We start from the raw sequence: 61,638 nt of genomic DNA, 5'->3' as shown, positions 1-61,638 counted from the left end.
CAACCTCCGATATGCAGATGATACCACTCTGATGGCAGAAAGTGAGGAGGAATTAAAGAACCTTGTAATGAGAGTGAAAGAGGAGAGTGCAAAAAACGGTCTGAAACTCAACATCAAAAAAACTAAGATCATGGCCACTGGTCCCATCACCTCCTGGGAAATAGAAGGGGAAGATATGGAGGCAGTGTCAAATTTTATCTTCCTGGGCTCCATGATCACTGCAGATGGAGACAGCAGCCCTGAAATTAAAAGGCGCCTTCTTCTTGGGAGGAAAGCGATGACAAATCTTGACAGCATCTTGAAAAGCAGAGACATCACCTTGCCAACAAAAGTCCGAATAGTCAAAGCTATGGTTTTTCCTGTCATGATGTATGGAAGTGAGAGCTGGACCATATAGAAAGCAGACCGCCGAAGAATTGATGCCTTTGAATTGTGGTGCTGGAGGAGGCTCTTGAGAATCCCCTGGACTGCAAGGAGAACAAACCTATCAGTTCTAAAGGAAATCAACCCTGAATGCTCACTTGAAGGACAGATCCTGAAGCTGAGGCTCCAGTACTTTGGCCACCTCATGAGAAGAAAAGAGTCCTTGGAAAAAACCTTGATGTTAGGAAGGTGTGATGGCAAGAGGAGAAGGGGACGACCGAGGATGAGATGGCTGGACAGTGTCTGCGAAGCAACCAACATGAACCTGACACAACTCCGGGAGGCAGTAGAAGACAGGAGGGCCTGGCGTGCTCTGGTCCATGGGGTCACGAAGAGTCGGACATGACTAAACGACTAAACACAACACATGCTAAAAACAATTCATATACAAAGGTGGCTTTCACAGTCAGAAACAGAATCCTCTTGCATGCATGATTCTCATAAGCCTGTTTGCTCAGAAAAAGTTAAAAATTTAATTAAGAGTCAGCTGATTGGGCCCTGCTAAAAGTTTCCTTTTTGAAAAACTATGTGGGGAGACTCTTCAGCCCCAGAAATTCCGAGATGATGTTTACTGAACGCACTAGAACAAAACACAGCTACTAAGTGCTTTTGTATATATGGGGAAATATATGCCTTACAAGATTGAACACTAATTTCCTGACGATTCAGGGCAAAACACCCTCATTTCTGGAGGACTGTCACTCCATTGCTTTCTTTAAAGCAAGCCTGTACTTTTTTACTCTTTAAAGAAAACCTGTCTTTTGACTTTGTTTCTGTAACTTTTAGTTGCAATGCTCTGAACAAGTATCTCTTCTGTCCAGGGATGTGGGCAATGTATCATTTCACAAAGCATCTGCTAGCAAGCTTGTACCATGTATACTCAGTGCTATAACAAAGTGGCTGTTTTATCACTTTGAAAAGCTTTTCTTGAGGAACAATACTTCAACCCCTGCAGCCTGAATTCTTTCCAAATTAAAAAAGTGGGTGGGGGCAACCATTCTCTTTTAAAATAAGCAAACCTGTCATTTCAATTGTGTGATCTGTTTTAAATCTGGTCATTTCTGTCTTACACATGTAAGACAGTTTTACTTTTTAAAATCATAGCTTAAAAACCATTGCCGAAGCTTCCCCAAATTTGAGACAGAGCAGGAGCAGACTGCTACACCTGTGTGAAAGATGGTGTTGATCCAAAGCCCAGTTTCAAAGTTATAATGGTTTTTTTGGGCTGTCCCCATTTTTAGAATTGCCTTGTAGACTGTTGCACAGTAACCTAGATGCACTCTCATGCAGCTATGATGTCTTAAACATACTGGAGGTGGAGAGATGTGCACCACACTTGCAAAAATGTGTTCCTCTAGAGGGCAGTAGAAATACAGGTAGGTAGTTGAGAGCCTTGGTGTGTGTTTTTGTTTTGATTTCACTTCCACTTACATGTGTAAATAAATGCAATAAATGAATGAATCAGCAGCAAGCACATTATGTCCTTATGAAATCCTACTTTGCTTGCGAGCTCACTAGGCAGTCTTAAGCTAGGTGCTCTTCTCTTGACATTTATTCATGTCTGCAACAGAAGGATGACTAAAGGAAAGTCCTGTTCCTCCATGCATCTGAATGGCCCCCATGGTAATAGAATTCTGGAGGAGTTGGGTTTTTAGAAAGATCTCCTTATGTTTTTATTATAGTTGTAGCAGTTATTTAGATGATTCAGATGATGCTGATGAAGTGCTTTGAACACTCAGGAGAAATGCTATGGAAACACTAACTGTGATTTAATTCACTCCACCAATCCATTCTTCTTGAGCTCTGCTTCCTATCACGTAAGGACAGATGTCATTTTGTTAAATCAGAATTCTACATCCGCTTTCTCCAATCTGGTACCATCAGCTATAGCAGTGGTTCTTAACGTGGGCGATAATGCCCCCCAGGGGGCGATTTCATTTTTCAGGGGGGCGGTAGAACGAAAAGGGGCGGTGTGGGGGTGGTAGAGCAGAAGGGGGGCGGTAGGGGGCGCTGGAGCAAGCCAAATCTGTGAAGATGGCTGCAGCCTTTTTACAATGTGCATGAATATATATTTTCCTCCAATCTTAATTTAGTTTCAGAGTTTTCATCTTGAAATTTTTAGTTCCTGCATTGCGGGGGGGTTTTATGCACTTCTTATATTTCTTTTTGCGTCTTAAAATTCGCTTGCAACTAAATCATTAAATTTTACTTTTTGGGAGCTTTTCATTTTCTTGGAATTGAATTTTGTTTTCAGGGGTCATTGGATTTAAGTGTCTTAAATAAATAAATAAGTAAGTAAGTAAGTAAGTAAGTAAGTAAGTAAGTAAGTAAGTAAGTAAGTAAGTAAGTAAGTAAGTAAGTAAGTAAGTAAGTAAGTAAATAAATAAATAAATAAATAAATAAATAAATAAATAGGATATCATCACCGCGGGGGGGGCGATGATAACTTCCTCAATGGCTCAAGGGGGCGTTTCTTTCAAAAAGGTTAAAAACCACTGAGCTATAGGGTGAGCAACAACTCCCATCATTCCCAGCCACTGGGACCAGTGACCAGGGCTAATGGATAATACAGTCCAACACATGTGGAGAACACCAAGGTGGGAGAGGCCCACTTTCCTACAGACACACTAAAGTCTCCTTCTTCATATATTACAAGTGCTGAATTAAGAATTATTGTTCTTAAAGCACTAAACATACAGCACTCTCTGTTTTCCACCTGGAAAAGGTGCAGCTCCACTACTGGAAGAAGGGCAGCATATAAATGCAATTCAATCAATCAATTAAACAGCTTGGCATTGCTTATCTAAAATGCCACTAAAAGTGTGAGCAGGCAACCTATAGTCTTCCATAGGTTCTGCACTTCTGCTATATAAAGTGAATTATCCAGCAACTCAAAGACACACACACACACACACACACACACACACACACACACACACACACACACACACACACACACACACACACACACACACACACACACACACACACACACACACACACACACACACACACACACACACACACACACACACCTGGGTAGGACATAACATATTTTGTTGATTATGTTGCTTCATGTATTGTCTATGGTGGAAAATGGGATAATTTTTATCAGAATACTGGATCTTCTCTTTTTCTTCTCTCACCCGCTCTCTTTTCATGCAGCATCCAGAATGCATGACTTCATCTCCTTTATTAATTTGGACCTTAGGAATGCTGGCTTTCTATCAAAACCTACTAAAATGTGCTGAGCAAACACCAGCAGAAGTTGGACTATGCTGGAGCTTCGATTTACAGTTACCTTACATTCAAATAAGCTTCCTAAGAGCAAGTTTGTCCTCCTTTTTTACATTCCTTTTTTTTTTAGGAGATCATCTTTAATGAGACAACTTTGTCTTCTTGTATTAATTGGATTAGACGCATAGGGCATTGCTAAGTCTCAAGTAGATATTTTCAAACAATAGACTTTTTTAATAACCTTCCAGTGAAATTATGCTGCAGAAGCTCTTTCTTTTTTTAAATTGCAGTTGCACAGCCGTTAACTCTAACAGTCATCATCGTTTCTGTCCTTGGACGTCATTCAGCTTGGATCCTCAGGAGATTTAGGAGCTTGTTCTATGGTAAGAGAAAAACAGATGCCTCTTTAGTCGATATGTACTCTTCCCTTCACTCCCCACTAAAATAACTGCTGGGATTTGGGGAGAAGGAGATTTTGCAGGACTTTCCATAGATCAACATTTGTTGTTGTGTATCTAACATATGTATGTCCCTGAACGGCCAAAAGGAGTTTTTTTCCCCCCAAAGGCAACTATTCTCCATCTGTAATTTTGAAGATTTTTAAGCTGTGCTATGTTGATGACATTAGGTTTGATTTATTTTATTTGCTTACAATGATGGTCCTAACTGATCAACAGAAGAGCTGTTTTCTAATCACAGCAGAATGCGACCATAGATGCGTTTGGTACAAGGCAAGGTGGTGTAAAAATGTTAAGAACTGAGCACTATCTTGGCAAGAATTGACTTTTTGTTAGAACATTCCCACCCTGTTCCATTTATTGCAGGTACTGAGGTAGACGAAACAAGCTACCTATCGGTAAGCTCTGCCATCTTGCAACAGCTTAGTTTTCCAGGCAGGCAATAGGTAGAGATGGGGAGGAGACTATTTTTGGAGCACAACTTCCAAAACCCCATAGCAGGCATGGCTACTGGCCATGATGACTGTGGGATTTGGGGAGTTGTCATCCAGAAAAGTAACATCACGTCTCTCAGAACAAGTCAGTAGTTCCCAACCTTCGGTCACACAGGTGTTTTTAGACTGTAATTCACAGAACCTCGAGCGACACAGCTGATGGTAGAGGCTTCTGAGAATTGCAGTCCAAGAAAAACCTCAGTTACTCAAGGATGGGAACCACCGGAATAGGTGATGACAGCCCCACTTCCCCCATTCCTCTTTAAAGAGTCACAGGTCCTGAGATTCTGAGGTAAATATTGCAGGAAAGTTACTTAGTTGAGAGCACCCAGAGCCAGAACGACTACTGTAAAAGCAACTTTTCTGCATGGTGAGTAAATTCTCACCTAAGGTATATTTGTTTCTTTCATGTCCATATTGCGTTTCTCCCCAAGGAAGGGGCCATCTCCTCCATCTGCTACTTTTGCACAAAGGGGCTCTGGATTTCTTAAGCAGTGTTGTTCAAATGGTGGCGGGAAGGATGTTGGGGAGATGAATTATTCTAAAGTAGTTTGTATAGATGAGAGCTATGGGGGGGGCAGGAATCCATACTGGACACCCTCATCTCCTTAGGGATACCTAAATACCACTCTTGGGACCCCAGTTTTTGTTTAAAGATAGCATGGGCGAGGCTATAAGCCAACCCCCCACACTTCGGGCACAGATTCTCCAGACATAGGCTGCACTCAAAAAAGCATATTGTCGTTTGGGGATTATGGTAGTTGGAGTCTGAAGAGTCTCAGTTTGGGGAATGTTCATTAATACTTTGTATAAAATTATTGGAAGAGGGTGGCTGTAGGAAAGGTTTTCTGTAATTTCAGTTAAACAGCTATGTGCTATGAGTTCTAAATTTGTTACACCAGTCTAATTCATAATGTAGACAGATGCAGACATGTAAGACAAGAGAACATCAGACAGCCAACACACACACTCACACACCCCTAACATAACCACTAGTTCTAAGCCAAGACACAATCTAGGTGAAGTGAAACACTTTTTAATATAGGAAATCCATGCAGACCCTTCTATGCAAGTACCTGTGTTGCTCTGTGGCAGCAAAGTAAATCCATATATCCTGGCATAAGCATTTGTAATAAAGTGGGCTTTTATGATATATTAAATCTATTAGCATCTAAGGTGCTACAGAACTTTATGGAAAGGAATGCTTTGGGAAAAGTGCTTACTTGCAACCAGATTGTGACAGTGATAGTAGTGACAACTATGAAGTATGACCTGGGCTAAAGCATTGCAAAGGGCTACAAATGAGTGTGAAAAAAGGACCATGCTAACATTAGCATATTGTCGATCATCTGTTGGTGGATTAGTTTTCATCTTTGGCTCATCTTTCATCCATGCTCAGTGCTTGGGATAAGGATGAATCTGCTTAGTAAATCTCTGCTAAATATTCTAAAATTTTGTAAGAAGGCTGATCATTAGGTGAGCTTAATTTGCACACAGAGTATTCAAGAATTATATTAATTTCTTGATAAATGTGACAAAAGTAATATTCTTCCTGCCATAAAGTAGGCAGTCTTTGTGTGTCAAGGAACTGTGTCATCTGTTCCTATAAGTATTTGTGCAAGAATGACAAAAACGTATTGGGACAGTTTAATTTTTGTCAGACACTGTTTGTCTGCCTGTCCGTCCGTCCGTCTGTCCATCTGTTTAAAAATATACCCCACCTTTCTCCTTAAAAAGGATCCAAGGCACATCAGTAAAATGCAATATTTGAAAGCTAAAAACAGTTACAAATATTTAAAAAGAAACAAACAGTACACTAAAATGTTAAACAAAATCAGCACCAAAAACACAGTCAAAGCAACAAGGCACAACAATCCATTTAAAAACTTCTCTCAGTCTATCTTTTAGTAAGAGAAAGTCAGCCTGAAGCGACTTTCCTGCTTGCAAAAGGACAGCTAAGATGGGGCTGGCCTGGCCTCCGGTGGGAGGGAGTTCCAAGGTCTGGGAGCAGCAACAGAGCACCTATGGGTGGGGCTGAGAGAAAGGCCTGCCTAGATCATCTAAACACCCAGGGAGGCTGTATTGACTGTAGTTTCTTCAGTCCATAATGTCATGTTACAAAAAAACTGAACATGATACTTCTGTCATAACTATCTCTAATAAGCCTTGCTATCTATGCAGACCTGCCATTGCCTGAATGTTCCTGAAATTTCCAAGCTTTTTGGCTAAATCAGAGGTGGGCAATTAATTTCTATAGGGGGGCCACATGAAATATCTGAACTGTGTTCGGGGGCCGAACCAACTTTACTTAAAAATAAAATGAAACAGTGATGTTATGATTGTTTTTATTTTAAACTTGTTAATCTTCACAAATACTAAAGAGGTTTTTTTTTTGCAATATGTTAAAGATAAACAACTGATCAGCTTTAGACAAAAAGCTATAAATGATTTTGATGTTCAAAACTGTCCGCAGGCCGGACAGCAGCAGCTCGTGGGCCGTATGTGGCCCTTGGGCCGCACTTTGCCCAGGTCTAGGCTAAATGGAACTGTACTGTTTAGGGTGGAAGACCCATTATTTCACACCACAATCAAAGCAATAAAGCCAGTGTGTGCTTTCGTGGTTAGAGTATCCCGAGTGAGAGGAAGGAGGACTTGTTTAAATCCCTCCTGGACTATGAAATTCAGTCCAGCCAACCTCATAGGATGCAAATGAAATAGGAAAAAGAATATCAGGAATGTAAGCAAGGAGGGAGGGAAGACCCAAGGTTGAAAACATTATTTTTGGACCTCAGCTTCCAAACAACAACTGGCTGTGCTGTCTGGCCATTCCTGGAAGTTGCAGTGGAAGAAAGAAATATTTTGCAATGTCTGGGAAAGATGAGATATAAATAGGAGAATTGAATAATTATTCCTTCCCCACATTTAAGGGCAGCTGAATTCCTTTGTTTCAATAAGTGTGAAATACAGCTTTAGGTTGACATGTATGGAGTCTAAAGTCATAACCTCTTGTGACTCCCATCTCACAATTTCCCCATCTTTTTAGATACCTTCCTATACATATTTCTCCAGGATGTAAAAAAGAGCAGCTAGTGGTGCTATCACCAATCGAATGTCCTGTCTTTAAAAATACCATGTTTTATTTATACCCCAAATGGAGCCATTTCTTCTTTTCCCCAAAGGTCTGCAGCCTTGCTGGCTGAAATGGAGCCCTTCCTGTTGAACCGTCACCAGTCATTCTTGGATTCAGTCCATGCCTTTGATCAGTGGGAATAAATCATTGCACAGCCACAGAGGTCAAGCCTGTACTCCCTCGCTGAGGGCTGTGTCCTGTAACTATCAATAACAGTCAGATTCAGAAAAACTGCAAATCAACCAGAGCAAAGTGTTTTCCTGAAAGAAAAAAGAAAAAGAAAAACCAAGGACCTACTGCCTGTAAGCATAAATAGATTTTGGGATGTTCCTGAAAATAATCCTCTCTTGTGAGGCATGTTTATGCATGCTATTCCGGTCCTTTTATTAAGATAATGTAGGAACCTTTTTGTTTTTCTGCCTCCTGAACACTTATTTCCACCACATAGAACAAAAGCAAGGATATGCTCTCCATGATCCTGCTAAAAGCCGGAAAATGACTATACAAAGGAAGACAGTTTGAGTATCTTTATTTAGCTACACTGCAGAACGTCACCAGTGGGAAGAATAGGAGGGGCAGAGGGATGGCTTGGATATGTTTACAAAAGTGGAAAGAAATTTTCTGGAAAGTAGGCCAACCCTGATAGGAGCTATCGAGATTGATTTTGGCTATATTCAGTTGACTATATTGAATGAAATACTGCTGTAAGAGAAGGCTGAAACTGAGATCAAGGAGAGATGGTACCATATTGGACCCTCCTCTCTGCAAAACTTAAGAGATCCTGAATTAGCAGCACACTTTGCTTTGCTTTGAATAGAAAGCAGTTATTTCCCAAAAATTTCTGGCATACTGTGATTCTGGACGCATGGGGCAGTAGTACATTCATGTCAATACAATATATGTCAACTATGCAAGAAAAATGTGGCTGCGTCACAAGTCATTGCCGTGAAGTCCTCTGATTGTTGCCATTCTTTCTAGACGTGACCATGAGGTGAGAAGGGCCTCTATAGCAGGCAGAGTATTCTCCAATGTACACTTTTAGGAGTGTTAACTACTCCTTCATTTTCCAGTTCTGGCACACACCTAGAATCGTGGCAACCTACATTTTTGTGGCTCTGAAGTTTGAATTGTTATGGCGCCTCTTTTGCAACCAGCAACAAGGTCTGGTAACCACTGTTATCTTCTTTAATTGGGTTGCTCCATGATAAGTCACCAGAGTTGTTGTTGTTGTTTTTTTAAAGTAGACTAAAGTCATTTCTAGGGATGTGGTGGCGCTGTGGGCTAAACCACAGAAGCCTGTGCTGCAGGGTCAGAAGACCAAGCAGTTGTAAGTTCGAATCCACGCGACGGAATGAGCACCCGTCGCCTGTCCCAGCTCCCGCCAACCTAGCGGTTCGAAAGCATGCAAATGCAAGTAGATAAATAGGGACCATCTCGGTGGGAAGGTAAACAGCGTTCCGTGTCTAAATCACACTGGCCACATGACCACGGAAAGATTGTCTTCGGACAAACGCTGGCTCTATGGCTTGAAGAGCGGGATGAGCGCCGCCCCCTAGAGTCAGACACGACTGGACAAAAATTGTCAAGGGGAACCTTTACCTTTACCTAAAGTCATTTCTGGGGCCTCTCTGGGATTATGAGCTCTGAAGCTTATTTAATGATGGCTTACATCATTAGTTACTGTCTATTGTTACAGTCATTAGAAAAATGGGAAAAATTGGAGAGAGCCCTCCTTGCTTCCCACAGGCTCGGAGGTCAGGACCAAAGAGAGAGACTACCAAGCAAAGGAAGCAAAACAAACAAACAGGAAGAAGGGAGGGGCAAGTCAAAGTCAGGGAAAAGAACTTTATCAATAGGTTAGTGGGAAAGGAGAATCCTTTTAGGTCCTAAAAGCTTCCCTCTCACTGATACCCAGAGTGTTAGAAAGCATGTAAGATTGCTATTATCTCAACAGTTAAAAGGGCAAGATATGAGCCATGCGATACACGATTTCCTTCTCCAATTGGAAGAGGAAAGAGAGGCAGTTCTGAACTTCTAAAGACTTGTCTGTAGAGGGTGAACCAACTTTGAACTTGGGAGTGGTCTGTTCAGGGCAAAATACTGGAGGATTTGTATAGTTAGAGCAGTCTGTAATTACTTCATTCATCTGTTCATTAAAGTTGAATTGCAAAGGAAACCTTAATGCCAACATTTGTGTCTGGATCGGGGGGGGTGTCATCTTTTGGAGCTCTCCAAAGACCTCATGGAGTATTTGGAGGCACACACAGGTAGCCACTTGTAGATAATGGAAAGAAAAATAATAAAAAGGAAACATATCCCCAAAAGAGACTGTGCCGTTTGCCCAGGTCATGAATAGAGTGGTGTTGGAGGGGCGGAGTCATGAGGTATAAGAGACTCAGCAGGAGGAGGAGGAGATAGATAGGGTTTTGGAGGTAGAAAGTTGAGAGTTTTGGAGTTTGGGAAGGAAAGTGGTGTTTGAGGGTGGATAAAGAAGAATGTTTGTTTAAGAGTTAACAACATCATTCTGTCAACACCTGTATCGATAAACAATTTCTATTTGGTTCTTTTAAAATGACATATGGCCTGGACCTCTATAATTAATAATAGGTATTGTTGATGAAATCAACGGGTGGCAGCTGAGGGGCACGTAGCATGAGCTCCTAGTTCGGTAAAACAATCAGGGGCCGTGACAGAGACAAAACAGGGCAGAGATATGTATGAAATTTGCACATTTACGTATATGCAGATATGCCTATTTGCAAATAATCTCTATAACTTAAATGGAAATACATTACATCTTACTGTATCAGAGAAGAGTGCATAGGTGGTGAATACACCTGCCCTGCCTGTTCTCTGTTGATTTGATTCTCAACTTCAAGCCACTGTTTCCCTCCTTAAAGTACTTTGTCCTTCATATCAATTGAACTGGACAGAAGACATCTTCAGTTCTGAGGACTCTTTATGTGGAGAATTGGTCCATTCAGGGGTAAAATAAAGCACATGGCCACCTTACATCGGATGCAGATGTTTCAGCGACTGCAACTTCTTCCCTAAGGAAATTTTGTATGTAGCTTTCTTTCCTCTTTATAGTTTGCAAGTAAAGAAAGTGTTATTCCTGTTTTGCCATGCTTTTAATTAGCATGCAGGTCTGCCTTGTGTTTCTATCCTCTTCCTTTGATTTCCTTAACTCTTATTCTCTCTTTGTGCCAATGACTTCAATTGATTTATACTTCTGTTTTTTGTTTGTTTGTAGATGTACTGATGGTGTTGCTGCTGCTTCCTTGCCTGTCAGAGGCAGTCAGGCTCTTCAAAGGAAGGAGGATGACTGATCCAGGATCAGTTTCCCTGAAGGCAACAATGCAGACAGCACAGAGCTCCTCGGAATTGTTTCTAGAACTGCTGAACTTCCAGCCATCTTCAAATTCAAGCTGCTAACAGCTATTCTTTTCTCCCTTTCCCTTTTTGTAAAGCACTGCAACTCTTGCTGATAAACTGCCAGTTTGGGCTTGTGATGATGATGGAATTCCTAACCATGTATTCCTACTGAGGAAATACCTTCAGACCACTTCTTAAAAACAAAAATCAATTAAACAAATAATGAGTCATCCACTTCCAGTAGCCTTGTTATTATATTGCCAACTTCAGTTTCAATTTCCACACCTCGCCAACCAATCTGTTTTCGCTTTCTGTTGATATTTGCAGCTTCCTCAGCTGGAATTTATTTCTTGAACCTTCAGTGACATCATAGCAGCATCATGGTTTAGCAGGCAAGTGTCTAGCAATCTAATTTTCAACTTTTATAAAAGGCAAGTTGAAAGTGCTTAAGTGCTTAATATTTTAAGTATTATACAGTGAATGCTTAGTGGCTGCCCCAAATTCCAGTCAACAAATCATGTGAGGTGGCCTTTTGTTAGGTTCCTCAGAGGTTTTTCTCCAGGAGATTGCCGTACAGTATTTCGTTAACATGTTGTCCACTATGTTTTATGTAAAATGCTTAATGCCTATACTGAAATTTTCTTACAAAATTCAGTTCAAAATGTTCTTATTTGATGGTGCAGGGCCTTGAAATCTAACTGAACCATTTGATTAATGCCCCAATATCTTAATCAGCTTCCACTTCATGGCTTTATTCACATTTTCCCCCTTTAAATGAATCTTGCTTTTCTTGTGCAAAAATTTCTAAATGGAAGCAGTTGAAATGTTAATGCTTGTGACATGTTCTGTGAATTTCTAATGAAGAAAAGCACTCTCAACTTGCCTACAAGCACCAGATGACCTTAGATCAAAGTTCTCCAGCCTTTTTCTGATAATGTGTACCAGGTGTGGTTGTATAGTTTCCACAACTGTTTTAACTTACATGTAGTAAGTATATAAATGTGTTGGTCTCTAAATGGATATTTGAGAAGACATACACCTTGCTTTTGGACTAGTTAACTGTTTCAACATTCTCCCTGTCCATTTTTCCATGGGAGCAGATGTGGAAAAAGAAAAAAGCTCCAGCTAGAAGGATTGTTTTGTTTTGGGGGAAGCTACAACAGTTAAGCTTATATTGGCATGATTTTGGAGAGTAAAAATACTTTTAGAATCAACCATATGAAATGAAATTAAGAGTATTTGATTCTAGATCCCTAGAAACAAATTAGACATTTTTTCCTGACGAATTAGATTTTTTTTATCAAGCTGGGTGTGCGTTAATTCAATCTTACCAAGTTTTTTACATATCACAAATCTGCCTCTATTTGGAACTCCTTGTGTTTTCTGAACTCCTTCATGGGTAATATAAGGATGCTCAGAAACACCAGAGGCATCTCAGCCACTCTTGAGACTCAAGCACCTGGCTGTTTTCTTACCAGTCTTTAACGGAGGCTTTGTCCCTCCGTTTCTCCTAGTTAACTGTTTGACTTAGTCAGTGGGACTGGGAGACAGTAGTATTGGGTACTTGCTTAGAAAATATAAGGTTTTCAAGTCCTTACGCCTGTGCCTACATCCATCATCCATCTCTGTCTATTGCACTTTAACTTCCATGACTATTGAGCAAAAAACAAGTAAATAGAAGATTTTTTTTTCATTTAGATTCTACACTTAACCTTCCGAAGTGCTGCAGGTGTCTTGTTCAGGAAAGCTCTAGGAAATACAACATTTTCATGGAAATTGCTCCCCCCCCCAAAAAAAAAGTCAAAAAAGCAGTGTAAGGGGAAGCATACTATTTCACACACAGACACGTACACACGCACACACCATGTTTGAAGACTTCTTTGTTGTTTGCAGAGAGAGAGAGAGAGAAAGCAGGCACAAGCCTATCCTTATTTCAGAGACTTCCACTCAACAGAAAGAGTTGCTCTTGCTTTTATTCTTTTGAAACTGGTCTGGCCTGATCTCCTTAGAAGAGACTCTGCAGAATTTTATCCAACAAAGCCATCAAAACTTTTTTAAAAAAGTTATTGCTATTTCTCTTTTTAAAAAAAAGCAATATTCAAGCCTTATGAAATGGAACTCAAAAGTATTTCAAGCTGAAAAGCTAGTAGACATAACGTAGTCACCAGAACCTACTAGTTCTGTTTCTAATTATGGGTACCTAATTATGACAAACAGGAAAAAAAAGTTACAGCTCTTTGTTGAGTTTCACTGATAGCTGCAAGGGAATAAAGAAGGATTAGATTTCAGAATCAAGATTTGAATTTAGACAACTGAACAGGACAGATTCCAAATTATTTCAAGCTGAATCAGGTTGTTTGCTGAGTTGGAGTCCAGACAAAAAGTAGTTCCATCTATTACTGTCATCAGACCAGATGTGTATGAAATGTACAGTAAGAGAGACTGGCAATATGTTGGCTTAACTATATACAATGGGCAAAGCCAATCTTGATGGCTCTCTAATACTTGCTCTGTTTAAAATTCCTACATGCTTCTATGTAATGTCTTTACTTTAATGTAGTTACCTGTAACAATGTACTTTGGTGCGAGCCAACAAGGATCTGTCACAGTTACATTTCAAAAGCAATATGACCAGTAGAACGAAAATTGGTGTATTGATGTTCTAAGCAACACTTTCTAGTTATTTCCAACTTTTATTGTAAGTACACTTTAAAGACATTCGGATATAAATGTTTGAAGTTTTCTGTCATTTTCTTATAAATCTTAATGTGCTTTTTTCCTGCAGTAACAAAAGGTGGTGTGCTCTGCAACAATAACATAACAGGTTACTTCCTTTACTGGCCAAAAACTAATGAATACTGTAAGAACAAATTTAAAAGATCACTTTTCAAATTGTTGTTTTAGCAGAGGCCGTAGTCAAATGAAGTTAAAAGCCAAGTTACAATGCAGAAACATGTCATAACTGGAGAATGTTATCATTTGGTGTTTTTAGGCTAAATTCCTAGAACACCACTATGAAAGGGTTGCAAAAGTTGCTTGAAAGGTTGCAAAGAAAAGTCCACAAATGCAGAATGTGCACCGTCACTCCATTTATTTTCTGCCATCAAACAGGCTTTCCCTTTAAAAGGCACTCATTAAGATTAAAATGCACACACTTGTACAAAACATGTATTTCAGCACTGGGTCACTCGTTTAGAGTCACATAAGAGCCATCGTCCCCAGACTTCTTGGACTAAAATTCCCAGAAACCTTCACCGATGGCTGTGTTGGCCAGGATTTCTGGGAAATGTAGTCCAATAACATATGGGGACCCAAGGTCAGTAACCAGTATGTTAGAGGATGCCTTTAATGCAGGATGAGGAGCATTTGGCCCTCCCGATGTTACTGCAGTGCCATCAATGAACCAAGGTGTCTCCTGTCAGCTGGCCATGCAGGACCAAGCTGAAGCCTTCACAAAGGTAGTTGTTAGCATACCTGAGGCGTAGTCCCAAAACATCCAGAGGGGCACCACCTGCTTTAAAGGCATGATGTGACTGTTGTTTAATGTGTGTTTTTACAACATCTGGAAGCCCTTGAGCCCAGATCAAGATCACAGCACAGTGGTGGGGAGCAGAGCAGGGTGGATAAGTTGTAAGACAGTAGATAAAGCTTCCTGCACTGTCAAAACAGTTTGGGAGATTGAGGCAGTTTTGTTCAGAGGGTACAGTCTATGGCCCAAAAAAAGGGGGGTTGCCTCCTCCCACTGTGCTTCCCTTGGGCCATCTGCAGGATACAGAAAAGCATTTTGTCTTCTTTGACCTTAAGTTCATAGCTAAAATGAAATCTGAACATCGAGATTCAAGCTATCATTGACAGTTCCACGGACACAGGTTTTTTTTAAAGGGGGGGGGGGCAGAGAGGTCTGCACAGCAAGGAAACTGCTTGTTGGAAAAAAACCCAAAAAGAAAGAAAGAAACAAAAAAAAACCCCTCAAGGCCAAGTGGAGGAAATAAAAGAACAGTGAAAGGAGCCATAAATATTTTTGCTGACAGAGACATGTCAGGAAGTGGCCGAGTGAGGCACCTGGGGGAATTCCGCCTAGCTGCTTCGAGCACTGGCACCATTTGGAGGAATTAGGCAAACAGACAACTCTTTCATGTACAGCAGCAAAAGAGAGAGAGAGAGAGAGAGGCCGTTAGAAGACGGCTAGGCATTGGAGAAAAACAATGTTGAGCCATGCACACATATTGCTTTTTGTTCTGTGCTCAACGGTGGGATTGCAAATTTCCTTGGAAGCTTGCTGAAAATAATGAGTGCACACAGTTGAGAAGGGGGAAAAAAGACATAAATGCCAGATTTTCTGAAAAGCAATCTATTATACAAAAGTACTTCAGCCTGGGCTTATTATGAGAAGGGAAATAGGCAAGAGGAAACGGTTGTACTTATATTTTGCAGCTTCAGCTGGCCAAAATTTGGTCTAAAGCAAGAGGCTGTTTTTCCTCAGCTCATGCTATGTGTTTGTGAATCTTTTAAGGCAACAGGGACCTATAAAAAGAGCAGAGTTCCTGTCTTATTTCCTCTCACATTGTTGCCATGTGAGAGAAATTCATCTTGCACAGATCTCTATAGGCTGCCTCTGTACTATCATCTGTTTTTTGGCCAGGATCCAAAGAATGCTTTTTGAACATCTTGCCCAGAACTTGGGTCATTCTCAGTTTTGAATTTTTAGCTTCGACAACATCAGACACTCTTACGCTGTGTCTGATGAAATCTATTGCAAACTGCTTTTTAAGTGCCCTTCAGTAAGGGAGGCTGGTGGGAGAAGGAGATAAGCTGTTTGGGAAACAGACACCAAAACTCCCTGAGGCATATGGGCCTGTATCCCTTCCAATCCAGGCCCATGCTCTCCCTCAGCTTACCTAATTACAAGCTGTATCCATCAGGGTTCTTTCATCCATAAAATGGATGCCACTGGAGAGTTCCATTCTTTCTCTATCATGTCCTCCCTCTGCATGTTCCTCAAATCTGTTCTCTGGAGTAAATTTGTGCAACTTGAAGAAGGAAGACAGGAAGGGAAACCGCTCGAGTGAATTTCAAACACCATCGTTTTCTAGCTTAATTTGGTGTGGAATGATAGTTTGGGGTAAACTCTTTATCTACTGTATAAATCAATATTATACGTGCTTCAGTTGGGATCCGTTACCTTAACAGCTTTACCTCATCCATATCTAAGAGGCTTTCTTAACCCAGTTTATAATTTGTGCACTGTGTAAATAGTAATCGATGAAGCTGGTTCCAATGCCATTGAATTTATGGTCTAAAAGCGATTCGAGGAGAACTGAAGATAAAGGCTAGGAAAATGAAAAGGTTACGCCATGCTTGAATTCACTGCAACGTCTTTTGTGGAGAGAGGGAGCAAAGAAGTACAATTTGGCAAGGGATCATATGAGAGAAGCCGATTTCAAGGGAGAGATTTGAAAATATGACACAGGTGATAAATGTGCATCTATTCACAGCTGGAATTGCAGGCACAAAGGGCAGCAGCATAGCACACAAGATGAAGTTGTTGGTCTGGCTTTTGAAATCACTGGAGCAGAATGGAGAGAGAGAGAAAAAAATGAGTCACCAAGAAAACATACAGCAGGGAAGAGGAAGTGAGAATTAAGGATAGGACTTAAGTGTTTTAATAGAAGGAAAAAGCCCAGAAAAGAGGTGCTTTTTGTCTGTGTGTTCATTCATTGATTCCCAAAAGAGAGCCTCTTAAACACAAATGTTTCATATCAATAAAAGATAGACACACAAAGGTTTCAGGGAGCGGTCCTCTCTTTCTGTTCAACCATTCTTTCATCTCTTGGATGTCAAATTGCCTGGAAAATTTTTCATCCAGTAGCATCATGAGGGCTGCTATCAGCAGCCAATCAGATTGCCCAGGAGGTATGGAGCAATCATTTTGAAGGCATAACAGTTCCTGGATTTATTGGAAACCAGTGGGAGTGCTCGTTTTCTTTTTCACTTGCTCCTTGTGTGCGCATGATCTCCTGGTGTCCCCACCCCATCTTGTACTGCCTGCCTGCCTAGACTTTTGCCTTGGATCCTTCCCTTCTTTGATTTTTGGGGATTCCCCCCCCTCAGTTTCTTTGGATTATTATTTTTGCTGCTGCTTTTCTTCTGCAAATGCCCATCTCTATTTCACCATGTTTTTTGGTGAAACAGATCATAAGTCTTTTCTATACCAGGACCCACCTTTAGCTTACACCTGGCATATGGAGCACATTTCACTTATTTTTTCATAAATGTTGGTTTCCCTCTCTGTCCCTCCCTAATTTTATAAATTGGAATAAATATTGTGCCATTTAGGTAAAACTTCCATAAGCCTCCTTGTTTGTCTTACACTCCAGCTGGAGATACAGGATATAAAAGATCTTTCAAGAATATGGTATCTCCAACAGCAAAACAAAACAAGTAGCTGTGTGATCCATCCATTGAAACAAAGTTCTGACCTAGGTCCTTTATTGCAGGGGTCCCCAACTCATGGTCCATGGCCCAGTGTTGGTCCATGGGCTTTCTTTGAACTGCCCCCCCATGGTGGCCATATTGTGCTTGTGGGTGGGCATGTCGCGCTCACGCGCATGAGTGCAAGCATGACACACCCACCCATGAGCTTGACACACCCACCCATGAGCATGACAGGCCCACCCGCGAGCGTAACATGACCACCAATAGGTGCGGGAGTGCCCCGTCCCCCTGCACACAGTGCCTGTACCCCCCAACCCGTCCATGGTCTGAAAAAAGTTGGGGACCGCTGCTTTATTAGGTAATCAAAAAGTTACAAACATGGAACCCTTGTTGTAACTTATTAGTGATCTAAGGGAGGTGGTAACCAACCCAGAACTTTGTTTCACAAGCTTGTTTACCATTAACTATTTTTCCCCACTATGGTTTTCTCTGAATATAAGATATTTTGGAGTATGTAGACATGTTGGCACATGCTGGGGGAAGCCAAGTTTATCCACAACTTCTCAATCCATAAACACTACATGTACAATGCTATCAGGCAGGATAACTGACTGGTTTCTATCTCTCCGTACCTTATCTTATTAATTATTGATGACATTTATATATTTTTGCTACTGAGTTCAAACTGTCATACAGGGTTCTGGTCTTTCTGACTTTTTATTCATAAGAACCCTATGAAGTAGGTCAGGCTAAGCTACCCAGTGAATTTTTTTAGTGTGGATTAGAATCCCTTTTTCTTATTCTGATACCCGAACCAATACACTACACTGGCTCTTCTGCATGGTAGTTCTTTCATATCCTGACTTTGTGATTTTTTAAAAAAAGCAGACAGTTCTGTGTTTCCCAAGGAAAGTCCATCTTCTCATCACCTTGGAATGTTGTGCACAGCAGCTGCAAGTATTTTTGTTGTGGGGCAGGGTCATGGGAACAACTGAGAAGCTCTCAAGCAGATGCATGCATGCATTGTCTTCCTCTTCCTGTGTCCTAGGAATTGTGTCTCCCATTCTGTGCTCTCTGCATATGCAATTAGACACTTTTCTCTAGTGTCTACAGCATCCTATTTGCCATTGACATTCAAGTGAGTTTGCAATGCTGTGGTTTTCCATTTTGTGGCGATTTCCAGCTGGCAGCTGGGAGGCTTGTTGTGACATGCAAATGCTCTTCAAAGGAATCATAGATCACTGTAGATAGCAGAGACATCTGATTCTTCTTCATGTGCTAGATAAGTCCATTCACACCAAAGAACATTAAGTCTCCATTCTGCAACTTTAAAACAGACTGTTGTACGTAGTCTGTATATCAGGGCATGGTTCCACTCTTGAAATAAATCAGGAGCTGGATTAGTGTTTTTGAAGTTGCTTTAAAGTCTCATAGCTATGCATTCCCAGAGTGAAACGTCTGCACCAGAAAAAACTAAAATAAAACCCTGCCTTGATGCAACTACAGGAGAATGCTCTGGTTGCTGCTACATCCTTCTGGAACCACGTTTTAGTTTTTTGTCCTGCCAACTCACTTCCCGAGTTCAGATGACTTGGGCGGAAGGGACAAAAGCCACGTGGTATGATTATTAATATATAATTAGGGATATATATAATGCTGTAATATATAGGGATATATATAATGCTGTAATATATAGGGATATATATAATGCTGTAAATTGCGTCTGGATTTGTCAATTATATAAAATCATATATATTATATATAGAGATTTTATTATAATACTGTATATATATGATTTTATATAATGACAAATCCAGACACAATTTACAGCAGCGCAGGCAACACGTAGGAAAAACACAATTCAAAATAAATCACATACATGATAAAATTAAAATAAACAAGTCCCTAGCGAGTGTTAAAAAAAAATAACTTGCTTTCCCAGAGTATTTTGATGCATCCTTAGCCTTAGCCTAGTTTTGCACAACCCTGTTGTGGGCAATGAGTCCTGACTGTACAGGAAAGCTCTGCATAAAATCCATTTCAGAAGCAACAAATCTTTTTGAAAGGTCTTTTACAAAATGGATATCATAAACTGGGATATAAAACATAAGAACATATAGTATATGTATGTATAATAGAGACAAAGATCTAAACTTTAAAAATTCCTACCAACTTTTTTTAAAGCCTTTTATCTGGCCACAAAAGAGGTTCCAGAAAGGGAGAGTATTGAACAATTAGGCTCCATTATGAAGATGGTTCTTTTGTCTTCACCTCCTATGTTGGGGACATCAGCAGGAAGACCTCTAAAGGAGAGCTTGTCAAAGACAAGCTGAAAGGAAGTTCAGAAAGTTAATGTTCTTCTGGATCCATATTTCTCTGTGAATGCCAAATTGGGCATAGCAGTTCACAATGCTTTTTTGTCAGCTGCAGCCTGTACTGAGCAGGGATCATTTGGCTAGCACGAAAACCTGTCTGAATTCTGTAGAACCCCATAACACAAACAGTGATAGATATCAGCTCACACACTCTCAGTCTGGCACTGAATATTCAGCTAGAAACTGAAGCACCAGAATGCTGTGCATCAGTAGACAAGAGTCTATCCAGGATGACAGCATGGTCAATAGCCTGGAAGGCTAAGAGAAATCCAAGTACAAAATTGCCCTTCCTATGTCCATTTCCTCACACAAAGCAGCCATCAGAATTGCCAAGGAAGGCAGTTTGCTTGTGAAATCCAGGCCAGACACGAGACTAAAAGTATCAGCATTATTCACACCCGAGAGACATGATGTATATGCACCTGTGTGCTCAAGCATCTTCAGTTGCTTGCCCTTTTCAAGTGATTGCTTGAAGTTGGGAGTGAAGAGCAATGTGCCATTGGGTGAAGTTTTTCCATCCAAATAGCATACAGACCACAAGCAACCCTGTTTATTCCAGTTCCTTCCACAGGCAATTTCTGGTATAATGAAGTGGCTTAATAAGGAAACAACTTCAAGATGTTGGCAAATAGAACACTTTCCCTGCTCTTTTGCAGAGGGATAAGGAAAATGTGTTTGTTTGTTTGTCTGTTTGTTTGTTTTTGCCTTTGCTAAACCATGAATGACTGATGTACTGAATCACTTAGATTAATTTTTTTTAAAAAATATTTTCTTTGGCCTGTGTGTAGTGCAGATCAAGAGACTGCCCATCACTATGGTTTCGTTCAGCACTTTGCACAAAGGGAAGAAAATGTTTTCAAAAAAGGAATGTATACCTGGTGGGTTGTAGCAAATAGTCACATGGACACTCTGAGAATAAGATCTTGTTTTCAGGCTGTGAATAAGGTACTTTTGTCCTTATTCTCTTTTTATTCCACTTTCTTTTGCAGGGCTTTTCAGTCTACACTCTTTGTATACTGCTTAGAAGTGTTTAACCTCAGCAGTTAGTAAGTGTGAAGAAAGACAGAAAGACAAAGAGAGCAGCCTTATTCTAGATCATTCTGGTATTCTACAGTAGCACATCAGGTCTGAGGGCATGTTGGCAGGACAGCTAAGATCACTGTAGCTCGGAAATGGCAGCATCCGGAAGTTACAAAGAACACAGCAAAGAATTGTGCTAGTTTTGAATATAATTTCATTGCATTTTCATGACCCAAAAGGAATAATGAGTGGGACGTAATTTAAAGAATAGTTTCTACTTACTTTTCAAAGTTACTTTTAAAGGGCATTTTATAGGCAGTTTTATGACATTCTTTTATCAAGCTTGAGATTTGTTTAAATTAATGGAGGGGGAAAGAAATGAAATGAGCAACACAATGGGTCTGCTTTCAGACAGTGCAACAGGTAATGACAGCAAATTATGTTATAAACATTCTAACAAGTAAGAGAGATAAATCAGTTCGAAGAGTAATTTCAGTGCTCTGGGAAGGGAATCAAGAAAGGGAACAGGTAATAAAGGGTTTGTTTGTGTCCTCTCACTACCTACATCCATATCATACCTTGCTTTTCACCTAATATTGGCTCCCAAAGCACCTTTCCCAGGAAAAGCTACACAGTGGCAGAAATTCTGTTCTGGTTGAAACTAGAGTAGACCCATGGAATAAATGGAAATTATGGAGGAGTTGACTCACTCAATCTCCACTGTTTCAGTGGGCCTTCTCCAGTTGCAACTTACAACATTAAGTAACAGGATTTCAGCCTATATGTTACATGTGGGAACTGCTTCTGGCAATCTTTCCTGATACCTAGTAGTTGCTATAATAATTTATTTATTTATTTTCTTTTCTTTATATCCCGCCTGTCTGGTCTTGCAACCACTCTAGGCGGCTAGATAATTAACTGGGTTTCAGAAGGTTATAACAATACTGATTAGCTACATTTTCATACTCACAAATTTCTGAGTGATATACCAAGCATATGTGATAAAAATGAATGTTTCTTAGGTTGTTTACAAAACAGAGGTTCATGCCTTTTGTTAAGAAAGACGAAAATGGATGTAAAACTTTAGAAGTCATAAAATATAACCAGCAAATGGGCTACAGCTATGCAAAAATCTAAAAAGCCTTGACATATCTTTAAGGATTAAAAAGTCCTAACATCTTCTCCTCAGAGGGGAGAGGGCAGAAGACACTGCAGTTGGACTTAGTCACCGGCTGATGATAAATGACAGCTTACTATGCCTTCCTTTGAAGCCTTCCAGAAGCCTTCTGTTGATCTATTTTTCTTACACATATACATCCAGGTGCTGCCCAAGAATACATTGGATGGGCAATTCATCGTTTGCACAAACAGCCTTCTAGATCAGAAGTATTGCTTTTGTTCCAAAAATGAAGCTATAAATTTACCACATTCTTTTCTTTCTTCTTCATCATCATGATTGCCTTCTTTTCCTCCTCCTCCTCCTCCTCCTTTGAAGCCTGTTTGCAGCTGTACATTCAGTAGAAGTCCCTCATGAATATGCAGCTATAGTTAATGAGTTTTTGTGTGTGCTCCTTTTGGGTTTGCACTTCTGAAAGCTGCTCTTTTATGATACTTGCAAAGTCTGGAAATCACTGCTGTTTGCTCATAACTTGAAGCTCAGTGTTGGGCTCTGCTAAGGGATAAGCGGAGGCATGCTGCCCCCTGCACATTGCCGTTTTGTCCACACATAATCTCCTTGGGCATGTGGCTGGTTGTGCTGCTTTCCCTGTGTGGTGCGGATCCATCTCAGTGAGAAATCAGCTCATAAATACAACGGTGAATTGGTCGGGGTGCTGCATCTAAAACACAGGTCCCTTCTGATTCCTGTTTCTACGAATACACTTTTGAGCGTCTCTCAGTTAGAATCAGGACTGCAACATGAAAAAAAGGAGAAAACCACCCCTTCTCCCTGCTAGGTTCTCTATCTTGTCTATCATACTTGCTTTTGAGTAAGGAAAAAACAAGATTCAGCTGCTAATTATGTCTTCAAAGTCAGTTTTCAGATAATCTTCAAGTAAGTCTTTGAATTGTACAATAATTAGTAATATTAGTTTCTTTTTTGTGTAAGAAGTGATGTTTATTCTTTCTCTTAAATTAGGGGTTGGGGTACTCTGGGTGGATTTTCAGCCACATTTTGGGTTTGGGGGGGTTTGTGAATTTTATAACAAAGCAATATGTTGCTATAGAGCATTGCTGTTGTTTTAAATGCCATGTTTTACTCTTGCCTCAGCTCCCAGGGTTTCTCCTTGAGTAATCCTGAACTTGACCTTCTGGATTGCAAGGGGTGCTAACCTAACAGAAGGTATTGGCTCCTTGATATTACCTATTAGAAACGGTTACATCCCAGAGGCAATATCATGGGTTTCTCTACTGGTAAGGGGGATGATAACCCTACAGGTGAGGAACAGGTAGATTGTCACTTGCTGAGTTTTAATCATGTAGGGTAGTGGTCCCCAACCTTGGACCTCCAGATGTTTTTGGACTTCACCTCCGAGAAATCACAGCCAGCAGAGGTGGTGGTGAAGGCTTCTGTGAGTTGTAGTCCAAGAACATCTGGAGGCCCAAGGTTGGGGACCACTGATAGGAGATTGATCTGTTTGGTCCATCACCAAAATCTAATAGTTTAGATGGCCTTTTGGGAGTTTATCTGTTGCTTACTGCAAGAGTGAGGGAGTGTGGCTTCCAATGTTGTTGGCTGTAATTCCACTTAGTCCCAACAAATATTCAGAGATAATGGGTATTTCCATTCACCATTGTGAGAGCCACACGTTCTTCACTCTTGGCAGAGTGGGTGGTTTCACTGATTGATTTCTAGAATAAGAAAATGGCACAATTAAAGCAGAATCAACTTAACTGGTGTCCTGGAGAGCTTGTGCTAATAACATAGCAAAAGAGTAAAGGCTGGAAATCAATACAGGGCTTATTTTTATGCTTTGGTATAATGGCATTGAAGAAAATATAGTTTTCTGCTAATGTTATTTCTGCTTTGAGCCATTTCCAATGCAGATGAATCTCCTTCAGAAATAATCCAGTGGCATGTAGCTTAGCATCCAGCTGTGATTCATTTCTGAAATACTTCACAGAATTCAGTCTGATCTGAACTGGTTTGAGCACTGCTGTTGGGACAGTACAATATCCAGATATTTCTGTAGATTCTGCTTTCTGTTATTGCAAGGTGGAGCTTCAACAACCTGAATTAATTGTACAGTAACACAGGCAAAGTGCTTGAAGAAGGGCCATTCACTGTGTCATTCATGGTTGATTTACAATTATCTAGATGAATCCAGGAGGTTACAAGTTTTTCCGGTCAGAGTTTGGGAAATTCACATTTTTGACTGAAAACTTCCAGAACTCTTAGCTGGCATGGCCAGAAGCCATGAAGGCTAGAGAATTCTTGCAGTTTTCAGCCAAAAAAGTAACTTTGTCAAGTTCTGCTACTCCTTGAGATCAAAAACCAGTCTCAATTGTTTTGAAACTACCAGCTGTTAGAGTGTTCTTTAAAAAAAACTCTTGGAAACCAATGAATGAGTCTAATAACTGGCCAGTCACAAAACTTTTCTTCATAGGCTGGTGAAAATTTAACTCTTGGCTCTTAAAGATGATAGAACTTCCAGTGTGAGTTTGGAAGGAACACTTTGCTAGTGTAACTATAGAGCTATGCCACAAAAGGGAAAATGGAAACCTTTTATTATTACTTTCATTTCATTTTTAACCTGTCTTTCCCTCAATGTGCGGACCCAAAACAACTTACAAAATTATTATAAAATAAAGTTACTTAGAAACCAATGTTATCGCATTAAAATAAATTAAACAATTTTAAAGCACATCAAACACAGAGATAATGAGGGAATCGTCTCATTAAAATATCCTTTCTTTGTAACTCAGAAGTTAATCAGCTGGGCATTTATCCCACTATTTGGTCTACTATGGAAACAGGCTGGTTTGCTCCTTTTTTCAGCACTCACACAACATAATCACTGGAGCAAACTAAACTGTCCCCAGACCATCCCTTCCTGTACCTTGCTGAACCCTGTCAGGGCTTCTACTTTTTTTGGTGTTGGGAATATCTGTTTCTAGTTCATATGATTGCTGGTAACAGATCAAAAATTGGCCTCCTGGCTACCAAGGCTCCTTCCATTTCAAATTTCTGATCTCATTAAGTGGCTTAATAAGCGAGCACTTTAGGTTATTAGCAAACTGAACACTTCTTCAGAGGAGCAGAGTAAGTTTGCTGATATCCTGAAGTCGCTCACTTATTAAGCCACTTCACAATGCCAGAAATTTAAAATGGAAGGAGCCAGGCCAAAGAGGGTTGTTTGAGTTTTGATGTGCCATTTGAATGAACATAACACCAAATGGCATATTGCGCCTCCACGCAACTCCAAGCGACCCTATTAAGCCCACATCAGCCCACTCCAAAATGAGAAGTGTAGACAAGCCTTCATTCAGTTACCAAAGCCTTGCCTGAAGATAAAGGTCTTTTGGTAGCTGGCAGAAGGCCATCATGCTCCTTCGGGGAAGGGATTTTCACAGCCTCAGGGCATCCACAGAGGAAACCCCACTGCATATCCTTATCAGATATGCCTGTCAAGGGAAAGGGAAAAAGAGAAGGATCTCCCCTATAAATCTTAAAGCCTGGGGAAGTGTAGTCCTTCAGATAGCCTGGACCCAGGCTATACAAAGCTTTACAAGCCATAACCAGCACTTTGAATTGGCACCGGAAAGGGATTAGTAGCCAGTGAAGCTGTTTCAAAAAGGGAGCTCCATACTTTCCCTAATCATCCTGGGTTAACAATATGGCTGTGGCATTTTGGACTAATAGAAACTTCCCCTTGTGTTCAGATGCTGCCTGATGCCCACTATGTTACAGCAATCCCAATGGAGATGTTACTAAGGCATGTGTCAACACAACCAGCTCAAAAACCTCCAGGACCAAGTGCAGCTGGCACACTAGCTTCCGTTGTTCAGATGCACTCCTGGCCATCCCAAAAACCTGGGCCTTTTGGCTCACAGCTGAGTCACCAAAGTTGCAGACCTGAATTTTCAGGGGAAGCATTAAGCATGGGCTGAATCCCTAATTCCCTGATCTGTATTTTGACTAAGCAGGAGCACCTGGCCTCCATCTTGTGCAGATTAAGCTTCATCCCCTTGACTACTAATGTCAGACCCTGGTTTAAAACTGAAACAGATGGAGAAAGTGCAGTGTCTCCAGCACACTAATGACACCAAACCCCAAAAGTTCAGACAATGTCTCCCAACAAGAAATCAGGAAACAAAAGAACAGGCCTGTTAATTCTCCTTATTCTTTCAGCGGCCTTCACAAGTATTCATCTGGAGCATCTGTCCAGAACTGGACTGCTACATTCAGAGGATTCTGCTCCCACCTGGGTAGAAGGTTCCAGAAGATGGTGCTGTAGGACTGCATATTTATGCTGCACTGTCCCGTAGCACAGTGTGCCCTGTGGAATATTTCATACTATAAACAAAGGTAGTCGTACCATTAGGCAGAGTGAGACAATTGCCTTGGTTCAGCAGATGTGGGTATAATGAAAGACAGCAGAAATTCGTTATTTAATTTGTTGTTATATTTTTATTGCTAGAGATGAGGAGAGGTACAGTGGTGCCTTGCAAGGCAAGTGCTCAGTTTTACGAAGAAATTGCATTACGACGAAGTTTTTGCAATCGCAAAAGTGATCGCAAAACAATGTTTCCTATGGGGGAATTTCGCTTTGTGATGATCGGTTCCCTGCTTTGGGAACTGATTCTTGCAAAACGACGATTTTCCTACAGCTGATCGGCGGTTTCAAAATGGCCACCGGGTTTAAAAAATGGCTCCCCGCTCTTTTCTGGGACAGATTCCTCGCTGCATGGGCAGCGAAAATGGCGGCGCTATGGAGGATCTTCGCTGGATGGTGAGTTTCAAGCCCATAGGAATGCATTAATCGGGTTTTTATGCGTTTCTACGTGCTTTTTAATTTCGCTTTACGATGTTTTCGTTCTACAGCGATTTCGCTGGAACGAATTAACATCGTAATGCGAGGCACCACTGTACTGAGAAATTTTTTGGCTCCTGCACCAAAATAATGTGGTCAGCTTTAGGTGGTACAGACCTTCACATGGGCAGGGGAAAGCCTTTGCTACTCAGCCTCAGACAGCAACCAACCCTGATAATAAATAAACATGAGTCCAAGTACTGTATACAAGCCTCAAAATCTAATGATCTTCTAATGACTGAATAGCTACTTTGCTAGTTGTTCTTATTAAACCTACAGAAGATAGTAGTCTGTTTTGGTTGTCGCCTCTGAAAAGAGAATTCACAACAGCAGACCCAACTTTTGACAGATGTTTAAAGTTTTTTAAGATTTAGGTCACTAGCATTAAATGCCTAGATTTAAAAACAAGATTGACATATCACTCGTCCTGATCTCTTTGTTATGAATGTGAAATGATCACTTGAGGGAGTGAAACCAAGACAAAGAGCTACACATAAAAACACATGCCCTCTTTGCTTTGATATGACTCTCACCACCTTGGGGGTAAATACAGGGAACATATATTTGCCCTCTCAGTGTCTGATTTGATTTGAAATTTTGCTCCAGATGAACCAAAAAATTGCTGCTCAGTCCCACACCTTAGGGATGAGGGACATGTGGCCCTCTTCCTGAATTGCAGTCCCCATGTTTTCTAGGTGGAATAGTGAGTGGTGAGGGACAACGGCCATTTCAGTCCAACAGCATATATAGAGACTCACATCCCCCATCCCTGACCTATATGCTCTACTGCTGCCTGGTGTGGTCACAACCAATTAACTTTTGGAACAAGGGTTTGATGTATGTGCCACAACTGTCACCACTTTTCACATCCTTTTGAGAATGGCTGGGACACACATTACCCAAGATTTTATTCAACCATTTCTTTCCGTGCTGTCATCTACGTAAATAATGATTCATGAGGAACAGCTTTGATGAAGACAGAGGAAAGGGAGCAGGATGAATCAAGGAGCCAACAAAGCATATGAAAGCAGCAAGAGTGTCACTGTAGATTCTTCCATCCGCCTGCCATAAGATTGTTCTGACACTGTTTGGCATCATGCTATGCTTGCAGCTCCTTGGAAGTCAAGATCACCATTTCATTTTGTACTGTTCTTGCACTGTTAATTTAATAATCAAAAGTAGAACAAAAAGAAGGCAGTTAATTTTGGCTGGAGCTGGTTCCAAAGCGCACTTACCGTACGTGGGGGTGTTTCTTTTTGAATTTTATTAGTTACTGCACCCAAACCACCTCAGCATTTTCCACAAGGAATTGCATTTTCCACTAATAAGTTGAACAGAGGTTCTTCACCAAAGCACAGTGTTGAACAGGTTGTGCAGTGTCCATTTAGATCTATGGTAAGGAAAAGACAATAGTTATGGGAAAGATAACCAGATTATGCCTGATAAAAAGCATTTGAAAATTCATTTCCTTCCTTTTAAAATTTCTACTTTTATAAGCAAATGCATATATGTATTTTTCTCCCTGGAGTCTTAGGGAGGTAGAATAAGACCAAAATACTGTACTTTTCTTTTGTACAGTTTACCTTCTGCTGGTTAATCTTCTCCTGAAATGTTAATACATTGAATACCATATATATTGTCTGCAAAAGCAATAATTATCCCTTCAGGCATGGCAGAAAGCAGTCCCCATGAAAAAAGAGCAACACATCTTGTGAACTGAGATTTTTCACTGAATATATAAATATGTGGGGAAAAAGAACAAATGGTGATGATCATGATAATTGTAGAAATATGATTATTTCTTACTAATACAAGCACACAGCCTGGCTGAATTGCATTGTGTGGGTTGAAAGTCAAACATGCAGAGGTGGTTGAAGGTCTTCTGTTCCATTTCACCAGAGAAAATCTGTAGAAGCAACTTTCATGAAAGAAATTAAGTTCCAGAAAAATATCCTTAAAAGAAAGGAAGAAAAGAAAACAGAAACATTGGTGAACCAAAGACTGAAGGACAAAATCCAGGCCTGGAAAAGCCACATGGAGATTTCAAAAAGAAAAGAAAAAAGTAAAAATAAAGATCAATACCCATCATCCAACAGTGTAATGGTGCAGTTGTGGTTCTGTGCTGTCAAGTTGGGACTGACTTATAGCAACCCTAACAGGGCTTTCAAAGAGAGTGAGATATTTGAAGAGTGGTTTTACCAGTTCCACACCTCCAGTGGGTTTTTATGACTGAGCAGGGATTTGAACCCTGTTCTCCAGAGTCCTGGTTCATCACTCTGTCCACTACACCACACTGGCTATCGAAGGGGGTAGTAGTCCCCAGGAAAGATTCTAGAATGTCACTTTCATGTTCCTACAAGAAGGAGACATAAGCTGTGGCTGAGGTTGTGTTCTGGTTAAGACCTACCCAGAAAAACAACAACACTGAATCCTAAGTGTTACATACAGCACTGATGTTACCTGTCTGTCATGGGTTTGGAGGGAAAGTTCCATCCTATGGGGAGTGGAAGGCGGGACATCAGGAGGAGGGGCTGTACTGTATATATATGTGAAGCCTGTGTGGAGAGAAGAGAAGCTAGAGAAGAGCTGAGAGAAGAAGCTTGAGTGGGAGTCTGTGTGTCAGACAGGGTACTACTGTGTGTCAGTCAGTACCAACCTGATAGGTTCAGGTGTCTGTATGGTTAGCCAGAACTGATAGGTTCAGGGTCTGTGCTTCAAGTTAAGTGTTCTGTGTGAACCAAACTGTGTGTATGTATGATTGAGACTAAGCCATGTTACTGTATCTTATTCACTTGATCATTTTATTTTCCCTGTGTGTTGTTTAAATAAACCTTATTCCTTTATTTGTTAAAAATCCATCCCTGGTCTGTGTGACTTCTTATAGGGAATGGTTGGTGGCAGCTTAGTGAAAGTGGGGCATATCCCAGTAGGTCTGGGGTTGTCACATTGATTGGTGTCCAGCGTGTGGGATACGACTGGTCCAGTTGTCCAGTGGTCCAGCAAAGCCTTGGCAAGTGTGCCCAGAGCAAGGGGGGTCTAGTCAGGGACAATCTGAGGGCGCGTAGGTAATCTTCTAGGCGTACCTCACGGGGAGGTGCGCTAGTGGAAGAACGTGCCAACTCTGGGGACTAGATTAGGGAGCTCTGAGGCAACCTGTTTTGGCGGGAAAAAACTGAGGCAAAACTGTGTAAAGTAGCAGTGATCTAGCCTGCCTGCTGAGAGGCCTAGCAGAGGGGGTTGGACTCTGGCTGGCAACAGTTGCAAGTTAGTGCTGAAGAACAGCAGCAATCTATAAGAAGGCTGGTTCTGAGGCAAAAGAAAAAAAAAGTGGTCGCTTTATTTTGAGGCTTGACTTTTGAAAGCAGCTTGTTCTGGGGGGGGGGGATTATGCCCTTGACTCGAAGCCAAATGGCAGAAATGGGTGAAGTGAAAGACCCCCAGGTTGACCAAGGTTCTGAGGATGAATTTGGCTCAGTGCAGGGTGACAGCACGGGGGAACAGAACCCAGAACTCAGGAAAATGCTCCTGGCCCAACAGCATGAACTGAGGGTGAGAGAAATGGAGGAAAGATTAGAGAGGGAAAAAATGGAGGAAAGGGAGAGGCAAAGACAATTTGAATTGGAATTGCAGAGAGAGAAAATGGCGTTTGAGTTAAGAAAATTGGAACTGATGAACCAGAATAATAATAACAATAGGGATTCTGAGGGAGGCCAATTGTCTAAAGCTGACCTGAAGAAATTCCCTGTGTACCACAAGGGAGATTGCCCTGAGGTGTTCTTTTCCTTAGTGGAAAGAGCGTTTGTGGACTTCTCAGTAAGGGAAACTGAGAAGATGACCATCATGCGATCTTTAATCAGTGGCAGCCTGGCAGAAGTTTATGCAGAGATGCCAGAGGAACTGATGAAAGATTTTGCAGAGTTTAAAAAACTGGTGTTTGCCAGACATGGGATAAATGCGGAACAGCTGAGGCAAAGATTCAGGTCACTCACCAAGAAACCAGAGCAGACTTTTACCCAAGTGGGGGCCCAATTGGTGAGGCTGCTAGAGAAATGGCTATCTCAGGAGGGGACAGAGACCTTTCAGCAGCTCAAAGACTTGATAGCGCTGGAACAGTTCTATTCAGTCCTGCATGGGGAACTGAAGTTCCAGGTGAGGGAAAGGAAACCGAAATCTGTGGCAGAAGCAGCCGAGATCGCAGATTTTATTTATCAAATCAGAAAGCCCTTAGGTGATGAGGGGAAATCGATAGGTAAACCCAAAGAAACCTACAGCAAGTACTCTCAGGGACCAGGGAAAAACCAGCAAGGGGGAGGGGCCCATGGTGAAGGGAAGCCCTCAGACACGAAACCAAGACCTCAGATTTTGGAGGGAAAACCAAAACAAGATGAGAAAGACTCAAAATACACCAGAAAATGTTATTTCTGTCAGGGAAAGGGCCATCTAATCTCAGAGTGTGAGAAATTAAAGCAGCTAAAAGGAATTGTGCCTCAGGATTTGAGTGGAACCAAGCCAAAAGCTGTGTTCTGTGTCCAGAAAGAGCAAAGCTCCTTGTCACTGAGGGAGCCTGTTGCCTTGGCTGCTCAGTCTGGAACAGTTACATCTGCTGATCAGGCTGGGGAAAATGGTCCTCTTGTGGAGGTCAAGCGCTGCTTACTAGTGAGAACAGATTCGCAGTTGTTTGAAACCGCAGGGGTGGACGTAGGAATACTTGACCATCAGTATAGGGGGTTAAGGGATACTTGTTCCCAGGTGACCCTGTGCCATCCAGATATTATTCCTAGGGAGTATGTAATCCCAAATGAGAGCATAAAGGTGGCAGGGATTGAGGGGCAGGTGATCTCACTGCCAGTAACTGAGGTACCTGTGAACTTTCAAGGCTGGAGGGGAGTTTGGCGGCTAGCGATTTCATCGACTCTGCCAGCAGCCGTGCTCGTGGGAAATGACCTGGCTGAACATGTGAAACGGGTGCTAGTGATTACACGCTCACAAGCCACCACGGGGACAGTTCAGGGGGGTACTGATGAGCCCGAGACGGAAGCAGAGGGGAGTTCAGAGGCTGTGGTGGAAACCTTGACCACAGACAGCCGATTTGGCCAAGAGCAAAAGGCAGACGCCACTCTCCAAAAGTGTTTTGAACAGGTGACAGACGCCCAGCTAACACCTGAAACCCCAGTGAGATTTCGAGAGAAAAAGGGAATTTTATATAGAGAGACCCTGAGGAATATCTCAAAAGGGGGAGATGGGATCAGAAGTCAGCTAGTGGTACCTGAAAAGTATCGCCCCATGATCTTACAAAGGGGGCACTCTGACATGTTTGCTGCGCACTTAGGGGTGAACAAGACACAGCAGAGAATCACACAGAATTTTTACTGGCCTGACATAGGGAAGCAGATCAGGGAGTTCTGTAAAAAAATGTGATGTGTGTCAGCGGCAGGGGAATAATCGTGACAGGACCAAAGCAAAGTTGTGCCCTTTGCCTGTGGTTGACACTCCGTTCAAATGCATAGGGGTGGATATTGTGGGACCTTTGCCCAAGGCCACAAAGAGGGGGAACAGGTTCATTCTCACCATTGTGGACCATGCCACGAGGTACCCTGAAGCCATTCCCTTCTCTAACATTGAAACTAACACAGTGGCCGATGCCTTGGTGGGGTATATGTCCAGGATGGGATTTGCCTCAGAAATAATCACAGATTTGGGCGCATCGTTTACATCGAAGCTCATGAAACGGTTATGGCAAATCTGTGGAATTAAGCACAAGGAAACCATTGCCTATCACCCTGAAAGTAATGGGTTAACTGAGAAGTTCAATGGGACTCTAATGCGCATGATTAGGGCTTACTTGGCAGAGAATCCAAACAATTGGGACCAGAAGCTGCAATCCCTTTTGTTTGCTTATCGATCAGTGCCACAAGCCAGCACCGGGTTCAGTCCGTTTGAACTTTTGTTTGGGAGAAGGGTGAAAGGGCCACTCGATTTAATCAAACAAAATTGGGAGCAGATCACCCAGGATGACCCACAAGATGTGGTGACATATATAGACTCTTTAAGGAATGACCTAAAGAGAAACCTAGAGCTAGCAGCAGAGACCCTGCAAGCTCAAAAGGTCAGAAAGAAAGCTTGGGATGTCCAGGAAGCCAGGGAGAGGCACTTTAACCCAGGGGAGGAAGTGCTTTGGCCTAGGCCCTGCAAAGAGAACAAACTGCAGCTGGGTAGCCCAGAAATAAAATACTTGGGTCACATAGTAGGGGGAGGAGTGATCAAACCCCTAGAGGCCAAGATAGAAGCAGTTCGTGATTGGCCCAGACCCAACACCAAGAAAAAAGTCAAATCATTTCTTGGGTTGGTGGGCTACTACAGAAAGTTCATCCCGAGGTTTAGCGAGATTGCGGCTCCGCTGACCGATCTGACGCGGAAGAAGACTGATGACCGCATCCCGTGGACCAGCGACTGTGAGGAGGTGTTCCAGAGGTTGAAGGAGGCCCTCATCAACTATCCAGTCCTGCGTGCTCCAGACTTCGATCGGGAGTTTATCATCTACACCGATGCGTCTAACAGCGGGGTAGGAGCAGTTCTTTGCCAGGAGGATGAAAATGGTGACCAGCATCCAGTGTCCTACCTGAGTAGGAAACTCCAGAAAGGTGAGAGACATTTGGCAACCGTGGAAAAGGAGTGCCTGGCCATAGTCTACGCGATCCAGAAGGCCAAGCCTTACATCTGGGGAAGACATTTTATTCTGTGCACTGACCATTCACCACTGCAATGGTTAAAGACAATGAAAACCCACAATAGTAAACTTATGAGGTGGGCTTTAAATCTGCAAGACTATGACTTTGAAGTGAAGGTGGTCAGAGGGTCAGTGAACTGTGTTGCTGACGCCTTGTCAAGAAGACCTGAAGAATGAAGACGGCGAAAGAAACATGGACTATGTATATATTTTGGTGACCAAAGGTTAAATGTACTTGTGTATTAAAAACATGATTGGTTTGTATGAATAAAGGTAACTTGATGTATTGTAAATGGTAAATGTTTAACTTAGAGTGTAAGTATAAGTATGATATTGTATGTATAACTGTTTTTGTGTGTTTTATCCAGGTTGTTTTTTGGTGAAAAGCACCTTAGCTTTCCCCCTACAAAACAACTTATAAAGAGGGGAGGTGTTACATACAGCACTGATGTTACCTGTCTGTCATGGGTTTGGAGGGAAAGTTCCATCCTATGGGGAGTGGAAGGCGGGACATCAGGAGGAGGGGCTGTACTGTATATATATGTGAAGCCTGTGTGGAGAGAAGAGAAGCTAGAGAAGAGCTGAGAGAAGAAGCTTGAGTGGGAGTCTGTGTGTCAGACAGGGTACTACTGTGTGTCAGTCAGTACCAACCTGATAGGTTCAGGTGTCTGTATGGTTAGCCAGAACTGATAGGTTCAGGGTCTGTGCTTCAAGTTAAGTGTTCTGTGTGAACCAAACTGTGTGTATGTATGATTGAGACTAAGCCATGTTACTGTATCTTATTCACTTGATCATTTTATTTTCCCTGTGTGTTGTTTAAATAAACCTTATTCCTTTATTTGTTAAAAATCCATCCCTGGTCTGTGTGACTTCTTATAGGGAATGGTTGGTGGCAGCTTAGTGAAAGTGGGGCATATCCCAGTAGGTCTGGGGTTGTCACACTAAGTTTTACCTACATCTTTTATTTTAATCTTAGAGGATCTAATTAAGCTTGACACAGCTTAGGACCTCAGAAGGTCTTAACTTGTCCCTGGATGAATGGAGACTTGGTTGAGAACTCTTATCCTGGATACAGAAATTATGGTATATCTTCAAAGAATACTATTTCAAGAAGTATGGTTTAGTCACTGCACAGCAGAAGTCTGAAGCTGTGGCTTTTGCCTGAAATAACTTGTGATACAGAGGATAGAGAACCGACAAAATGACATGATTGGCAAATGTTTACAGCGCTCGAAAATGGTTGCTGGCATGATGACAAGAACTCTAAAATATGGAACAGATGAAGATGAATGTGAGAGCCATGCAGTAACACATTCTCGTGCAGATGTGTGCAGAAATTAATGGTGTGGTGGCAATAACAGATTCAGATGTGTCACAGTTAATTCATCTTTAAACCAGGCTGTAATGCAGCAAGCATTTAAACAGCATGAAAGGAAAGGCTGTGCCAGACCAACCTGTTCAGCATCTCGGAGGACATCAGGAATTTTTGACTCGCATGTTGAAAAATGTAATCTCATTGTGGCCATAAAGGATGTTCTTATAAAAAATAGCTGGGACCCCCAAATTTCAACAAACTTAAAGGTAAATAAACTTGGAGATTTCCCAAAAGAACAAAGGCAGAAATAAAAATTACACTGCTATTTATTTGCAATCATGCCATAATAAGTGAGTAATGCCTCTGATGTCATATCCACAAAAGCTTTAGCAAGATTAAATAGTAAATACTGTGGTGCCTCGCAAGACAAATGCCTCGCAGGACAAAAAACTCACAAGACAAATAGTTTTGGCAATGGGGGTTGATGACTCGCAAGACAAATGTTCCTATGGCTGTGCTTTGCAAGACAAATGTTTTCCGTTTTTTGTTCCTGTCTCATGTTTGCAGATTTTTAAATGTTTTTCTATGATGTTTAAAAAGTTAAAGTTTTTTGACTGAAATTTTTTAAATCATCTGCACAATATGTATGGCTTTAAGGAGCATTTAATAAACCCTTTGTAAACCAAATTTGACTTCATTCTGACTTTTTTTGCCCATAGGAACACGTTAATTAGATTTCAATGCATTCCTATGGGAAAACACGTTTCGCAAGATGAATTTTTTGCAAGACATTAACCATGGAACAAATTAAATTTGTCTTGCGAGGCACCACTGTAGTAAAATACCTGAATATGCTCTGGCACTGCTTTGATCAAGAAGTTTAAGATTCACAGGCAAATCACCAATACTTCCAAAGCCGTGACAGATACCTGCAGCTCTTCTGCAGTCTTTGCAGAGCTCGCCCGCATCGTCCCTTGTGCTGGAACACTTGTGAACAGCTAGGAAGACTTTGGATCCTGTGCACCCAGATCCACACTGTATGCCAGTCCTCCCACCTTTTGCGTGGGGCTGGGAAGGTGAGAGTTGGGGGGGGAGGGATCCAAGATCAGATCTCTGACATAGACAGATAGATAAATTTACTTAGGGACATATACCTTGTGAGATGTTTCTTTTTTGTTGTTGTTGTTTAGTTGTTAAGTAGTGTCCGACTCTTCATGACCCCATGGACCAGAGCATGCCAGGCCCTCCTGTCTTCCACTGCCTCCCGGAGTTGGGTCAAATTCATGTTGGGAGCTTCAATGACACTGCCCAACCATCTCGTCGTCTGTTGTCCCCTTCTCCTCCCACCTTCACACTTTCCCAACATCAAGGTCTTTTCCAGGGAGTCTTCTCTTCTCATGAGATAGCCAAAGTATTGGAGTCTCAGCTTCAGGATCTGTCCTTCCAGTAAGCACTGAGGGTTGATTTTTTTCAAAATGGATAGGTTTGTTCTCTTTGCAGTCCAGGGGACTCTCAAGGGCATCCTCTAGCACCACAATTCAAGAACATCAATACTTTGGCGGTCAGCTTTCTTTGTGGCCCAGCTCTCATTTCCATACATCGCTACTGGAAAAACCATAGCTTTGACTATATGGAGCTTTGTCGGCAAGGTGATGTCTCTGCTTTTGAAGATGCTGTCTAGGTTTGTCGTTGCTTTCCTCCCAAGAAGCAGGTGTCTTTTAATTTCGGGGCTGCTGTCTCCATCTGCAGTGATCATGGAGCCCAAGAAAGTAAAATCTGTCACTGCCTCCATATCTTCCCCTTCTATTTGCCAGGAGGCGATGGGACCAGTGGCCATCATCTTAGTTTTTTTGATGTTGAGCTTCAGACCATTTTTTGCGCTCTCCTCTTTCACCCCCATTAAGAGGTTTTTTAATTCCTCCTCACTTTCTGCCATCAGAGTGGTATCATCTGCATATCTGAGGTTGTTGATATTTCTTCTGGCAATTTAAATTCCAGCTTGGGATCCCTCCAGTCCGGCCTTTTGCATGATGTATTCTGCATATAAGTTAAATAATCCAGGGGACAATATACAGCCTTGTCGTACTCCTTTCCCAATTTTGAACCAATCAGTTGTTCCATATCCAGTTCTAACTGTTGCTTCCCGTCCCGCATATATATTTCTCAGGGGGTAGATAAGGTGGTCAGGCACTCCCATTTCTTTAAGGACTTGCCATAGTTTGTTGTGGTCCACATAGTCAAAGGCTTTTGCATAGTCAATGAAGCAGAAGTAGATGTTTTTCTTGAACTCTCTGGCTTTCTCCATAATTCAGCGCATGTTAGCAATTTGGTCTCGAGTTCCTCTGCCACTTCGAAATCCAGCTTGTACTTCTGGGAGTTCTTGATCCACATACAGCTGAAGTCTGCCTTGTATGATTTTGAGCATAACCTTGCTAGCGTGTGAAATGAGTGCAATTGTACGGTAGTTGGAGCATTCTTTGGCACTTCCCTTCTTTGGGATTGGGATGTAGACTGATCTTTACCAATCCTCTGGCCACTGCTGAGTTTTCCAAACTTGCTGGCATATTGAGTGTAACACCTTAACAACATCTTATTTTAAGATTTTAAATAATTCCACTGGAATGTCATCACCTCCACTGGCCTTGTTGTTAGCCATGCTTTCTAAGGCCCACTTGACTTCACTCTCCAGGATGCCTGGCTCAAGGTCAGCAACCACACTATCTGTATTGTCCAGGACATCCAGATCTTTCAGGTATAATTCTTCTGTGTATTCTTGCCACTTCTTCTTGAAGTATTCTGCTTCTGTTAGGTCCCTTCCATTTTTGTCCTTTATCATGTCCATCTTTGCGCAAAATGTTCCTTTAATATCTCAAATTTTCTTGAACTGATCTCTGTTTTTCCCTTTCTATTGAAATCATTCTGTCATTTTTGAGATTGTATCCTAGTACAGATGTTCCCACTCTTTTGTTGACTATGAGGGCTACTCCATTTCTTCTACGGGATTCTTGCCCACCATAGTAGATATGATAATCATCTGAATTGAATTCACCCACTCCTGTCCATTTTAGTTCACTGATGCAGAGGATGTCAGTGTTTTTTCTTGCCATCTCCTATTTGACCATCCAGCTTACCAAGGTTCTTAGATCTTACATTCCAGGTTCCTATGCTGTATTTTTCATTGCAGCATTGGACTTTCCTTTCACTTCCATGCACGTCCGCAGCTGAGCATCCTTTCGGCTTTGGCCCAACCACTTCATTAGCTCTGGAGCTACTTGTCCGTGTCCTCCACTCTTCCTCAGTAGCAGGTTGGATGCCTTCTGACCTGAGGGGCCCATCTTCCAGCGTCATATCTTTTAGCCTTTTGTTTCTGTTCATGGGGTTTTCTTGGCAAAGATACTGGAGTGGCTTGCCAGTTCCTGCTTCAGGTGGATTGTGTTTAGTCAGAACTCTCCACTATGATCTCTCTATCTTGGGTGTCCCTGCACGGCATAGCCCATAGCTTCTCTGAATTACTCAAGCCCCTTTGCCACGACAAGATAGCAATCCGTGAAGGGGACATTTGTGTGCACACATTGCTTAATTATGTGTGTATACATATGTCTGTGGCACACACCGCAGCTGGTCATTTTGAGCATCTTGAACTGAGTCTTCCCTATCATTTGATATGAAACAGTTTACCAAAAACGCTTTCTAGTTCTTTACAAACACTCGCTCTCTTTTTTCTTTCTTTCTTTGTTTTAGACTTTGGGTCTTTTGTAGGTGAGTAGACAGTATCTGAGCCACTCATTAGAAAGCTTCAGTATCCATTCACCACAGATTCCAGTTACAAGTATGCACACGACGAGCCATAATATTCTGTCTACTGCATTGCTCTGTAGCTCTCTGAAAAATTAAAACTGGTTCCAGCCTGACCTCTACTGATGTTGTCCTCATCTGCAAACCACACAAAGCAGATATTCATGTTTCCAGTGTGCTTATACAAGTAAAGGAGCCATGCAAATATCTGCTAGTTTTAAGTTATTGGTACAGGAGCCGTGAAAGTGCTCTTATGTAAACTGGAATGCAAGGTGAACAGCCAACAGAGGCAAGAAGTGTCCAGGCAAACAGCAAGAATATTCCCTTCTCCATTAGTGATATCACTCACTACATACAGATCATATAATAAATAGCAGAATTTGCTTCTGGTAGCTTGCAAAGCAGGGTGTAAGAAGCAAACACAACATGAAAAATAAAATTTGCTTCTCATGCTAGCTGAAAATTTGATTAATAGGGCAGGAACGGCCTGTTTGCAATAACCCCTAGCCAAGGTATTTGCTGTGGGTTATCTGCAAATGGACATGAACTCTGTTTGCATCAAAACATCAAAACACATCCTGTTTCAATGCATTAAAGGAGGATGTGGAGTTCCAGCTGCCCAACCAATGTCAGAATACTTCCCAGCTACTGAACAGCTGTAGGGTCAGGGCAGCAGCTCCTCTCCAGCTCAACATGTGGTGAAAACAAAGTTTCTGGAGCTGCCCCAGCCACCCCCAAAAAGAATGTCATTGCCAGCCAGGAAGTCTCCCAGCGCTGGTCAGGTGGCAACTCTGTGCACAGGGAGCAGACAGGGCCTCTGCTGCCTGACCCCAGTGCTGCCATCAGTGATTAAGCCTTCACATCAGTAGCTGGCCACCAATGGAAGCCCTAATGCGGTTTTACAAAGCACAGACTGGTGCCATTTTTAAACCACAACAGGGCATACATCGTATGCATTGGCAGCAGTTGCTATGAATTCCATCCAGTTTTTTTTCTAGGGTGTAGTTTTGGCTTAGATATGTACAATATTGACGAAATCCATTCAGTTTTTGGGCGAATACAGTTCTGCTTCTTGGGAGGAAAGCAATGACAAACCTAGACAGCATCTTAAAAAGCAGAGACATCACCTTGCCAACAAAAGTCCGAATAGTCAAAGCTATGTTTTTTCCTGTAGTGATGCATGGAATTGAGAGCTGGACCATAAAGAAGGCTGACTGCCGAAGAACTGATGCCTTTGAATTGTGATGCTGGAGGAGACTCTTGAGAGTCCCCTGGACTGCAAGGAGAACAAACCTATCCATTCTGAAGGAAATCAACCTTGAGTGCTCACTGGAAGGACAGATCCTGAAGCTGAGGCTCCAATACTTTGGCTATCTCATGAGAAGACTCCCTGGAAAAGACCTTGATGTTGGGAAAGTGTGAAGGCAAGAGGAGAAGGGGACCACAGAGGACGAGATGGTTGGACAGTGTCATTGAAGCTCCCAACATGAATTTGACCCAACTCCGGGAGGCAGTGGAAGACAGGAGGGCCTGGCGTGCTCTGGTCCATGGGGTCACGAAGAGTCGGACACGACTGAACGACTAAACAGCAACAACAACAACAGTCACATTATCATATTAGCAGGGGCCAGAACCCTGTTGGATTCATGGTTCAGAAGCAGGCAATTATGCAAATGGTGTGTGCTACCTTTCTGTCTGTCTTGTGCACTGTCCTGCCCTGTTTGTGCAATTGACTCTGCAAGGGACTGCTAGCAAAACATGAAGGCTGTTTTTGTATTTGCCCTTGTGCACACACATTTTCACCACATGACTTTCTTCATTTGGTTATGAAATTAACCCGTACTTTACCAAGCATAACTGAACAGAAAGAAAGGACAAACCTTATAAACATTGCATCCCTCTACCTTGAAATAACTTTCACTAATTCACAATCACCCCTTCTTGTACATATCCCTGTTTCTGCCCCCCCCACAAAGAACTGGCTTTTAGTGCTGAGGTTTTTTTTACATCCTAACACTCTTTTCCTTGTTCTCTCCTACCAGAGTTTAAGTGTCATTATGCCTATACTGGATGTTGCAGTTCTAAACCTTGATAGCATTCTGTGCTCCAAGGTTCTTCAGCCAATACATTATATTCTTTCCTACACTACTTTCCACCTTTGTTTTGCCCTCAATTATCAGCTGTAATAATGTGTACTACATTTCTCATTATATGACTAAAGTATTCCGGGATTCTGCATTTTACAAGTTTAATGATTTCTTGGTCTTTGTTCATTCATTGATCACTTTTCTTGATAGAACTTCTTAGTATTCTACAATAAATCCACACTTCAGATACACCTGTATTTTTATGGTAGCCTGTCTTAAAGTCTCCAGGCTGTACAGTAGAACCAAGAATACCTAACACCATAAAATCTGCATTCTTAAAGCCATTTCTAATAATTTTAATGTTGTTGTTGTTGATTATTACATTGTTTCTCTTAAGGAAGCCAGTCCAGGATATTTCTATTTGACTTTGTGTTGCCTGGTTAAGCTCTTTGTTTATTCAGTCAAACTACAAGGTACACGTCTTACGTTTATTTTGAATTTTAACTGCATTTCTTAGGTTTCATGGTTTTTATTTATTACCATTAACCTATGTGAACTTGTCTTATAAAACCAGCACTGATATTTGTGGTCTTCTTCATTCCATCCTCGACCCCATACCGAATCCTAGTTTTCATTGCGAGGAAAAAATTATGCTGTCATGCAGGAATCTACAACCAATAGATTTTCGGCAATCCTCTTAACAATTTCTGTCTCGGCCTGTTTAGTGAATCAGTGCAAAACTAACAGGCTTCAATTGCAACCTGTCCCAGCTGCACACTTCCAGAAAGAGCAGGGGTTGAGCATAGTATTGATTGCTTTAGATGCCATCATCACCTCGTCCAATGGGGGAGCATTTTTAATCTGCTGGGGAAAATTCAGATGACAAATAAATACTTCATACAGGACTGGCTTCTCCTCTGCCCCTAACAGAGCGAACAAATACTGACCCAGATGGCCCTCGTATAGGGGAATTTCCTGTGTTTTCTTTCTCTCCGTTGGTGCTCTTCGATAGTATCCAGGAGGAGAAAAACGCTTGTTTCTAGCAAGGCCAGACAAGTCAGACATAGCAAAAATACTGCGTGTATAGTGATATAGCGTTGGACTGCCAAAATATGCTTCTTTCTATCATCTGCAAGAGATTATGGAAGATTAGCATTCACCCTGAAATCTGTTACTCATCATTCTGCCTACACCCACCCACCCATATACACAGAGCAGTCAGGGAGGGGATTCTTTCAAGATGAGCACACAATGTACATCTGCTTGCAATCATCTCTCCTTCCCATTTGAAACACTGCTGTACTGATTGGGAAGAAATGTGATTCTTCCAAGTTCAGCTGTAAAATGCTTAGTAGAACTTTTTTTTCCTAGAGAGGTCTGGATTCCTGCAAAACAAAATAAATGTAGTATTCATACATTAGTACTAGTGGTTTTCAAAATTTGCAATCCTTTTTTTCTTTTCTTTTTTCTTTTTTGGCTTCTGCATTACTCCTTGCTTTTACTTTCGGGAGTTCATGTATACTTGAATAAAGAGTGACTTGTTTCTGCGGTAGAGAGGAGATTTATTTTCTCTCCTTTCTGGCCAAGTAGATAGAAAGCTGCCTACTTGAATGGTAATTTTATTAAACAAATGTATACTTTAGCAGCAAGAGACTCAAAATGGAAGGAGAGAGTGACAGTGACAGAGAAAGGGAGATAAGAGAACAACTGAGACATTCACAATTTGATAGAAAATAAAGAAGCCATAGGTTCTGTCTAGAGATGGGCACAAACGGAACTATAAACTGAGAAAAAAAACCCCACACTAACCAGGTTGGTTTGTGGTTTGGTTCATGGAAACCATTTTGCTGAAATGAAAAAAAGCACTGATTTTTTTTCCAGCTCTGCACTTCATTTTGCTTTAACAGATGCCCCCCCTCACCTCCCTACCTGGTCCTGCCACCTCCTCCTCTTCCTCCTCCACTGCCTATGAGGATGGTGATGGAGGATGAGGAAGAAGAAGAGGAGGAGGTGGAGGCAACCGCACAACCAGTTCAGGAGGCCGTAGACATAGTGGGAAGGGGGCAGGTGAGCGGCAGAGGGGGTGGAGGCATTAGCTACCCGTCCCCAAGGTACAAGCAGGAAAAACGAACCACCAACCAGTTTTTTCTGGTTCCTGGCCACCTCGCATTCCGTACTGTAATAGCAGACATGTTAGTTTACATTAAAGGTGTGTCTACATTTTAAAAGCTATATGATTTGTGTCGAAGTTGAAACGGTTAAAATCAATTCAATTTCCTATGGCTACACGACATATAGGTAATAGTGTGGAAGCCCATATTTTTGTATTTTTATCTTTCTCTTCAGTCAGCGGGGAGTTATTTTTTACCGATTCAACTGCCATCTTGCCCCCTCCTTTTCTGGTGTGTGTAATCACCCATCTCAGTCTAGGAGTCGGAGGCATGTTTCACAACAACATTGATGGTTCTGTTCTGTTCTTCCCCCTTGCTATTTAGCATATGCATAAAATTACTTGCGAGGAGTTCTCCAGAGGTTTAGAGTTTGATTGTGTATGCTGGTGACACCTTGTTTTATTTCTCCTTTCAGTCAGAATAACTGTTTCAGTCCTAAACCAGTGTCTGGGTCCAGTAATGCAGGGGTCCCCAACCCCCTGTCCGTGGCTTTCGCAGGACCAGGCCGCAAAGACAGATCTCCTGCTCCCCCGTATGCATGCCCACATGCATGGCCTGTCCACACACACACACAGGTGCCCCACCCACCAGTATGTGCGTGCGTGCCCGCCTACTCGCCCATGAGCGCCCCACACACATATGTGCATGTGCACAAGTGCACCCCACTCACCCGTAAGCATGCCCCGTTCACCTGCACATGTGCGTGAGCATGCCTCGCTCCCCAAGTGTCCCCTGCCCCCCATGCACGGGCCCCACCCCCCAACTGGTCCATGGTTCGGAAAAGTTTGGGGACCACTGCATTAATGGACTAGATAAGGGCAAACAAGCTGAAGCTTAATCCAGAAAAGATAGAGGCATATCTTTTGAACCAAAAGGTAGCATAGGGATTAGACATGGAGATGAATTTAAAAAAAAATAAAGCAAACAAAAAACAAAAAAAGTGATATTCATTTAAAATCACTGATTTGTTTAATATTTGTCCCTTTGTATTTGTCAGTTCCAGAGACCTCAGTGAATACAAAGGGATGGATATTTCACCATTTTTATTTGTCCCTCATAGGAAGAGAAGGAAGGCTAGCCTCTCCGCTCTGCCTGTGGCCTTCCCACTCTGCCTATGGGCCCCCCGAACAGCTGATTGATGGGCCCATAGGCAGCCAGTCAGCTCCACAGCCGACCTTATCTCTCCATGCTAGCCTCCCTCAACTTTCTTATCCTAGGGGAGGCGTTTCTGTCAGTCACCCTGCCCTCACAGGCATGCTAGATGCAGACACACGACATGGCCTTTTCAGTGGCTGCTCACAGCCTATGGAACTGTCTTCCTCAGGAGATCAGGCTGACCTCCTCCCTTTTATCCTTCCAATGGCAGGGAAAGACCTTTCTTTTCAGATAGGCTTTGAATATGTAAACTGCTTCCAAAGAAGGGGGTTCAAGGGGAGAATTATATTTTTAAAATCTTTTTGATATGTGTTCATAGTTTGATTTTAGCAGAGTTTTATTCTGCCTTGAGACTTACAAGGAGAAATGTAGGGCAGAAAATAGGTAGGTAGGTAGGTAGGTAGGTAGGTAGGTAGGTAGGTAGGTAGGTAGGTAGGTAGGTAGGTAGGTAGGTAGGTAGGTAGGTAGGTAGGTAGACTGATTGATTGATTGATTGATTGATTGATTGATTGATTGATTGATTGATTGATTGATTGATTGATTGATTGATTGATTGATTGATTGATTTGCTTAGGGACATATATCTTGTGAGATGTTTCTTTTAGCTTCTTTTAAATATAGCTAATATTAATGTATTATTATAGTGATAAGATCTAGCTGTAATCCTTCCATTAGCTGCACAAAATTAAGTCATAGAATCATAGAATAATTCAAAGGGGGCCTGTAAGGCCATCAAGTCCAACCCCCTGCTCAATGTAAGAATCCAAATCAAAATAGACCTGACAGATGGTTGTCCAATTTTCTCTGGAATGTCTCTAGCGCTGGAGCATTTACCACCTCCCAAAGTAACAGGTTCCGTTGTCTCATTGCCCCATCCAAGCTGCATATAATAAACACTTACCTAGGAACATGCTCATTGAACCTAATGGGATTCACTGGTCAGTAGGCACCGGATCACTAGAATACCCAGTGATGAACTAAGACTCAGGAGACCTGGGCTTGAATCCTTGCTCAGCCATGGAAACTCACTGGTTGAACTGGTAAAACCACCCCGTAAATATATCTCTTGCTTTGAAAGCCCTGTTAGGGTTGCTACAAATCAGTTCTGACTTGACAGGACATAACTAGAGATGGAGATATTCATACTCATAAACAAATATGTATATTCCCATCCCAGCTGGATGCTTGGCTGGCCACTTCCTGCTCGGCTGGCCACTCCAGCCAGGGGGCGGGAGGATGAGTCTCCCTGTGCAGATGCTGAGTGACTAGTCGAGCAGGAAAACAGCAGAGCTCTGGGTGCCATTGGCAGAAAGAGCGGGACCTTCACGCCTCTGGGATGTGTGAGTGGACAGTCTGGTCCCGGGGGGCCAGACCCTCATTAGGTCCAGCTTGGATGGGAATACGTACAATATTTACAAATAGGAATATCTCCATCTGTACACATAACAAGCAAAAAACCCATTACAAATCACCACAAGGCAGATGCAACGCGATAGCATGACACAACAATGGCCACAGGGTTATTATACCAGTAAATCCCAGCTATTTTATTTGATGTATAGAAATCAGGCTCTGGAATCAGAAATGTTAATTATGCTTAACAGAGGAAAGGCTGAACTACTGCAAAACACTGTTACTATGAAACAACCTAGACTGCGGTATGAGTTAAATAATATTATTTTATACTGAGATTGGAAGTCTCAGTTCAACCTCTTCCTGAACACCTGCTGAATGAAGAGTCTCATGCAGGACCACGTGCCTTCAAAAGCCTTCATGCTGGATCAGCAGTGGCCCAAGAAAAACAGGGGTCCTCTGTTCTGCCCTCCACTCACCCACGGGTTGATCATGCTTGCATAAAAGACATAACCCCACATGACGAGACTGGCATGATTTTCTGCTCAGTGGAGACTCAGTGAGATACCATCCTTAGGGCCACTGTTTCTGGACTCAGTCCACCAGGAGACCTTTCCCTCTACATGCCCAACAGAGACTACAATGCCTATTAGTGGAACATTTGCAAGGGAAAGAGCAAAGGCCCCCCCTGAATACAGTAGGACTCACTTCAAGTCCACCTATGTAGGGTTTGTGACAACCCCAGACCTACTGGGATATGCCACAGTTACACTAAGCTGCCACCAACCATTCCCTGTAAGAAGTCACACAGACCAGGGATGGATTTTTAACAAACAAAGGAATAAGGTTTATTTAAATAACACACAGGGAAAATAAAATGATCAAGTGAATAAGATACAGTAACGTGGCTTAGTCTCAATCATACATACACTAGTCTGGTTCACACAGAACACTCATACAGTAAAGCCCAGACCCTGAACCTATCAGTTCTGGCTACCTAGCTGGAAACCTGAACCTATCAGGTAGGTACTGACTGACACACAGTTGTACCCTGTCTGACACACAGACTCCCACTCCAGCTTCTTCTCTCAGCTCTCCTCAGCTCTCCTAACTTCTCCACACAAGCTCCACATATATATACAGTACAGCCCCTCCTCCTGATGTCCCGCCTTCCACTCCCCATAGGATGGAACTTTCCCTCCAACCCATGACAGACAGGTACCATCAGTGCTGTATGTAACACCTCCCCTCTTTATAAGTTGTTTTGTAGGGGGAAAGCTAAAGTGCTTTTCTCCAAAAAAACAACCTGAATCCAAAACATACAAAAACAGTTATACATTAACATACAATACCATACTTACTTATACTTACACTAGGATAAACATATCAATTAGGCATTTAAACATTTACCATTTCCAATACATCAAGTTACCTTTATTCATACAAACCAAGCATGTTTAATAAACAGGTACATTTAACTTTTTGGTCACCAAAATATATACATAGTCCATGTTCCTTCGCCGTCTTCATTCTTCGGGTCTTCTTGACAAGGCGTCAGCAACACAGTTCACTGACCCTCTGACCACCTTCACTTCAAAGTCATAGTCTTGCAGGTTTAAAGCCCACCTCATAAGTTTACTATTGTGGGTTTTCATTGTCTTTAACCATTGCAGTGGTGAATGGTCAGTGCACAGAATAAAATGTCTTCCTCAGATGTAAGGCTTGGCCTTCTGGATCGCGTAGACTATGGCCAGGCACTCCTTTTCCACGGTTGCCAGATGTCTCTCACCTTTCTGAAGTTTCCTACTCAGGTAGGACACTGGATGCTGGTCACCATTTTCATCCTCCTGGCAAAGAACTGCTCCTACCCCGCTGTTAGACGCATCGGTGTAGATGATGAACTCCCGGTCGAAGTCTGGAGCACGCAGCACTGGATAATTGATGAGCACCTCCTTCAACCTCCGGAATGCCTCCTCACAGTCGCTGGTCCACGGGATGCGGTCATCAGTCTTCTTCCGCGTCAGATCGGTCAGCGGAGCCGCCATCTCGCTAAACCTCGGGATGAACTTTCTGTAGTAGCCCACCAACCCAAGAAATGATTTGACTTTTTTCTTGGTGTTGGGTCTGGGCCAATCACGAACTGCTTCTATCTTGGCCTCTAGGGGTTTGATCACTCCTCCCCCTACTATGTGACCCAAGTATTTATTTCTGGGCTACCCAGCTGCAGTTTGTTCTCTTTGCAGGGCCTAGGCCACAGCACTTCCTCCCCTGGGTTAAAGTGCCTCTCCCTGGCTTTGTGGTCATACCAAGTTTTCTGTCTAACCTTCTGAGCTTGCAGGTTCTCTGCTGCTAGCTCCAGGTTTCTCTTTAGGTCATTTATTAAGGTGTCTATATATGTCACAACGTCTTGTGGGTCATCCTGGGTGATCTGCTCCCAATTTTGTTTGATCAAATCAAGTGGCCCTTTCACCCTTCTCCCAAACAAAAGTTCAAACGGACTGAACCCGGTACTGGCTTGTGGCACTGATCGATAAGCAAACAAAAGGGATTGCAGCTTCTGGTCCCAATTGTTTGGATTCTCCGCCAAGTAAGCCCTAATCATGCGCATCAGAGTCCCATTGAACTTCTCCATTAACCCATTACTTTCAGGGTGATAGGTAGTGGTTTCCTTGTGTTTAATTCCACAGATTTGCCATAACCGTTTCATGAGCTTCGATGTAAACGACGCGCCCAAATCTGTGATTATTTCTGAGGCAAATCCCATCCTGGACATATACCCCACCAAGGCATCTGCCACTGTGTTAGTTTCAATGTTAGTCAAGGGTATGGCTTCAGGGTACCTCGTGGCATGGTCCACAATGGTGAGAATGAACCGGTTCCCCCTCTTTGTGGCCTTGGGCAAGGGTCCCACAATATCCACCCCTATACATTTGAACGGAGTGTCAATCACAGGCAAAGGGCACAACTTTGCTTTGGTCCTGTCACGGTTATTCCCCTGCCTCTGACACACATCACACTGTTTACAGAACTCCTTGATCTGCTTCCCTATTTCAGGCCAGTAAAAATTCTGCGTGATTCTCTGCTGTGTTTTGTTCACCCCTAAGTGCGCAGCAAACATGTCAGAGTGCCCCCTATGTAAGATCATGGGGCGATACTTTTCAGGTACCACTAGCTGACTTCTGATCCCATCTCCCCCTTTTGAGATATTCCTCAGGGTCTCTCTATATAAAATTCCCTTTTTCTCTCGAAATCTCACTGGGGTTTCAGGTGTTAGCTGGGCGTCTGTCACCTGTTCAAAACACTTTTGGAGAGTGGCGTCTGCCTTTTGCTCTTGGCCAAATCGGCTGTCTGTGGTTAAGGTTTCCACCACAGCTTCTGAACTCCCCTCTGCTTCCGTCTCGGGCTCATCAGTACCCCCTTGAACTGTCCCCGTGGTGGCTTGTGAGCGTGTAATCACTAGCACCCGTTTCACATGTTCAGCCAGGTCATTTCCCACGAGCACGGCTGCTGGCAGAGTCGATGAAATTGCTAGCCGCCAAACTCCCCTCCAGCCTTGAAAGTTCACAGGTACCTCAGCTACTGGCAGCGAGATCACCTGTCCCTCAATCCCTGCCACCTTTATGCTCTCATTTGGAATTATATACTCTCTAGGAATAATATCTGGATGGCACAGGGTCACCTGGGAACAAGTATCCCTCAGCCCCCTATACTGATGGTCAAGTATTCCTACGTCCACCCCTGCGGTTTCAAACAACTGCGAATCTGTTCTCACTAGCAAGCAGCGCTTGACCTCCACAAGAGGACCATTTTCCTCAGCCTGATCAGCAGATGTAACTGTTCCAGATTGAGTAGCCATGGCAACAGGCTCCCTCAGTGACAAGGAGCTTTGCTCTTTCTGGACACAGAACACAGCTTTTGGCTTGGTTCCACTCGAATCATGAGGCACATTTCCTTTTAGCTGCTTTAATTTCTCACACTCTGAGATTAGATGGCCCTTTCCTTGACAGAAATAACATTTTCTGCTGTATTTTGAGTCTTTCTCATCTTGTTTTGGTTTTCCCTCCAAAATCTGAGGTCTTGGTTTCATGTCTGAGGGCTTCCCTTCACCATGGGTCCCTCCCCCTTGCTGGTTTCTTCCTGGTCCCTGAGAGTACTTGCTGTAGGTTTCTTTAGGTTTACCTATCGATTTCCCCTCACCTAAGGGCTTTCTTATTTGGGAAATAAAATCTGCGATCTCGGCCGCTTCTGCCACAGATTTCGGTTTCCTTTCCCTCACCTGGAACTTCAGTTCCCCATGCAGGACTGAATAAAACTGTTCCAGCGCTATCAGGTCTTTGAGCTGCTGGAAGGTCTCTGTTCCCTCCTGAGATAGCCATTTCTCTAGCAGCCTCACCAGTTGGGCCCCCACTTGGGTAAAAGTCTGCTCTGGTTTCTTGGTGAGTGACCTGAATCTTTGCCTCAGCTGTTCCGCATTTATCCCATGTCTGGCAAACACCAGTTTTTTAAACTCTGCGAAATCTTTTAGCAGTTCCTCTGGCATCTCTGCATAGACTTCGGCCAGGCTGCCACTGATTAAAGACCGCATAATGGTCATCTTCTCAGTTTCCCTCACTGAGAAGTCCACAAACGCTCTTTCCACGAGGGAAAAGAACACCTCAGGGCAATCTCCCTTGTGGTATACAGGGAATTTCTTCAGGTCAGTTTTAGACAATTGGCCTCCCTCAGAATCTCTATTGTTATTATTGTTCTGATTCAACAGTTCCAATTTTCTTAACTCAAACGCCATTTTCTCTCTCTCCAATCTTTCTTCTCTTTCCATTCTCTCTCTCTCTCTCTCTAATTCATGTTGTCTTTGCCTCTCCCTTTCCTGCATTCTTTCTCTCTCTAATCTTGCCTCCATTTCCCTCACCCTCAGTTCATGCTGTTGGGCTAGGAGCATTTTTCTGAGTTCTGGGTTCTGTTCTCCCGTGCTCTCATCCTGCACTGAGCCAAATTCATCCTCAGAAACTTGGTCCACCTGTGGGTCTTTCACTTCACCCATTTCCGCCATTTGGCTTCGAGTCAAGGGCATAATCCCCCCCCCAGAACAGGCTGCTTTCAAAAGTCAAGCCTCAAAATAAAGCGACCACTTTTTTTTCTTTTGCCTCAGAAACAGCCTTCTATAGATTGCTGCTGTTCCTTCAGCACTAACTTGCAACTGTTGCCAGCCAGAGTCCACCCCCCTCTGCTAGGCCTCTCAGCAGACAGGCTAGATCACTGCTACTTTACCCAGTTTTGCCTCAGCCTTTTCCCGCCAAAACAGGTTGCCTCAGAGCTCCCTAATCTAGTCTCCCCAGTTGGCACTTTCTTCCACTAGCGCACCTCCCCGTGAGGTACGCCTAGAAGATTACCTACGCGCCCTCAGATTGTCCCTGACTAGACCCCCCTTGCTCTGGGCACACTTGCCAAGGCTTTGCTGGACCACTGGACAACTGGACCAGTCGTATCCCACACGCTGGACACCAATCAATGTGACAACCCCAGACCTACTGGGATATGCCACAGTTACACTAAGCTGCCACCAACCATTCCCTGTAAGAAGTCACACAGACCAGGGATGGATTTTTAACAAACAAAGGAATAAGGTTTATTTAAATAACACACAGGGAAAATAAAATGATCAAGTGAATAAGATACAGTAACGTGGCTTAGTCTCAATCATACATACACTAGTCTGGTTCACACAGAACACTCATACAGTAAAGCCCAGACCCTGAACCTATCAGTTCTGGCTACCTAGCTGGAAACCTGAACCTATCAGGTAGGTACTGACTGACACACAGTTGTACCCTGTCTGACACACAGACTCCCACTCCAGCTTCTTCTCTCAGCTCTCCTCAGCTCTCCTAACTTCTCCACACAAGCTCCACATATATATACAGTACAGCCCCTCCTCCTGATGTCCCGCCTTCCACTCCCCATAGGATGGAACTTTCCCTCCAACCCATGACAGACAGGTACCATCAGTGCTGTATGTAACAGGGTTTACTTTAAATGGATATACTGTGTGGCTGTTATAGACTGCATATATGTTTTGCAACTCTTTAACATTTGCTGGAGCTTTTGGTATTTTCACGGTGAGTGAGGTGTCTGGCTGTGGATTCAGAGGTTGAGAGTTCAGTCCCCACTGTACATCCCAGGAGAGCCAGCCTCTGTGGCCCTGGGCAAGCTGCATAGTCCCAGGATGACCCCAGAAAAAAGAAATGGTAAATCATTTCTGAGTACAGTGGTGCCTCGCTTAACGAGCGCACCGTTTAACAACGAATCTGCATAGCGACATGTTTTTCGCAATGATTCCAATGGGCAAAAATCACATTGCGATGTTCTAAAAACAGCTGATCGGCAGTTCCAAAATGGCCGCCAGAAGAATAAAATGGCCACCCGCTCCATTTTCGCGCCCTGCCCTTGCTTACTGGGCAGCAAAAATGGCGGCCGGATGGGGAAATCTTCGCTTACTGGTGAGTTTTCGCCCCATAGGAACGCATGGGTTCCCCCCCCACATAGCGACAAATCCAGATAGCAACGTTAATCCTGGAACGGATTAACGTCGCTATGCGGGGCACCACTGTACTTTCTACCTAGAAAACCCTGGAAAGGCTCACCATAAGTCAGAATTGACTTGATGGCACACAATTATTATTACAGGGGTAGTAGCTATTGTTAGTCTGCTGCAGTAGAAATCCTGTAACGGTATTCTGGTAACCTGATGGATTTATGATGGAATGTCTTTATACTATGACTTTAACAATTGAAACTGTTCTGGTAATGCTTTGTCTTACGCCTGTTGCTAGCAGGGCAGCCATTTTAGACTGTGGCTGTAAAACAAACAAATGAATCTACAGTAGTTAGTGTTAGCTAAATATGTCTGATGTGGCTGGTGAGAGTTTTGGTTCAAGCAACATTTGGGAGGGCCACACATTTCACAACACTGTGTTAAAAGAATGACAAAAGCTGAACTACAGACGTATCAAAAAAATAACAAATGCATTATGACATAATGTAATCTCTAATTTTGTTCACAGATCTATAGCATTGTGTTAGATGATATAGTTGTTAGTGTTTAACAACATACAACTGCATGACAGCTAAGCTTTGACTCACATTGAAAGAATATTTAACAGAGTCAAATCAGTGTATGACTTGAATCTTTTTTTTAACAAAACCCCACAAATTCTGGTTGATTTTGAATCAGAAATGTATGTAATCCAATCACTTCTTTTTCAAATAAGTGAAGTGGGGCTCCTACTGGCTTATTTATCTTAACAATATTTTTAAAACAAGGTTGTAAGCAGGAACTCTAAAAATATGATAATGATGATATGGATTGGCAAATTATGAGATAGAGAATGGATTAACATTATTGGGTGAAAAGGGCTGTGAACATGATAATTCTTAGAAAGTGTATATTGAAATGCTATGGCAAATAAATCAAAGAACACGTTTTTGTCTGTTTGTCTGAGGTTCTTACATAAAATGGAGTATAGGCTTACACAAATTCGTATTTTTATTTTCCCGTTCTTCATAGTGTTAGCCAAATAATTTCTCACATTTAACTTTTACGTGTTTTATAAAAAGTTACATCTTTGTCCATTATGTAATTTGGAATGGTCATACATATAACAGGATTACCTTGACTTAAACCCTCTTTAAATCTAGGTTTCTCATTTTCAGCCTGAAAGTTAAATTAAAAGAAAGTATTAAAAGCAAAAAAAAGGAGGCAAGAGAAAGACATATAGAGCTGGACTATACTCATAGAAGATTTGCACGTAGTTGTATATCTCTTCCATTTGTTTTAAGATAAATGGTTTTTGGCTTAACACTTTTTGGCTAAACCTGTGTGTTGGCAGTCTTCATAGTGAGCTGATGCTTCTGAAATTAAACAGGTTATTAGAGAAGAATGGGCAGTCTCTTAAAAATAAACAGGTGTTATATTCTGGCACCTAGTGTGTGGTAGGGGAGAGAATAATGGGCAGATGCTTTAACCGCTAGAAGCTAGAATATCAGAAATATATCTTGCGCGGACTAAATTCAAGGGGAGAACATGGGAAATCATACAGATTAGCAATCACAAGAAAAATAGAAACTTTAATGTTATTGCTGCATGAGAGTGCAGCAGTGATCTTGTGTTGGCAGAGCAAACCAACATTCTACAAAGCAATTCTAAACATGGGGGCAGCCCAAACAAAAATGTGTAACTTTGAGACTCGACTTTAGATCAGCACCAAATTTGGCACAGTTGTAGCAGACGGTCTGTTCTTGGAAAAATTTGGGCAAGGAGTTTTCAAGTTGTGATTTTTTAAAAAGTAAAACTGTCTCATCAACAAAAACAACATCCCAAATTTAAAATAGCTCATATACATTGAGAAGACCAATCTTGCTTATCTTGAAAGAGAATGGTTGGCCCCACCCCCTTTTTTATTTGGAAAAAATCTAGACTGTAAGGACTGAATTGTTGGCAATTTTAAAAGGCCTTTCAAAAGGGAGAAACAATGATTTCTTATCACACAAAGGATGCCTTGGAAGAGGCTTGTCAGCAAGAACTTTGCAAAGTAGATATATTCTTATTGCAGCTTCATGGGAAAGGAGATATTTTGAGAGTTTGGGGCAATTAAAGGTCACAAAAACAGAATCAAAAGGCAGGTTTCATTTAAAGTGTCAAAAAGTTGAAAAACAGTCCAGTAAAATATTTTGGCACAGAGGAACTAAAACCCAGCTGTTCTTGCTTCTGTCCTCCCCCAGCAACCAGATCAGCTAATGCAGATGATGTGCTTATCTTCTGAGATTCTCTAGCACTGGGTATTTCTACATGAGAGAAGTTTATCTTGGAAATGGTGTGCATTGTGTCTATACCTAAACTTCCATTTAAAAAGCCAGGAAATCCAATTGTTCCTCTGCCCTCCCCCAACCCACTTCTCCAGTTTATGACTGTGGGATATTGCTCACAATATCATGCCCATGTCTCCAGCAGGAAAAAAGGATGCCAGGCTTTACATAACAAAGGGCTATGACAAGTACAGCTAGTGGTGAAGACTCCTGGGAGTTTTAGTCCAAGAACATCTAGGGACCCGCGGTTGGAAACTACTGCTCCAAATATTTATGTAAATAAGTAGAACTAATTAATTAGATTTTTAAAAAATCCTTTGGGATTAGTTAGCAATATTTGGATGAGTGAAGAACAGTGGTTCACTGGTGAAATTTTGAAGGATCCCATTGTGACAGTAGCCACACCCTGAAGAAGAATTTTTTTAAAAAACAGGCATCTGTTATGTGTCGAGGATTCTTATCAGTCCTGCAATGTGGTTACGTCCCCTGCACCTTTGTGCCAGGGTTGTGTTCCAGATGTTTCTCTCCACCCAAGTAACACTGCATCAACAAATAGCATCAGACAATGGAAGCAACATTAATGTGTATCATGCCCTATCTAAGTTGGGCTGCAGGGCAGCTTTGATTGAAGAGAAAGCATGATATATATACACTTCAATTTATTATGTAACAACATATGTGAGAACAAATGTAGCGGGCCACTCTCAAGCCTTTACCCATCCAGGCCTCTAAGAGTGCTCACTCCCTTTCACCAAAACTGCTGCCACCAACCTATCCTTAAAATCAAAAGGACAAGTGTTTCTTTCAAACAAATAAAAATGTTTATTGATTACACAAAAATAAAAGGGTAAATCACTGGTATTAAATCAATTAGTCAATCACTGTTTCTCAGACACTAGCTCACACAGACTTTTTCCCTCAGTGACAGGCTTTTTCTCACTCTCTCTGTCAATCTCTCTAATCACTCATCTCTCAAAAACTGATCTGATCTCCTCTCACACATCACACACACCTTATATAACCCAGCTCCTCCCACTTCTGCGTCCTCTCATTGGCTGAGGTTCCCCTGCCCAGCTATGACGGACAGGTGAGAGCAGAGCTGAACGCCACAACAAATCTTATGCACTTTGCTTCTGGATGAACATAATAATTACTCCCTCTTCTGCCCTTCCCCCTTTTTTTGTTTTGTTTTGTTACCATTCATTAGTTTATATACATGTTTAGTTATTTATTTAAAGCAATATTTATTTCTTTGAAGTATTTTTTCATCCATAACCTACCTAGGTTATGGACTCAAATTGAGTCAGAGAAGTTATCAAGATTAAAGAGAAAAAAAATCCTAACAGTGTTCAAAGCACTAATGAGTGGGGATTTAAAGATAACGCTTTAAAAAATATGCCTTCCCACTGCAGCATTTCAGCATCTAATAGGTCGTGTCTGTCCAGATTGTTCATATAGTAGGTCTCTTGGGAGCTACAGTTCCAATTCTACTTCAATGCCGTTTTCACTTCAGAGAAGGAAGTGCTTTGGAGTTGCTGGATTCTCTCTTCAGTCAGATGAGGGCTTTTGAGTATTCCATTCTCCTGCCCCCAATTTACAAGTGATTAACCACACCAAATTACATGCACTCCGTATATGCTGCCACATGCATGACATGAAAAGATGGGCTTAACAGCCACCACTGATATTTCTTTAAAAGCATTCGTCTTTGAGAATAAAGTCCTGCCCCAATTGGGGAAAATGAGGGAACAACCTTTCTTTAAAGGCTCTTTTCACATCACTGCCAGGCAGTTGCTAGTGCTGATTTTTTCCCCAAATATTGAAATAAACTACTCTGCAGCAATTCTGTCTTCTGCCTGGCACTCATTTGTGCATATGAATTAGGACCGTGGTCAGGACAGGAATGAAATGGGAAGAGTTTTACTCTATGCTAAGCTATAATTTTTCCAAACAATTACCCTAGTCCACTCTTCTTTCCTTGCTTTGTGACTTAAAGCTTAATGCAGCTTCACAAATGTTTTATTAAGTACAGGCAGCCATTTTGCAGGGGACAGTATGTCCTAAGGGAAACAGGAGGTGCTTGAAGAACTGAAGAACAGCACAGCAACAGCTTAATTCTCCAAACCAAGAAAAAGGCAACATCAAAGCCAGAAACAGTGTTGTGCATCAGATCTTCCATATCAAATTGTCTTGGCACCTTAGACTGATAGACGACACTCTGCTTGATGTATCGTCTGTATGACAGGCTCCATTTCTGGGGCAAGTAGTAGTCCCAGATATTACCCAGTGTGGTATAGTGCATAATAGAGTAATGGACAGGGACTCAGAAGGCCTGGGTTTGAATCCCCACTCAGCCATGGAAACTTACTGGCTGTGTGGAACTGGCAAAACCACTCCTTATTGCACTTTGCTTGACAGCCCTATTAGGGTAGCTGTAAGTCAGTTCCAGCTTGATGGCACATAACGCAGTAGCCCCAAGTGACTTCAGTATCAGCAACCTCATTTGTGACCTGCACTGTTCAGGAAAACCTGTCAGAGTCCAGATCTATTTACACTTGGAAGATGGATTAAAATATGTTTGTTCAGGCATTTGTGGGTTGGTCTGTTTCTGATTTTTATTTTTCTCCTTGAATAGAATATTGATTTTATGGCATTTTTTTTGCTGGTATTTAAGCTGCATTAAAGATATCTAATGTAATTGTTTTTGGATTTTGTAACTCTTCTGTTTGACTAAGCAGTCGTGAGCTGCCATTTATAACAAGTGAATTGAAGTTAATTTGGACACAAAAACAGAAAACATTAAACCAAAGCCAGGAATGGCTTAGATTATAGAGGGCCCTAAGGCAATAGCGAGGAAAGGGTATCTGTCTATAACATCTGAATACATTAATGGCAAATACTTTACTATTGGGGAAGATTGATTATTTGCATCCTCAATCTTGTTCTGAGTTTCAGACACAAAGAACTTGCTGTACAAAACATTTTTCTCACAGATTTACAGGATGCTTTAAAAGTCACTACAGACTCTTCAATAATTAGACAGACATGTAGAACAGAAAAACTGAGTTTGGCTGAAGTAGACAAACTTAGTTGCTATAAAAACACAAGAAAAAGCCTTATAGGTCTTGTGCATCTCAAAATTAGGCATAAAAGATAGACTCCAGCATAGAGTTATGCCACCATCTAAGTCTTTGGAACTGCTGGCAATTACTGCAGTTGAAAGCAAACAGTGTAATTGCAAACCATGGATGCAACTAATTTTGCTAAAATCACAATGGATGGGGTAGCAAATAATAGGAAAAAGTTAAACGTTGGGGGAGAATATTAACTGCTCCTGTTTTGAGTTAACCTACCATTTTTAACTGCTGAGAACCAACTCTGAAAACACTACATTGGCAGCATTGTCCAAGCACTACAGAAAGGCCTACACAGCATGAAAAATGAGGGCTGCAAATTTTATTAAACAAATTAAGAAAATAGTGGCCAGAATCTTATACTAAGTACCATGATTTTGGCCAACCACATTGTGAAAGCACTGAACAAGTCTGTTGGCTGCTGGTATCACAACAGCCCTTGCCTTCATTTGGAGAATTTCTTCCTTACTATTATTCAAAGATGTAGGAGGTACAAGAATGGGTGTGTTAGTTGGTTGGCAATGCTCCCCACATCAACAATCACAGATTTCCTGAAACCTCATACTCATATCATTTTGCATCCTCTTACACTTCTGGCTGCATCCCTCTTGTCCTCACTACTGAAACGCAAGGATGTGGTTGACAAACAAGCTTGTTCACAGAATCTGTATAGAGGGTAGACAAGAGAAGATAAGGACGCAAAATTTCTTGCTCAGATATGAATCCCTCCCATCATTCAGGTATAATCCAGCCTCCTGAGGATTACATTAGCAAAAGTGAAATGCAGAAACCAATATGAAAATCAAAACACTTAACAAATGCTGTTGCTTGGAAAAAATACTCATGATGGCTGCAGTTTACCTGGAACTAACATTAGAAATCAATCTGAAATGTCAAGTGCATTTAACATGGAACCTATTGCAGGCTAGTTCAATTAATGAAATACAGGAAAACTCATTAAAAGAAATTAATAACAACATCGTACTGGTTATTGTATAACTGAAAACTCTGACCCTGTGTAGACCTTCAAAGTTTCTTACATGGCCGTGTGACCCCCCAAGGCATTGCTATGTTGTTTTTGTTTTTTTAGAACTGTGGCAAAAATATTGGTTTCCTGTTCAGATTGATGATGATGATGATTGGTATAAGGTATATTTCCCCATGCATTTATTTGGGAGTAGATCACATTGAGCTAATGGGATTTATGTCTGCGGAAACAAGCAAAACATTCACTTTTTTCTGCTCCTTTCTGTCCTCCTACATGTGGTTGGACATGATGGTATTTATTCAGACTTTGGATACAGCAGGTCTGAACAATGATATTATGTTGCATTCAAAACAACTTGCAAAGCTTTTCAGCTGCCATGTTTGTTTCCTTCCTTTCCTTCTTTTCCCATGTATTCTACCTTAATGATAAGCTGGAACAACAATTTTACCAAGCATTGGCCAGATTCCTATTGTCATACAAAATAATGTAAAGGCAGTTTTGCAAACAACCCTATATTGTCAGAAGACGGTTACAGTTCACCTCATCTACCGCTAAATGATGGTGCATTCAGAATGCATGATGGATGGTAAGCAAATGAGGGAAACCACTTGCACAATTACCTTCAATTCCACCCTTATTTCCCCAGTAGGCTTTTGTACATTGTACTATGTGATCTTATCTAATATAGATGTACTAGAAGGCTTCTACAGCAAAATCTTTGTGTTTATGTTTAAAGTTTTGTTGTTGCTTTTTGGTCAAGCCTCATATGCTTATCAATGTTCTTATCTGAAAATCTCTCTCTCTCTCATTTCTCCATGTAGCATGCATAGACCAGAGGCACATAATACTCAGTCTGCACCTAGCATCTATTCCCTACACTGGCACAAAAAAAAAAAGTGTCACTCAAGAAAAGATCACTCAGACCAACCACAGGATGAGGAAGGCTAGACTTTACTGGGGTCCAGGGGAAACTGAGCAGAGTTGTATTGCCATTACTGAGAGAAACTGAGGAAAATCCATAGATCTTGCTTGAGGATGAACGCGACAATGGATTGGGGTGTTATTGTGAGAGTGATAGGCACACAAAAAGTTTGTATATAACAATACTAATACTGTAACTATGAGGTAAAATCAATTCTGACTTTTGGTGATCCTTTCCAAGGTTTTCTAGTCAGAGAACACTCAGAACTCATTTACCATTCCCTTCTTCTAGGGGTATTTCTGGGACTGAGCAGCTTGTTCAAAGCTATACAGGCCTTAGGAGGCACAAGTGGGGAACCAAACCCCCTTCGCGAATATATCAAACCCCCAGACTTCAGCTCCATAGCCAAATAACTCACTCAACTGAGACATCCAGCCAGTTCTAGGTTTGTATAAGCCCCACTCTCCCATAATTCTAAGGCCCTCCTAAGATAACCTGTGTATCAGACTGTATGAGAAACCTTCTTCACCTAATAACAGTTGATGTACCCTCATGACTTCCAGATTATCTAGGTGTCCTGGCTTCCTGCAGTTATACCATGGGGGGGGGGGAAGTGTTAAAACACAGATGCAATGCCAGGAAAACCCTGCCATAGATGCTGTACAGCTCCAACTAGGCCACTTGAATTTTATCAGAACTGAAGAAGTACTAGAGCAAGCGTGAGCAATGTATACCCTCTGTTCATTTTTAAACCTCCCACTGAATTTTTCAGAAATTCAAAATCCAGTAGCACATTCTCCCTCCACATTTTCACTCGCTTTAAAGGAGAACTGTGGTCCCAAACGTTTCCTGAACAAGGCACACATAAATTCTACCAATAGTTAGTGGTTTAAACTGTAAGCATTACATCCTGCTAAAACAATACTAATTTTTTTTTTTGCTTACAATTCCAGAGATTGACCTTGGGAACTTTTTCCTGTCTTTTATGAGTCGTGGTCTTCCAGAATTAGGAAAGATAAAACTGGACACACAGAACAGTGCACATTACATAGTGTCTGGAAGTTGAGTCATGGCAACCGGACTTCTTTCTTATTAGGTTGAAATATATCAGGGGTCTCCTACCAACTCTCCTCAGACTGAAGAAGCTACTTGGATGATTAGCGAAAAGTTTCAACCTAAAAAGAAATGAGTCCAGTTGCCATGACTCACCTTCCAGATAACCTCTCCTAGATGACTGAGAATCTTCACAGATATATTACATAATGCATTACCAGAGATAAAATTGAACATGTAGAACTGCATACATTAAATGATGATATAATTCTATCACTGGATAATGGCAGAGCCTTTGCAATTAATTTTGACAAGTAGCCATGCATCTGCTTTTCTAACCTGCACTTTTGCAAGCCGTTGCTTGTCGTACTAGTTGAAATGGATATTTATGAGCAAAAACTATTCATGTTTGTTTTCATTTTTATTTATTCTCAGGTAAATAAAACTTGTTAATGGTTCCTTATACATTTCCAGCTTCCATGAGGTACTGTGTAAATTATGCACTGCAGTTTCATAGACAGACTTGCCTACTTCTTTTCTGCCATCTGAATCAAATACCTGCCATCCTATTGTCAATCCTGCAATTTTAGGTTCGATTAGAATATGATCTGGCAAATATGTTTTTGGTTCACACTTTAAGCTGAGAGAAAAATTATGTCCCAAAATATTGGTGAGTATGTCATTTACACAGTGGCATAGAGAAGCCAGTTCTTACAGGATGGAAGTCCCAGGGCTTTCTGCCTATGACATAATTTGCCACTCCACTCCAGGCTCTCTTATTGCTGTGAACTCAATTACATTTCTTACAGCAGCTGAGAACCACAGGTTGCTTCAAGCCATCTCTGTTGTGTAATGCAAAGTATTGGAAGGTGATTTGGTCTTGGATAGATGATTAAGAGCCCTTAGGAATACAAAATACTTGTTCACCAACCGTGGATACATACTGACCCATCAACCGGCATGTTTGAACTCTTTGTATGAAAGGAGACTGTCATAATTAGTACCTGCGCTTCCAAATTTACCATGGTATTTACAGGGAAACATCATGGCAAGACTCCTGGTGCTGAACATAACTATTTGTTGTGATGCAAAATTCT

The 61,638-nt window shown here is 41.9% G+C and overlaps 1 long non-coding RNA gene across 1 annotated transcript; it reads left to right on the top strand.

Annotated features, from left to right (window-relative positions):
• The first annotated feature begins 3,483 nt into the window (after positions 1 to 3,483).
• Positions 3,484 to 16,959, top strand: LOC140705772 (uncharacterized). The gene is made up of 3 exons (XR_012085279.2): positions 3,484 to 4,043; positions 7,792 to 8,044; positions 10,996 to 16,959. It is a non-coding gene; the product is annotated as an uncharacterized LOC140705772 (long non-coding RNA).
• Positions 16,960 to 61,638: the final 44,679 nt, after the last annotated feature.

The sequence above is a fragment of the Pogona vitticeps genome, chromosome 3 (genome assembly GCF_051106095.1).
Source record: "Pogona vitticeps strain Pit_001003342236 chromosome 3, PviZW2.1, whole genome shotgun sequence".
NCBI lineage: Eukaryota > Metazoa > Chordata > Lepidosauria > Squamata > Agamidae > Pogona > Pogona vitticeps.
Note: the sequence above shows the minus strand (reverse complement) of the source record. Positions and strands in the feature narration are given on the sequence as shown.